This window comes from Scardinius erythrophthalmus (genome assembly GCF_964197995.2).
Source record: "Scardinius erythrophthalmus genome assembly, chromosome: 20".
Classification (NCBI taxonomy): Eukaryota; Metazoa; Chordata; class Actinopteri; order Cypriniformes; family Leuciscidae; genus Scardinius; species Scardinius erythrophthalmus.
In genome coordinates, this window is record NC_138240.1 from 29,588,643 (window position 1) to 29,660,731 (window position 72,089).

General features: G+C 38.7%; 1 pseudogene across 1 annotated transcript; it reads right to left on the reverse strand.

Moving 5' to 3' along the window:
• Positions 1-33,593: 33,593 nt before the first annotated feature.
• On the reverse strand, positions 33,594-37,110 carry LOC308681026 (putative inhibitor of apoptosis; annotated as a pseudogene). The gene is made up of 2 exons: positions 36,918-37,110; positions 33,594-34,707 (listed from the first exon to the last, which is right to left on the reverse strand). The product of its transcript is annotated as a putative inhibitor of apoptosis (transcript).
• Between the last annotated feature and the right edge of the window lie 34,979 nt (positions 37,111-72,089).

Genomic DNA, 72,089 nt, shown 5'->3' on the forward strand with positions numbered 1-72,089 from the left:
AGACATGCTAAAACATACTAGCAAACACTTAGCTAAGTGCTAAAGAATGATATTACTGCAATTAAATATGAATTTGCTGTAACTCAGGCATGGAATGTCCAATCTGCCCCAAACTTCACACTTTTGATAAGCGTTCTGTCCTGAACACATGACCATGCTTATATTCAGTTACAGTCATAGCGCCACCTGCTGGCAACAGGAAGTGACATGTTCAACACTGTTATGGACTCCTAATAACATATAAAAAAGTGCCAGCAAGTGTTAAACATGCTAACAACATACTAGAAACATGCTAAAACATGCTAGCAAACTCTTAGCCAAGTGCTAAAGCATGCTATTATTGCAATTAAATAGGAATTTGCTGTAACTCAGGCATGGAATGTCCAATCTGCCCCAAACTTCACACTTTTGATAAGAGTCATGGCCTGAACACATCTACATGAGAATGTTCAATTATAGTAATAGCGCCACCAACTGGCAACAGGAAGTGACATGTTTAACACGTTGATGCCGTTCTAGCAACATGTTAAAAATGCCATTGAGTTCTAAACATGCTAGAAACATGTTAAAACATGCTAACAATGCTTAGCTAAGTGCTAAAGCATGCTAATTCAATGAAACATGACTTTGTTGTTACTCAAGAAGGCAATGTCCAATTTGCACCAAACTTCACACGTTTGATAAGAGTTCTGTCCTGAACACACATCCAAGCTCATATTCAGTTATAGTCATAACGCCACCTACTGGCAACAGAAACTGACATGGTTAACACAGTAATGCAGTACTAACCACATAATTATTGTGTACTAAGCATGCTAGAAACACACTAAACATGCTAGCAACACTTAGCTGAGTCATGAAGCATGCTATTATCACCATTATACAAAACATTTTGTAACTGACTTTGACATACTCTTACTATATATACCTCCTTAAATGTACATTTCCCAACCATGCTCTGTCTTCCTAAAGCCACCGAGTGTTGATGGCACGGGTGCGAGGGCCCTTTCATCGCTGCTTGCAGCTTTAATTATTATTATTATTATTATTATTCTTCTTCTCCGCATTGAATTGCATTTTTGAGGGCCTAAACATGCGCGAAAACTCACGAAACTTTGCACACGCGTCAGAACTGGCGAAAATTTACATCTGATATAGGTTTCAGAATTGGACGGGGCAAAACGGCTCGATAGCGCCACCTATAAAAGTTCAACGGAGTGCGCCTCCCGCAACGTTCCATGTACGTGCACGAAATTCGGTACATACATGTAATGACCTAATACCTACAAAAAAGTCTCTTGGAGCATAGCCCTAAACACAACAGGAAGTCAGCCATTTTCAACTTCCTCTCAGATTTTTGTGCAGTTTTTGCCATTTTCAGGCCTCGTACTTTAACGAACTCCTCCTACAGTTTTAATCTGATCATCTTCAAATTTGGTGAGTGTAATCTTAAGGCCTTTGCGACGTTAAATTGCGAAGATCTTGAGTTTTCGTCGAAGGGCGGGTCCTCGGCGGCCTGACAAATTTCGATGTTTCGCCATGAAACAGGAAGTTGCTGTAACTCAGGCATGGAATGTCCAATCTGCCCCAAACTTCACACGTTTGATAAGAGTTCTGTCCTGAACACATGACCATGCTCATATTCAGTTATAGTCATAGCGCCACCTGCTGGCAACAGGAAGCGACATGTTTAACACTGTTATGGACTCCTAATAACATATAAAAAAGTGCCAGCAAGTGCTAAACATGCTAACAACATACTAGAAGCATGCTAAAACATGCTAGCAAACTCTTAGCTAAGTGCTAAAGCATGCTATTATCGCAATTAAATAGGAATTTGCTGTAATTCAGGCATGGAATGTCCAATCTGCCCCAAACTTCACACATTTGATAAGAATCATGGCCTGAACACATGTCTATGCTCAAATTCAGTTATAGTAATAGCGCCACCTACTGGCAACAGGAAGTGACATGTTTAACACTTTTATGCCGTTCTAGCAACATGTTAAAAATGCCATTGAGTTCTAAACATGCTAGAAACATGTTAAAACATGCTAACAATGCTTAGCTAAGTGCTAAAGAATGTTAATTCAATGAAACATGACTTTGTTGTTACTCAAGAAGGCAATGTCCAATTTGCACCAAACTTCACACGTTTGATAAGAGTTCTGTCCTGAACACACATCCATGCTCATATTCAGTTATAGCCATAACGCCACCTACTGGCAACAGAAACTGACATGGTTAACACCGTAATGCAGTACTAACCACATAATTATTGTGTACTAAGCATGCTAGAAACAGACTAAACATGCTAGCAACACTTAGCTGAGTCATGAAGCATGCTATTATCACCATTATACAAAACATTTTGTAACTGACTTTGACATACTCTTACTATATATACCTCCTTAAATGTACATTTCCCAACCATGCTCTGTCTTCCTAAAGCCACCGAGTGTTGATGGCACGGGTGCGAGGGCCCTTTCATCGCTGCTTGCAGCTTTAATTATTATTATTATTCTTCTTCTCCGCATTGAATTGCATTTTTGAGGGCCTAAACATGCGCGAAAACTCACGAAACTTTGCACACGCGTCAGAACTGGCGAAAATTTACATCTGATATAGGTTTCAGAATTGGACGGGGCAAAACGGCTCGATAGCGCCACCTATAAAAGTTCAACGGAGTGCGCCTCCCGCAACGTTCCACGTACGTGCACGAAATTCGGTACATACATGTAATGACCTAATACCTACAAAAAAGTCTCTTGGAGCATAGCCCTAAACCCAACAGGAAGTCAGCCATTTTGAACTTCCTCCCAGATTTTTGTGCAGTTTTTGACATTTTCAGGCCTCATACTTTAACGAACTCCTCCTACAGTTTTAATCTGATCATCTTCAAATTTGGTGAGTGTAATCTTAAGGCCTTTGCGACGTTAAATTGCGAAGATCTTGAGTTTTCGTCGAAGGGCGGGTCCTCGGCGGCCTGACAAATTTTGATGTTTCGCCATGAAACAGGAAGTTGCTGTAACTCAGGCATGGAATGTCCAATCTGCCCCAAACTTCATACGTTTGATAAGAGTTCTGTCCTGAACACATGACCATGCTCATATTCAGTTATAGTCATAGCGCCACCTGCTGGCAACAGGAAGTGACATGTTTAACACTGTTATGGACTCCTAATAACATATAAAAAAGTGCCAGCAAGTGCTAAACATGCTAACAACATACTAGAAGCATGCTAAAACATGCTAGCAAACTCTTAGCTAAGTGCTAAAGCATGCTATTATTGCAATTAAATAGGAATTTGCTGTAACTCAGGCATGGAATGTCCAATCTGCCCCAAACTTCACACTTTTGATAAGCGTTCTGTCCTGAACATATCTACATGAGAATATTCAGTTATAGTAATAGCGCCACCTACTGGTAACAGGAAGTGTCATGTTTAACACGTTGATGCCATTCTAGCAACATGTTAAAAATGCCATTGACTTCTAAACATGCTAGAAACATGTTAAAACATACTAGCAATACTTAGCTAAGTGCTAAAGCATGCTAATTCAATGAAACAGGACTTTGTTGTTACTCAAGAAGGCAATGTACAATCTACCCCAAACGTCACACGTTTGATAAGAGTTATCTCTTGAACACATGTCCATGCTCATATTTAGTTATAGTCATAGCGCCACCTGCTGGCAACAGGAAGTGACGTTTAACACTGTTCTTGACTCCTAATAACATATAAAAAAATGCCAGTAGGTGCTAAACATCCTACCAACATACTAGAGACATGCTAAAACATACTAGCAAACACTTAGCTAAGTGCTAAAGAATGATATTACTGCAATTAAATATGAATTTGCTGTAACTCAGGCATGGAATGTCCAATCTGCCCCAAACTTCACACTTTTGATAAGCGTTCTGTCCTGAACACATGACCATGCTTATATTCAGTTACAGTCATAGCGCCACCTGCTGGCAACAGGAAGTGACATGTTTAACACTGTTATGGACTCCTAATAACATATAAAAAAGTGCCAGCAAGTGTTAAACATGCTAACAACATACTAGAAACATGCTAAAACATGCTAGCAAACTCTTAGCCAAGTGCTAAAGCATGCTATTATTGCAATTAAATAGGAATTTGCTGTAACTCAGGCATGGAATGTCCAATCTGCCCCAAACTTCACACTTTTGATAAGAGTCATGGCCTGAACACATCTACATGAGAATGTTCAATTATAGTAATAGCGCCACCAACTGGCAACAGGAAGTGACATGTTTAACACGTTGATGCCGTTCTAGCAACATTTTAAAAATGCCATTGAGTTCTAAACATGCTAGAAACATGTTAAAACATGCTAACAATGCTTAGCTAAGTGCTAAAGCATGCTAATTCAATGAAACATGACTTTGTTGTTACTCAAGAAGGCAATGTCCAATTTGCACCAAACTTCACACGTTTGATAAGAGTTCTGTCCTGAACACACATCCAAGCTCATATTCAGTTATAGTCATAACGCCACCTACTGGCAACAGAAACTGACATGGTTAACACAGTAATGCAGTACTAACCACATAATTATTGTGTACTAAGCATGCTAGAAACACACTAAACATGCTAGCAACACTTAGCTGAGTCATGAAGCATGCTATTATCACCATTATACAAAACATTTTGTAACTGACTTTGACATACTCTTACTATATATACCTCCTTAAATGTACATTTCCCAACCATGCTCTGTCTTCCTAAAGCCACCGAGTGTTGATGGCACGGGTGCGAGGGCCCTTTCATCGCTGCTTGCAGCTTTAATTAGGGCCCGAGCACCGATGGTGTGAGGACCCTCTTGGAATTGCTGTTTATTATTATTATTATTATTATTAGGGCCCGAGCACCGATGGTGTGAGGACCCTCTTGGAATTGCTCTGTTTATTATTATTATTATTATTATTCTTCTTCTTCTTCTTCTCCGCATTGAATTGCATTTTTGAGGGCCTAAACATGCTCGAAAACTCACGAAACTTTGCACACGCGTCAGAACTGGCGAAAATTTACATCTGATATAGGTTTCAGAATTGGACGGGGCAAAATGGCTCGATAGCGCCACCTATAAAAGTTCAACGGAGTGCGCCTCCCGCAACGTTCCACGTACGTGCACGAAATTCGGTACATACGTGTAATGACCTAATACCTACAAAAAAGTCTCTTGAAGCATAGCCCTAAACACAACAGGAAGTCAGCCATTTTGAACTTCCTCTCAGATTTTTGTGCAGTTTTTGCCATTTTCAGGCCTCGTACTTTAACGAACTCCTCCTACAGTTTTAATCTGATCATCTTCAAATTTGGTGAGTGTAATCTTAAGGCCTTTGCGACGTTAAATTGCGAAGATCTTGAGTTTTCGTCAAAGGGCGGGTCCTCGGCGGCCTGACAAATTTCGATGTTTCGCCATGAAACAGGAAGTTGCTGTAACTCAGGCATGGAATGTCCAATCTGCCCCAAACTTCACACTTTTGATAAGCGTTCTGTCCTGAACACATGACCATGCTCATATTCAGTTACAGTCATAGCGCCACCTGCTGGCAACAGGAAGTGACATGTTTAACACTGTTATGGACTCCTAATAACATATAAAAAAGTGCCAGCAAGTGCTAAACATGCTAACAACATACTAGAAGCATGCTAAAACATGCTAGCAAACTCTTAGCTAAGTGCTAAAGCATGCTATTATTGCAATTAAATAGGAATTTGCTGTAACCCAGGCATGGAATGTCCAATCTGCCCCAAACTTCACACGTTTGATAAGAATCATGGCCTGAACACATGTCTATGCTCAAATTCAGTTATAGTAATAGCGCCACCTACTGGTAACAGGAAGTGTCACGTTTAACACGTTGATGCCATTCTAGCAACATGTTAAAAATGCCATAGAGTTCTAAACATGTTAGAAACATATTAAAACATGCTAGCAATACTTAGCTAAGTGCTAAAGCATGCTAATTCAATGAAACAGGACTTTGTTGTTACTCAAGAAGGCAATGTACAATCTACCCCAAACTTCACACGTTTGATAAGAGTTATCTCTTGAACACATGTCCATGCTCATATTTAGTTATAGTCATAGCGCCACCTGCTGGCAACAGGAAGGGATGTTTAACACTGTTCTTGACTCCTAATAACATATAAAAAAATGCCAGTAGGTGCTAAACATCCTACCAACATACTAGAGACATGCTAAAACATACTAGCAAACACTTAGCTAAGTGCTAAAGAATGATATTACTGCAATTAAATATGAATTTGCTGTAACTCAGGCATGGAATGTCCAATCTGCCCCAAACTTCACACTTTTGATAAGCGTTCTGTCCTGAACACATGACCATGCTTATATTCAGTTACAGACATAGCGCCACCTGCTGGCAACAGGAAGTGACATGTTTAACACTGTTATGGACTCCTAATAACATATAAAAAAGTGCCAGCAAGTTTTAAACATGCTAACAACATATTATAAACATGCTAAAACATGCTAGCAAACTCTTAGCTAAGTGCTAAAGCATGCTATTATTGCAATTAAATAGGAATTTGCTGTAACTCAGGCATGGAATGTCCAATCTGCCCCAAACTTCACACTTTTGATAAGAGTCATGGCCTGAATACATCTACATGAGAATGTTCATTTATAGTAATAGCGCCACCTACTGGCAACAGGAAGTGACATGTTTAACACGTTGATGCCGTTCTAGCAACATGTTAAAAATGCCATTGAGTTCTAAACATGCTAGAAACATGTTAAAACATGCTAACAATGCTTAGCTAAGTGCTAAAGAATGCTAATTCAATGAAACATGACTTTTTTGTTACTCAAGAAGGCAATTTCCAATTTGCACCAAACTTCACACGTTTGATAAGAGTTCTGTCCTGAACACACATCCATGCTCATATTCAGCAATAGTCATAACGCCACCTATTGGCAACAGAAACTGACATGGTTAACACAGTAATGCAGTACTAACCACATAATTATTGTGTACTAAGCATGCTAGAAACAGACTAAACATGCTAGCAACACTTAGCTGAGTCATGAAGCATGCTATTATCACCATTACAAAACATTTTGTTACTAACTTTGACATACTCTTACTATATATACCTCCTTAAATGTACATTTCCCAACCATGCTCTGTCTTCCTAAAGCCACCGAGTGTTGATGGCACGGGTGCGAGGGCCCTTTCATCGCTGCTTGCAGCTTTAATTATTATTATTATTCTTCTTCTCCGCATTGAATTGCATTTTTGAGGGCCTAAACATGCGCGAAAACTCACGAAACTTTGCACACGCGTCAGAACTGGCGAAAATTTACATCTGATATAGGTTTCAGAATTGGACGGGGCAAAACGGCTCGATAGCGCCACCTATAAAAGTTCAACGGAGTGCGCCTCCCGCAACGTTCCACGTACGTGCACGAAATTCGGTACATACATGTAATGACCTAATACCTACAAAAAAGTCTCTTGGAGCATAGCCCTAAACCCAACAGGAAGTCAGCCATTTTGAACTTCCTCCCAGATTTTTGTGCAGTTTTTGACATTTTCAGGCCTCATACTTTAACGAACTCCTCCTACAGTTTTAATCTGATCATCTTCAAATTTGGTGAGTGTAATCTTAAGGCCTTTGCGACGTTAAATTGCGAAGATCTTGAGTTTTCGTCGAAGGGCGGGTCCTCGGCGGCCTGACAAATTTTGATGTTTCGCCATGAAACAGGAAGTTGCTGTAACTCAGGCATGGAATGTCCAATCTGCCCCAAACTTCATACGTTTGATAAGAGTTCTGTCCTGAACACATGACCATGCTCATATTCAGTTATAGTCATAGCGCCACCTGCTGGCAACAGGAAGTGACATGTTTAACACTGTTATGGACTCCTAATAACATATAAAAAAGTGCCAGCAAGTGCTAAACATGCTAACAACATACTAGAAGCATGCTAAAACATGCTAGCAAACTCTTAGCTAAGTGCTAAAGCATGCTATTATTGCAATTAAATAGGAATTTGCTGTAACTCAGGCATGGAATGTCCAATCTGCCCCAAACTTCACACTTTTGATAAGCGTTCTGTCCTGAACATATCTACATGAGAATATTCAGTTATAGTAATAGCGCCACCTACTGGTAACAGGAAGTGTCATGTTTAACACGTTGATGCCATTCTAGCAACATGTTAAAAATGCCATTGACTTCTAAACATGCTAGAAACATGTTAAAACATGCTAGCAATACTTAGCTAAGTGCTAAAGCATGCTAATTCAATGAAACAGGATGTTGTTGTTACTCAAGAAGGCAATGTCCAATCTGCGCCAAACTTCACACGTTTGATAAGAGTTATCTCTTGAACACATGTCCATGCTCATATTTAGTTATAGTCATAGCGCCACCTGCTGGCAACAGGAAGTGACGTTTAACACTGTTATGGACTCCTAATAACATATAAAAAAGTGCCAGCAAGTGCTAAACATGCTAACAACATACTAGAAGCATGCTAAAACATGCTAGCAAACTCTTAGCTAAGTGGTAAAGCATGCTATTATTGCAATTAAATAGGAATTTGCTGTAACTCAGGCATGGAATGTCCAATCTGCCCCAAACTTCACACTTTTGATAAGCGTTCTGTCCTGAACATATCTACATGAGAATATTCAGTTATAGTAATAGCGCCACCTACTGGTAACAGGAAGTGTCATGTTTAACACGTTGATGCCATTCTAGCAACATGTTAAAAATGCCATTGACTTCTAAACATGCTAGAAACATGTTAAAACATACTAGCAATACTTAGCTAAGTGCTAAAGCATGCTAATTCAATGAAACAGGACTTTGTTGTTACTCAAGAAGGCAATGTACAATCTACCCCAAACGTCACACGTTTGATAAGAGTTATCTCTTGAACACATGTCCATGCTCATATTTAGTTATAGTCATAGTGCCACCTGCTGGCAACAGGAAGTGACGTTTAACACTGTTCTTGACTCCTAATAACATATAAAAAAATGCCAGTAGGTGCTAAACATCCTACCAACATACTATAGACATGCTAAAACATACTAGCAAACACTTAGCTAAGTGCTAAAGAATGATATTACTGCAATTAAATATGAATTTGCTGTAACTCAGGCATGGAATGTCCAATCTGCCCCAAACTTCACACTTTTGATAAGCGTTCTGTCCGGAACACATGACCATGCTTATATTCAGTTACAGTCATAGCGCCACCTGCTGGCAACAGGAAGTGACATGTTTAACACTGTTATGGACTCCTAATAACATATAAAAAAGTGCCAGCAAGTGTTAAACATGCTAACAACATACTAGAAACATGCTAAAACATGCTAGCAAACTCTTAGCCAAGTGCTAAAGCATGCTATTATTGCAATTAAATAGGAATTTGCTGTAACTCAGGCATGGAATGTCCAATCTGCCCCAAACTTCACACTTTTGATAAGCGTTCTGTCCTGAACATATCTACATGAGAATATTCAGTTATAGTAATAGCGCCACCTACTGGTAACAGGAAGTGTCATGTTTAACACGTTGATGCCATTCTAGCAACATGTTAAAAATGCCATTGACTTCTAAACATGCTAGAAACATGTTAAAACATACTAGCAATACTTAGCTAAGTGCTAAAGCATGCTAATTCAATGAAACAGGATGTTGTTGTTACTCAAGAAGGCAATGTCCAATCTGCGCCAAACTTCACACTTTTAATAAACGTTCTGTCCTGAACACATGACCATGCTCATATTCAGTTATAGTCATAGCGCCACCTGCTGGCAACAGGAAGTGACATGTTTAACACTGTTATGGACTCCTAATAACATATAAAAAAGTGCCAGCAAGTGCTAAACATGCTAACAACATACTAGAAGCATGCTAAAACATGCTAGCAAACTCTTAGCTAAGTGCTAAAGCATGCTATTATTGCAATTAAATAGGAATTTGCTGTAACTCAGGCATGGAATGTCCAATCTGCCCCAAACTTCACACTTTTGATAAGCGTTCTGTCCTGAACATATCTACATGAGAATATTCAGTTATAGTAATAGCGCCACCTACTGGTAACAGGAAGTGTCATGTTTAACACGTTGATGCCATTCTAGCAACATGTTAAAAATGCCATTGACTTCTAAACATGCTAGAAACATGTTAAAACATACTAGCAATACTTAGCTAAGTGCTAAAGCATGCTAATTCAATGAAACAGGACTTTGTTGTTACTCAAGAAGGCAATGTACAATCTACCCCAAACGTCACACGTTTGATAAGAGTTATCTCTTGAACACATGTCCATGCTCATATTTAGTTATAGTCATAGCGCCACCTGCTGGCAACAGGAAGTGACGTTTAACACTGTTCTTGACTCCTAATAACATATAAAAAAATGCCAGTAGGTGCTAAACATCCTACCAACATACTATAGACATGCTAAAACATACTAGCAAACACTTAGCTAAGTGCTAAAGAATGATATTACTGCAATTAAATATGAATTTGCTGTAACTCAGGCATGGAATGTCCAATCTGCCCCAAACTTCACACTTTTGATAAGCGTTCTGTCCTGAACACATGACCATGCTTATATTCAGTTACAGTCATAGCGCCACCTGCTGGCAACAGGAAGTGACATGTTTAACACTGTTATGGACTCCTAATAACATATAAAAAAGTGCCAGCAAGTGTTAAACATGCTAACAACATACTAGAAACATGCTAAAACATGCTAGCAAACTCTTAGCCAAGTGCTAAAGCATGCTATTATTGCAATTAAATAGGAATTTGCTGTAACTCAGGCATGGAATGTCCAATCTGCCCCAAACTTCACACTTTTGATAAGAGTCATGGCCTGAACACATCTACATGAGAATGTTCAATTATAGTAATAGCGCCACCAACTGGCAACAGGAAGTGACATGTTTAACACGTTGATGCCGTTCTAGCAACATGTTAAAAATGCCATTGAGTTCTAAACATGCTAGAAACATGTTAAAACATGCTAACAATGCTTAGCTAAGTGCTAAAGCATGCTAATTCAATGAAACATGACTTTGTTGTTACTCAAGAAGGCAATGTCCAATTTGCACCAAACTTCACACGTTTGATAAGAGTTCTGTCCTGAACACACATCCAAGCTCATATTCAGTTATAGTCATAACGCCACCTACTGGCAACAGAAACTGACATGGTTAACACAGTAATGCAGTACTAACCACATAATTATTGTGTACTAAGCATGCTAGAAACACACTAAACATGCTAGCAACACTTAGCTGAGTCATGAAGCATGCTATTATCACCATTATACAAAACATTTTGTAACTGACTTTGACATACTCTTACTATATATACCTCCTTAAATGTACATTTCCCAACCATGCTCTGTCTTCCTAAAGCCACCGAGTGTTGATGGCACGGGTGCGAGGGCCCTTTCATCGCTGCTTGCAGCTTTAATTATTATTATTATTCTTCTTCTCCGCATTGAATTGCATTTTTGAGGGCCTAAACATGCGCGAAAACTCACGAAACTTTGCACACGCGTCAGAACTGGCGAAAATTTACATCTGATATAGGTTTCAGAATTGGACGGGGCAAAACGGCTCGATAGCGCCACCTATAAAAGTTCAACGGAGTGCGCCTCCCGCAACGTTCCACGTACGTGCACGAAATTCGGTACATACGTGTAATGACCTAATACCTACAAAAAAGTCTCTTGGAGCATAGCCCTAAACCCAACAGGAAGTCAGCCATTTTGAACTTCCTCTCAGATTTTTGTGCAGTTTTTGCCATTTTCAGGCCTCGTACTTTAACGAACTCCTCCTACAGTTTTAATCTGATCATCTTCAAATTTGGTGAGTGTAATCTTAAGGCCTTTGCGACGTTAAATTGCGAAGATCTTGAGTTTTCGTCAAAGGGCGGGTCCTCGGCGGCCTGACAAATTTCGATGTTTCGCCATGAAACAGGAAGTTGCTGTAACTCAGGCATGGAATGTCCAATCTGCCCCAAACTTCACACTTTTGATAAGCATTCTGTCCTGAACACATGACCATGCTCATATTCAGTTACAGTCATAGCGCCACCTGCTGGCAACAGGAAGTGACATGTTTAACACTGTTATGGACTCCTAATAACATATAAAAAAGTGCCAGCAAGTGCTAAACATGCTAACAACATACTAGAAGCATGCTAAAACATGCTAGCAAACTCTTAGCTAAGTGCTAAAGCATGCTATTATTGCAATTAAATAGGAATTTGCTGTAACCCAGGCATGGAATGTCCAATCTGCCCCAAACTTCACACGTTTGATAAGAATCATGGCCTGAACACATGTCTATGCTCAAATTCAGTTATAGTAATAGCGCCACCTACTGGTAACAGGAAGTGTCATGTTTAACACGTTGATGCCATTCTAGCAACATGTTAAAAATGCCATTGAGTTCTAAACATGTTAGAAACATATTAAAACATGCTAGCAATACTTAGCTAAGTGCTAAAGCATGCTAATTCAATGAAACAGGACTTTGTTGTTACTCAAGAAGGCAATGTACAATCTACCCCAAACTTCACACGTTTGATAAGAGTTATCTCTTGAACACATGTCCATGCTCATATTTAGTTATAGTCATAGCACCACCTGCTGGCAACAGGAAGGGATGTTTAACACTGTTCTTGACTCCTAATAACATATAAAAAAATGCCAGTAGGTGCTAAACATCCTACCAACATACTAGAGACATGCTAAAACATACTAGCAAACACTTAGCTAAGTGCTAAAGAATGATATTACTGCAATTAAATATGAATTTGCTGTAACTCAGGCATGGAATGTCCAATCTTCCCCAAACTTCACACTTTTGATAAGCGTTCTGTCCTGAACACATGACCATGCTTATATTCAGTTACAGACATAGCGCCACCTGCTGGCAACAGGAAGTGACATGTTTAACACTGTTATGGACTCCTAATAACATATAAAAAAGTGCCAGCAAGTTTTAAACATGCTAACAACATATTATAAACATGCTAAAACATGCTAGCAAACTCTTAGCTAAGTGCTAAAGCATGCTATTATTGCAATTAAATAGGAATTTGCTGTAACTCAGGCATGGAATGTCCAATCTGCCCCAAACTTCACACTTTTGATAAGAGTCATGGCCTGAATACATCTACATGAGAATGTTCATTTATAGTAATAGCGCCACCTACTGGCAACAGGAAGTGACATGTTTAACACGTTGATGCCGTTCTAGCAACATGTTAAAAATGCCATTGAGTTCTAAACATGCTAGAAACATGTTAAAACATGCTAACAATGCTTAGCTAAGTGCTAAAGAATGCTAATTCAATGAAACATGACTTTTTTGTTACTCAAGAAGGCAATTTCCAATTTGCACCAAACTTCACACGTTTGATAAGAGTTCTGTCCTGAACACACATTCATGCTCATATTCAGCAATAGTCATAACGCCACCTACTGGCAACAGAAACTGACATGGTTAACACAGTAATGAAGTACTAACCACATAATTATTGTGTACTAAGCATGCTAGAAACAGACTAAACATGCTAGCAACACTTAGCTGAGTCATGAAGCATGCTATTATCACCATTATACAAAACATTTTGTTACTAACTTTGACATACTCTTACTATATATACCTCCTTAAATGTACATTTCCCAACCATGCTCTGTCTTCCTAAAGCCACCGAGTGTTGATGGCACGGGTGCGAGGGCCCTTTCATCGCTGCTTGCAGCTTTAATTAGGGCCCGAGCACCGATGGTGTGAGGACCCTCTTGGAATTGCTCTGTTTATTATTATTATTATTATTAGGGCCCGAGCACCGATGGTGTGAGGACCCTCTTGGAATTGCTCTGTTTATTATTAGGGCCCGAGCACCGATGGTGTGAGGACCCTCTTGGAATTGCTCTGTTTATTATTATTATTATTATTATTATTATTCTTCTTCTCCGCATTGAATTGCATTTTTGAGGGCCTAAACATGCGCGAAAACTCACGAAACTTTGCACACGCGTCAGAACTGGCGAAAATTTACATCTGATATAGGTTTCAGAATTGGACGGGGCAAAACGGCTCGATAGCGCCACCTATAAAAGTTCAACGGAGTGCGCCTCCCGCAACGTTCCACGTACGTGCACGAAATTCGGTACATACATGTAATGACCTAATACCTACAAAAAAGTCTCTTGGAGCATAGCCCTAAACCCAACAGGAAGTCAGCCATTTTGAACTTCCTCCCAGATTTTTGTGCAGTTTTTGACATTTTCAGGCCTCATACTTGAACGAACTCCTCCTACAGTTTTAATCTGATCATCTTCAAATTTGGTGAGTGTAATCTTAAGGCCTTTGCGACGTTAAATTGCGAAGATCTTGAGTTTTCGTCGAAGGGCGGGTCCTCGGCGGCCTGACAAATTTTGATGTTTCGCCATGAAACAGGAAGTTGCTGTAACTCAGGCATGGAATGTCCAATCTGCCCCAAACTTCATACGTTTGATAAGAGTTCTGTCCTGAACACATGACCATGCTCATATTCAGTTATAGTCATAGCGCCATCTGCTGGCAACAGGAAGTGACATGTTTAACACTGTTATGGACTCCTAATAACATATAAAAAAGTGCCAGCAAGTGCTAAACATGCTAACAACATACTAGAAGCATGCTAAAACATGCTAGCAAACTCTTAGCTAAGTGCTAAAGCATGCTATTATTGCAATTAAATAGGAATTTGCTGTAACTCAGGCATGGAATGTCCAATCTGCCCCAAACTTCACACTTTTGATAAGCGTTCTGTCCTGAACATATCTACATGAGAATATTCAGTTATAGTAATAGCGCCACCTACTGGTAACAGGAAGTGTCATGTTTAACACGTTGATGCCATTCTAGCAACATGTTAAAAATGCCATTGACTTCTAAACATGCTAGAAACATGTTAAAACATACTAGCAATACTTAGCTAAGTGCTAAAGCATGCTAATTCAATGAAACAGGATGTTGTTGTTACTCAAGAAGGCAATGTCCAATCTGCGCCAAACTTCACACTTTTAATAAACGTTCTGTCCTGAACACATGACCATGCTCATATTCAGTTATAGTCATAGCGCCACCTGCTGGCAACAGGAAGTGACATGTTTAACACTGTTATGGACTCCTAATAACATATAAAAAAGTGCCAGCAAGTGCTAAACATGCTAACAACATACTAGAAGCATGCTAAAACATGCTAGCAAACTCTTAGCTAAGTGCTAAAGCATGCTATTATTGCAATTAAATAGGAATTTGCTGTAACTCAGGCATGGAATGTCCAATCTGCCCCAAACTTCACACTTTTGATAAGCGTTCTGTCCTGAACATATCTACATGAGAATATTCAGTTATAGTAATAGCGCCACCTACTGGTAACAGGAAGTGTCATGTTTAACACGTTGATGCCATTCTAGCAACATGTTAAAAATGCCATTGACTTCTAAACATGCTAGAAACATGTTAAAACATACTAGCAATACTTAGCTAAGTGCTAAAGCATGCTAATTCAATGAAACAGGACTTTGTTGTTACTCAAGAAGGCAATGTACAATCTACCCCAAACGTCACACGTTTGATAAGAGTTATCTCTTGAACACATGTCCATGCTCATATTTAGTTATAGTCATAGCGCCACCTGCTGGCAACAGGAAGTGACGTTTAACACTGTTCTTGACTCCTAATAACATATAAAAAAATGCCAGTAGGTGCTAAACATCCTACCAACATACTATAGACATGCTAAAACATACTAGCAAACACTTAGCTAAGTGCTAAAGAATGATATTACTGCAATTAAATATGAATTTGCTGTAACTCAGGCATGGAATGTCCAATCTGCCCCAAACTTCACACTTTTGATAAGCGTTCTGTCCTGAACACATGACCATGCTTATATTCAGTTACAGTCATAGCGCCACCTGCTGGCAACAGGAAGTGACATGTTTAACACTGTTATGGACTCCTAATAACATATAAAAAAGTGCCAGCAAGTGTTAAACATGCTAACAACATACTAGAAACATGCTAAAACATGCTAGCAAACTCTTAGCCAAGTGCTAAAGCATGCTATTATTGCAATTAAATAGGAATTTGCTGTAACTCAGGCATGGAATGTCCAATCTGCCCCAAACTTCACACTTTTGATAAGAGTCATGGCCTGAACACATCTACATGAGAATGTTCAATTATAGTAATAGCGCCACCAACTGGCAACAGGAAGTGACATGTTTAACACGTTGATGCCGTTCTAGCAACATGTTAAAAATGCCATTGAGTTCTAAACATGCTAGAAACATGTTAAAACATGCTAACAATGCTTAGCTAAGTGCTAAAGCATGCTAATTCAATGAAACATGACTTTGTTGTTACTCAAGAAGGCAATGTCCAATTTGCACCAAACTTCACACGTTTGATAAGAGTTCTGTCCTGAACACACATCCAAGCTCATATTCAGTTATAGTCATAACGCCACCTACTGGCAACAGAAACTGACATGGTTAACACAGTAATGCAGTACTAACCACATAATTATTGTGTACTAAGCATGCTAGAAACACACTAAACATGCTAGCAACACTTAGCTGAGTCATGAAGCATGCTATTATCACCATTATACAAAACATTTTGTAACTGACTTTGACATACTCTTACTATATATACCTCCTTAAATGTACATTTCCCAACCATGCTCTGTCTTCCTAAAGCCACCGAGTGTTGATGGCACGGGTGCGAGGGCCCTTTCATCGCTGCTTGCAGCTTTAATTATTATTATTATTATTCTTCTTCTTCTTCTTCTCCGCATTGAATTGCATTTTTGAGGGCCTAAACATGCTCGAAAACTCACGAAACTTTGCACACGCGTCAGAACTGGCGAAAATTTACATCTGATATAGGTTTAAGAATTGGACGGGGCAAAATGGCTCGATAGCGCCACCTATAAAAGTTCAACGGAGTGCGCCTCCCGCAACGTTCCACGTACGTGCACGAAATTCGGTACATACGTGTAATGACCTAATACCTACAAAAAAGTCTCTTGAAGCATAGCCCTAAACACAACAGGAAGTCAGCCATTTTGAACTTCCTCTCAGATTTTTGTGCAGTTTTTGCCATTTTCAGGCCTCGTACTTTAACGAACTCCTCCTACAGTTTTAATCTGATCATCTTCAAATTTGGTGAGTGTAATCTTAAGGCCTTTGCGACGTTAAATTGCGAAGATCTTGAGTTTTCGTCAAAGGGCGGGTCCTCGGCGGCCTGACAAATTTCGATGTTTCGCCATGAAACAGGAAGTTGCTGTAACTCAGGCATGGAATGTCCAATCTGCCCCAAACTTCACACTTTTGATAAGCATTCTGTCCTGAACACATGACCATGCTCATATTCAGTTACAGTCATAGCGCCACCTGCTGGCAACAGGAAGTGACATGTTTAACACTGTTATGGACTCCTAATAACATATAAAAAAGTGCCAGCAAGTGCTAAACATGCTAACAACATACTAGAAGCATGCTAAAACATGCTAGCAAACTCTTAGCTAAGTGCTAAAGCATGCTATTATTGCAATTAAATAGGAATTTGCTGTAACCCAGGCATGGAATGTCCAATCTGCCCCAAACTTCACACGTTTGATAAGAATCATGGCCTGAACACATGTCTATGCTCAAATTCAGTTATAGTAATAGCGCCACCTACTGGTAACAGGAAGTGTCATGTTTAACACGTTGATGCCATTCTAGCAACATGTTAAAAATGCCATTGAGTTCTAAACATGTTAGAAACATATTAAAACATGCTAGCAATACTTAGCTAAGTGCTAAAGCATGCTAATTCAATGAAACAGGACTTTGTTGTTACTCAAGAAGGCAATGTACAATCTACCCCAAACTTCACACGTTTGATAAGAGTTATCTTTTGAACACATGTCCATGCTCATATTTAGTTATAGTCATAGCGCCACCTGCTGGCAACAGGAAGTGACGTTTAACACTGTTCTTGACTCCTAATAACATATAAAAAAATGCCAGTAGGTGCTAAACATCCGACCAACATACTATAGACATGCTAAAACATACTAGCAAACACTTAGCTAAGTGCTAAAGAATGATATTACTGCAATTAAATATGAATTTGCTGTAACTCAGGCATGGAATGTCCAATCTGCCCCAAACTTCACACTTTTGATAAGCGTTCTGTCCTGAACACATGACCATGCTTATATTCAGTTACAGTCATAGCGCCACCTGCTGGCAACAGGAAGTGACATGTTTAACACTGTTATGGACTCCTAATAACATATAAAAAAGTGCCAGCAAGTGTTAAACATGCTAACAACATACTAGAAACATGCTAAAACATGCTAGCAAACTCTTAGCCAAGTGCTAAAGCATGCTATTATTGCAATTAAATAGGAATTTGCTGTAACTCAGGCATGGAATGTCCAATCTGCCCCAAACTTCACACTTTTGATAAGAGTCATGGCCTGAACACATCTACATGAGAATGTTCAATTATAGTAATAGCGCCACCAACTGGCAACAGGAAGTGACATGTTTAACACGTTGATGCCGTTCTAGCAACATGTTAAAAATGCCATTGAGTTCTAAACATGCTAGAAACATGTTAAAACATGCTAACAATGCTTAGCTAAGTGCTAAAGCATGCTAATTCAATGAAACATGACTTTGTTGTTACTCAAGAAGGCAATGTCCAATTTGCACCAAACTTCACACGTTTGATAAGAGTTCTGTCCTGAACACACATCCAAGCTCATATTCAGTTATAGTCATAACGCCACCTACTGGCAACAGAAACTGACATGGTTAACACAGTAATGCAGTACTAACCACATAATTATTGTGTACTAAGCATGCTAGAAACACACTAAACATGCTAGCAACACTTAGCTGAGTCATGAAGCATGCTATTATCACCATTATACAAAACATTTTGTAACTGACTTTGACATACTCTTACTATATATACCTCCTTAAATGTACATTTCCCAACCATGCTCTGTCTTCCTAAAGCCACCGAGTGTTGATGGCACGGGTGCGAGGGCCCTTTCATCGCTGCTTGCAGCTTTAATTATTATTATTATTCTTCTTCTCCGCATTGAATTGCATTTTTGAGGGCCTAAACATGCGCGAAAACTCACAAAACTTTGCACACGCGTCAGAACTGGCGAAAATTTACATCTGATATAGGTTTCAGAATTGGACGGGGCAAAACGGCTCGATAGCGCCACCTATAAAAGTTCAACGGAGTGCGCCTCCCGCAACGTTCCACGTACGTGCACGAAATTCGGTACATACATGTAATGACCTAATACCTACAAAAAAGTCTCTTGGAGCATAGCCCTAAACCCAACAGGAAGTCAGCCATTTTGAACTTCCTCCCAGATTTTTGTGTAGTTTTTGACATTTTCAGGCCTCATACTTTAACGAACTCCTCCTACAGTTTTAATCTGATCATCTTCAAATTTGGTAAGTGTAATCTTAAGGCCTTTGCGACGTTAAATTGCGAAGATCTTGAGTTTTCGTCGAAGGGCGGGTCCTCGGCGGCCTGACAAATTTTGATGTTTCGCCATGAAACAGGAAGTTGCTGTAACTCAGGCATGGAATGTCCAATCTGCCCCAAACTTCATACGTTTGATAAGAGTTCTGTCCTGAACACATGACCATGCTCATATTCAGTTATAGTCATAGCGCCACCTGCTGGCAACAGGAAGTGACATGTTTAACACTGTTATGGACTCCTAATAACATATAAAAAAGTGCCAGCAAGTGCTAAACATGCTAACAACATACTAGAAGCATGCTAAAACATGCTAGCAAACTCTTAGCTAAGTGCTAAAGCATGCTATTATTGCAATTAAATAGGAATTTGCTGTAACTCAGGCATGGAATGTCCAATCTGCCCCAAACTTCACACTTTTGATAAGCGTTCTGTCCTGAACATATCTACATGAGAATATTCAGTTATAGTAATAGCGCCACCTACTGGTAACAGGAAGTGTCATGTTTAACACGTTGATGCCATTCTAGCAACATGTTAAAAATTCCATTGACTTCTAAACATGCTAGAAACATGTTAAAACATACTAGCAATACTTAGCTAAGTGCTAAAGCATGCTAATTCAATGAAACAGGATGTTGTTGTTACTCAAGAAGGCAATGTCCAATCTGCGCCAAACTTCACACTTTTAATAAACGTTCTGTCCTGAACACATGACCATGCTCATATTCAGTTATAGTCATAGCGCCACCTGCTGGCAACAGGAAGTGACATGTTTAACACTGTTATGGACTCCTAATAACATATAAAAAAGTGCCAGCAAGTGCTAAACATGCTAACAACATACTAGAAGCATGCTAAAACATGCTAGCAAACTCTTAGCTAAGTGCTAAAGCATGCTATTATTGCAATTAAATAGGAATTTGCTGTAACTCAGGCATGGAATGTCCAATCTGCCCCAAACTTCACACTTTTGATAAGCGTTCTGTCCTGAACATATCTACATGAGAATATTCAGTTATAGTAATAGCGCCACCTACTGGTAACAGGAAGTGTCATGTTTAACACGTTGATGCCATTCTAGCAACATGTTAAAAATGCCATTGACTTCTAAACATGCTAGAAACATGTTAAAACATACTAGCAATACTTAGCTAAGTGCTAAAGCATGCTAATTCAATGAAACAGGACTTTGTTGTTACTCAAGAAGGCAATGTACAATCTACCCCAAACGTCACACGTTTGATAAGAGTTATCTCTTGAACACATGTCCATGCTCATATTTAGTTATAGTCATAGCGCCACCTGCTGGCAACAGGAAGTGACGTTTAACACTGTTCTTGACTCCTAATAACATATAAAAAAATGCCAGTAGGTGCTAAACATCCTACCAACATACTATAGACATGCTAAAACATACTAGCAAACACTTAGCTAAGTGCTAAAGAATGATATTACTGCAATTTAATATGAATTTGCTTTAACTCAGGCATGGAATGTCCAATCTGCCCCAAACTTCACACTTTTGATAAGCGTTCTGTCCTGAACACATGACCATGCTTATATTCAGTTACAGTCATAGCGCCACCTGCTGGCAACAGGAAGTGACATGTTTAACACTGTTATGGACTCCTAATAACATATAAAAAAGTGCCAGCAAGTGTTAAACATGCTAACAACATACTAGAAACATGCTAAAACATGCTAGCAAACTCTTAGCCAAGTGCTAAAGCATGCTATTATTGCAATTAAATAGGAATTTGCTGTAACTCAGGCATGGAATGTCCAATCTGCCCCAAACTTCACACTTTTGATAAGAGTCATGGCCTGAACACATCTACATGAGAATGTTCAATTATAGTAATAGCGCCACCTACTGGCAACATGAAGTGACATGTTTAACACGTTGATGCCGTTCTAGCAACATGTTAAAAATGCCATTGAGTTCTAAACATGCTAGAAACATGTTAAAACATGCTAACAATGCTTAGCTAAGTGCTAAAGCATGCTAATTCAATGAAACATGACTTTGTTGTTACTCAAGAAGGCAATGTCCAATTTGCACCAAACTTCACACGTTTGATAAGAGTTCTGTCCTGAACACACATCCAAGCTCATATTCAGTTATAGTCATAACGCCACCTACTGGCAACAGAAACTGACATGGTTAACACAGTAATGCAGTACTAACCACATAATTATTGTGTACTAAGCATGCTAGAAACACACTAAACATGCTAGCAACACTTAGCTGAGTCATGAAGCATGCTATTATCACCATTATACAAAACATTTTGTAACTGACTTTGACATACTCTTACTATATATACCTCCTTAAATGTACATTTCCCAACCATGCTCTGTCTTCCTAAAGCCACCGAGTGTTGATGGCACGGGTGCGAGGGCCCTTTCATCGCTGCTTGCAGCTTTAATTAGGGCCCGAGCACCGATGGTGTGAGGACCCTCTTGGAATTGCTCTGTTTATTATTATTATTATTAGGGCCCGAGCACCGATGGTGTGAGGACCCTCTTGGAATTGCTCTGTTTATTATTATTATTATTATTATTATTATTCTTCTTCTCCGCATTGAATTGCATTTTTGAGGGCCTAAACATGCTCGAAAACTCACGAAACTTTGCACACGCGTCAGAACTGGCGAAAATTTACATCTGATATAGGTTTCAGAATTGGACGGGGCAAAATGGCTCGATAGCGCCACCTATAAAAGTTCAACGGAGTGCGCCTCCCGCATCGTTCCACGTACGTGCACGAAATTCGGTACATATATGTAATTACCTAATACCTACAAAAAAGTCTCTTGGAGCGTAGCCCTAAACACAACAGGAAGTCAGCCATTTTGAACTTCCTCTCAGATTTTTGTGCAGTTTTTGCCATTTTCAGGCCTCGTACTTTAACGAACTCCTCCTACAGTTTTAATCTGATCATCTTCAAATTTGGTGAGTGTAAACTTCAGGCCTTTGCGACGTTAAATTGCGAAGATCTTGAGTTTTCGTCGAAGTGCGGGTCCTCGGCGGCCTGACAAATTTCGATGTTTCGCCATGAAACAGGAAGTTGCTGTAACTCAGGCATGGAATGTCCAATCTGCCCCAAACTTCACACTTTTGATAAGAGTTCTGTCCTGAACACATGACCATGCTCATATTCAGTTATAGTCATAGCGCCACCTGCTGGCAACAGGAAGTGACATGTTTAACACTGTTATGGACTCCTAATAACATATAAAAAAGTGCCAGCAAGTGCTAAACATGCTAACAACATACTAGAAGCATGCTAAAACATGCTAGCAAACTCTTAGCTAAGTGCTAAAGCATGCTATTATTGCAATTAAATAGGAATTTGCTGTAACTCAGGCATGGAATGTCCAATCTGCCCCAAACTTCACACTTTTGATAAGCGTTCTGTCCTGAACACATCTACATGAGAATATTCAGTTATAGTAATAGCGCCACCTACTGGTAACAGGAAGTGTCATGTTTAACACGTTGATGCCATTCTAGCAACATGTTAAAAATGCCATTGACTTCTAAACATGCTAGAAACATGTTAAAACATGCTAGCAATACTTAGCTAAGTGCTAAAGCATGCTAATTCAATGAAACAGGATGTTGTTGTTACTCAAGAAGGCAATGTCCAATCTGCACCAAACTTCACACGTTTGATAAGAATCATGGCCTGAACACATGTCTATGCTCAAATTTAGTTATAGTAATAGCGCCACCTACTGGCACCAGGAAGTGACATGTTTAACACGTTGATGCCGTTCTAGCAACATGTTAAAAATGCCATTGAGTTCTAAACATGCTAGAAACATGTTAAAACATGCTAGCAATACTTAGCTAAATGCTAAAGCATGCTAATTCAATGAAACAGGACTTTGTTGTTACTCAAGAAGGCAATGTACAATCTACCCCAAACTTCACACGTTTGATAAGAGTTATCTCTTGAACACATGTCCATGCTCATATTTAGTTATAGTCATAGCGCCACCTGCTGGCAACAGGAAGTGACGTTTAACACTGTTCTTGACTCCTAATAACATATAAAAAAATGCCAGTAGGTGCTAAACATCCTACCAACATACTAGAGACATGCTGAAACATACTAGCAAACACTTAGCTAAGTGCTAAAGAATGATATTACTGCAATTAAATATGAATTTGCTGTAACTCAGGCATGGAATGTCCAATCTGCCCCAAACTTCACACTTTTGATAAGCGTTCTGTCCTGAACACATGACCATGCTTATATTCAGTTACAGTCATAGCGCCACCTGCTGGCAACAGGAAGTGACATGTTTAACACTGTTATGGACTCCTAATAACATATAAAAAAGTGCCAGCAAGTGTTAAACATGCTAACAACATACTAGAAACATGCTAAAACATGCTAGCAAACTCTTAGCTAAGTGCTAACGCATGCTATTATTGCAATTAAATAGGAATTTGCTGTAACTCAGGCATGGAATGTCCAATCTGCCCCAAACTTCACACTTTTGATAAGAGTCATGGCCTGAACACATCTACATGAGAATGTTCAGTTATAGTAATAGCGCCACCTACTGGCAACAGGAAGTGACATGTTTAACACGTTGATGCCGTTCTAGCAACATGTTAAAAATGCCATTGAGTTCTAAACATGCTAGAAACATGTTAAAACATGCTAACAATGCTTAGGTACGTGCTAAAGAATGCTAATTCAATGAAACATGACTTTGTTGTTACTCAAGAAGGCAATGTCCAATTTGCACCAAACTTCACACGTTTGATAAGAGTTCTGTCCTGAACACACATCCATGCTCATATTCAGTTATAGTCATAACGCAACCTACTGGCAACAGAAACTGACATGGTTAACACAGTAATGCAGTACTAACCACATAATAATTGTGTACTAAGCATGATAGAAACAGACTAAACATGCTAGCAACACTTAGCTGAGTCATGAAGCATGCTATTATCACCATTATACAAAACATTTTGTAACTGACTTTGACATACTCTTACTATATATACCTCCTTAAATGTACATTTCCCAACCATGCTCTGTCTTCCTAAAGCCACCGAGTGTTGATGGCATGGGTGCGAGGGCCCTTTCATCGCTGCTTGCAGCTTTAATTATTATTATTATTCTTCTTCTCCGCATTGAATTGCATTTTTGAGGGCCTAAACATGCGCGAAAACTCACGAAACTTTGCACACGCGTCAGAACTGGCGAAAATTTACATCTGATATAGGTTTCAGAATTGGACGGGGCAAAACGGCTCGATAGCGCCACCTATAAAAGTTCAACGGAGTGCGCCTCCCGCAACGTTCCACGTACGTGCACGAAATTCGGTACATACATGTAATGACCTAATACCTACAAAAAAGTCTCTTGGAGCATAGCCCTAAACCCAACAGGAAGTCAGCCATTTTGAACTTCCTCCCAGATTTTTGTGCAGTTTTTGACATTTTCAGGCCTCATACTTTAACGAACTCCTCCTACAGTTTTAATCTGATCATCTTCAAATTTGGTGAGTGTAATCTTAAGGCCTTTGCGACGTTAAATTGCGAAGATCTTGAGTTTTCGTCGAAGGGCGGGTCCTCGGCGGCCTGACAAATTTTGATGTTTCGCCATGAAACAGGAAGTTGCTGTAACTCAGGCATGGAATGTCCAATCTGCCCCAAACTTCATACGTTTGATAAGAGTTCTGTCCTGAACACATGACCATGCTCATATTCAGTTATAGTCATAGCGCCACCTGCTGGCAACAGAAAGTGACATGTTTAACACTGTTATGGACTCCTAATAACATATAAAAAAGTGCCAGCAAGTGCTAAACATGCTAACAACATACTAGAAGCATGCTAAAACATGCTAGCAAACTCTTAGCTAAGTGCTAAAGCATGCTATTATTGCAATTAAATAGGAATTTGCTGTAACTCAGGCATGGAATGTCCAATCTGCCCCAAACTTCACACTTTTGATAAGCGTTCTGTCCTGAACATATCTACATGAGAATATTCAGTTATAGTAATAGCGCCACCTACTGGTAACAGGAAGTGTCATGTTTAACACGTTGATGCCATTCTAGCAACATGTTAAAAATGCCATTGACTTCTAAACATGCTAGAAACATGTTAAAACATACTAGCAATACTTAGCTAAGTGCTAAAGCATGCTAATTCAATGAAACAGGATGTTGTTGTTACTCAAGAAGGCAATGTCCAATCTGCGCCAAACTTCACACTTTTAATAAACGTTCTGTCCTGAACACATGACCATGCTCATATTCAGTTATAGTCATAGCGCCACCTGCTGGCAACAGGAAGTGACATGTTTAACACTGTTATGGACTCCTAATAACATATAAAAAAGTGCCAGCAAGTGCTAAACATGCTAACAACATACTAGAAGCATGCTAAAACATGCTAGCAAACTCTTAGCTAAGTGCTAAAGCATGCTATTATTGCAATTAAATAGGAATTTGCTGTAACTCAGGCATGGAATGTCCAATCTGCCCCAAACTTCACACTTTTGATAAGCGTTCTGTCCTGAACATATCTACATGAGAATATTCAGTTATAGTAATAGCGCCACCTGCTGGCAACAGGAAGTGACGTTTAACACTGTTCTTGACTCCTAATAACATATAAAAAAATGCCAGTAGGTGCTAAACATCCTACCAACATACTATAGACATGCTAAAACATACTAGCAAACACTTAGCTAAGTGCTAAAGAATGATATTACTGCAATTAAATATGAATTTGCTGTAACTCAGGCATGGAATGTCCAATCTGCCCCAAACTTCACACTTTTGATAAGCGTTCTGTCCTGAACACATGACCATGCTTATATTCAGTTACAGTCATAGCGCCACCTGCTGGCAACAGGAAGTGACATGTTTAACACTGTTATGGACTCCTAATAACATATAAAAGAGTGCCAGCAAGTGTTAAACATGCTAACAACATACTAGAAACATGCTAAAACATGCTAGCAAACTCTTAGCCAAGTGCTAAAGCATGCTATTATTGCAATTAAATAGGAATTTGCTGTAACTCAGGCATGGAATGTCCAATCTGCCCCAAACTTCACACTTTTGATAAGAGTCATGGCCTGAACACATCTACATGAGAATGTTCAATTATAGTAATAGCGCCACCAACTGGCAACAGGAAGTGACATGTTTAACACGTTGATGCCGTTCTAGCAACATGTTAAAAATGCCATTGAGTTCTAAACATGCTAGAAACATGTTAAAACATGCTAACAATGCTTAGCTAAGTGCTAAAGCATGCTAATTCAATGAAACAGGACTTTGTTGTTACTCAAGAAGGCAATGTACAATCTACCCCAAACTTCACACGTTTGATAAGAGTTCTGTCCTGAACACACATCCATGCTCATATTCAGTTATAGTCATAACGCCACCTACTGGCAACAGAAACTGACATGGTTAACACAGTAATGCAGTACTAACCACATAATTATTGTGTACTAAGCATGCTAGAAACACACTAAACATGCTAGCAACACTTAGCTGAGTCATGAAGCATGCTATTATCACCATTATACAAAACATTTTGTAACTGACTTTGACATACTCTTACTATATATACCTCCTTAAATGTACATTTCCCAACCATGCTCTGTCTTCCTAAAGCCACCGAGTGTTGATGGCACGGGTGCGAGGGCCCTTTCATCGCTGCTTGCAGCTTTAATTATTATTATTATTCTTCTCCGCATTGAATTGCATTTTTGAGGGCCTAAACATGCGCGAAAACTCACGAAACTTTGCACACGCGTCAGAACTGGCGAAAATTTACATCTGATATAGGTTTCAGAATTGGACGGGGCAAAACGGCTCGATAGCGCCACCTATAAAAGTTCAACGGAGTGCGCCTCCCGCAACGTTCCACGTACGTGCACGAAATTCGGTACATACATGTAATGACCTAATACCTACAAAAAAGTCTCTTGGAGCATAGCCCTAAACCCAACAGGAAGTCAGCCATTTTGAACTTCCTCCCAGATTTTTGTGTAGTTTTTGACATTTTCAGGCCTCATACTTTAACGAACTCCTCCTACAGTTTTTATCTGATCATCTTCAAATTTGGTAAGTGTAATCTTAAGGCCTTTGCGACGTTAAATTGCGAAGATCTTGAGTTTTCGTCGAAGGGCGGGTCCTCGGCGGCCTGACAAATTTTGATGTTTCGCCATGAAACAGGAAGTTGTTGTAACTCAGGCATGGAATGTCCAATCCGCCCCAAACTTCACACGTTTGATAAGAGTTCTGTCCTGAACACATGACCATGCTCATATTCAGTTATAGTCATAGCGCCACCTGCTGGCAACAGGAAGTGACATGTTTAACACTGTTATGGACTCCTAATAACATATAAAAAAGTGCCAGCAAGTGCTAAACATGCTAACAACATACTAGAAGCATGCTAAAACATGCTAGCAAACTCTTAGCTAAGTGCTAAAGCATGCTATTATTGCAATTAAATAGGATTTTGCTGTAACTCAGGCATGGAATGTCCAATCTGCCCCAAACTTCACACTTTTGATAAGCGTTCTGTCCTGAACACATCTACATGAGAATATTCAGTTATAGTAATAGCGCCACCTACTGGTAACAGGAAGTGTCATGTTTAACACGTTGATGCCATTCTAGCAACATGTTAAAAATGCCATTGACTTCTAAACATGCTTGAAACATGTTAAAACATGATAGCAATACTTAGCTAAGTGCTAAAGCATGCTAATTCAATGAAACAGGATGTTGTTGTTACTCAAGAAGGCAATGTCCAATCTGCGCCAAACTTCACACTTTTAATAAACGTTCTGTCCTGAACACATGACCATGCTCATATTCAGTTACAGTCATAGTGCCACCTGCTGGCAACAGGAAGTGACATGTTAAACACTGTTGTGGACATATAAAAACATATAAAAAAAAGTGCCAGCAACTGCTAAACATGCTAACAACATACTCGAAACATGCTAAAACATGCTAGCAAACACTTAGCTAAGTGCTAAAGCATGCTATTGCTGCAATTAAATAGGAATTTGCTGTAACACAGGCATGGAATGTCCAATCTGCTCCAAACTTCACACGTTTGATAAGAGTCATGGCCTGAACACATCTACATGAGAATATTCAGTTATAGTAATAGCGCCACCTGCTGTCAACAGGAAGTGACATGTTTAACACTGTTGTGGTCTCCTAATAACATATAAAAAAGAGCCAGCAAGTGCTAAACAGGTTAGCAACATACTAGAAACATGCTAGCAAACACTTAGCTAAGTGCTAAAGCATGCTATTATTGCAATTAAATAGGAATTTGCTGTAACTCAGGCATGGAATGTCCAATCTGCCCCAAACTTCACACTTTTGATAAGAGTCATGGCCTGAACACATCTACATGAGAATGTTTAGTTATAGTAATAGCGCCACCTACTGGCAACATGAAGTGACATGTTTAACACGTTGATGCCGTTCTAGCAACATGTTAAAAATGCCATTGAGTTCTAAACATGCTAGAAACATGTTAAAACATGCTAACAATGCTTAGCTAAGTGCTAAAGAATGCTAATTCAATGAAACATGACTTTGTTGTTACTCAAGAAGGCAATTTCCAATTTGCACCAAACTTCACACGTTTGATAAGAGTTCTGTCCTGAACACACATCCATGCTCATATTCAGTTATAGTCATAACGCCACCTACTGGCAACAGAAACTGACATGGTTAACACAGTAATGCAGTACTAACCACATAATTATTGTGTACTAAGCATGCTAGAAACAGACTAAACATGCTAGCAACACTTAGCTGAGTCATGAAGCATGCTTTTATCACCATTATACAAAACATTTTGTAACTGACTTTGACATACTCTTACTATATATACCTCCTTAAATGTACATTTCCCAACCATGCTCTGTCTTCCTAAAGCCACCGAGTGTTGATGGCACGGGTGCGAGGGCCCTTTCATCGCTGCTTGCAGCTTTAATTGTACATGTTCTACTGTTATGGCAGCTATATAATGATTTACACAACCAAGCAATGGAAAAAGCTTGTCATTTAGACCGTAATTTTGACTTACCCGTCGAGAAGAAAGCAGGCACCTACACCTCTTTCTCCTTCATTAGCTCTTTCCACCTGGGAAAAGCTATCCCGATAAATTAAATTTTAGCTTTTTGGCGACGAGGATTCCTTCTCCCGTGGCTCGGCATAAGTATGATCCTGCATTATAATGTACTGTGCAGTGCAGCCTTTCAAATGTGGCTGGGGGCAGTATCAACACCTCCCATATGGTCTAGCAGTTAGGATTCCTGGTTTTCATCCAGGCTGCCCGGGTTCGACTCCCGGTATGGGAAGACAATTTTTTTACATCGCCAACAAAATTCAAGTTATTCAAGTTCATCAATAATCATTTTTAGTTATGCATAGTCTTGGGGGCCTACACGAACTGCAGAAACAAGCAGAAGATATGTAAAAACTCATAAATGCTGTTTCAGTACTGAATCATTTTCACAAATACAATTATATTGAATTCAGAAAATTTCACTATGGAATATTTACTTTATCATAATTTCAATTTAGTACATCATCATTTAAACTTTTCATCTCATAATTATGACGCATAGTCAATTTTTATTTCAACTTTTTGTTATAATTATTACTTAATTCAGAAGTAAAATTTTTGTCAATTACGCCTTTTTAATGTAACACTATTTTGATGGTCCTTTTGAATGTGCTGTTGAGTAGTGTTGATGATGAAACGTGTTGAGTTAGGCTAGCGCTTTTTGTCCCTCTCTGGTATTATAGTGTTTCAAGATGGCGGAACGACACGGAAGCCTCCTTGGACTTACCCGCCCCATGTAAATAAAGATAAGAAATGTTTCACTTACGAGGATAAGTCAGATCATTGGCAGAGGTCATTTTACACCCATGAGGACATATTTTATGAATACAGACAATGATTTTAGCTATTAAAATACCATTTTTTCACCGAGCGAATCTACACATGAGAGGCCTTCAGAAGTCATAACTTCAGGGGTCAACGGCTTAGGCCCGTTGGTTTAGGTATTTGTAAAAATCAAATACTGTATTACACTTTTCAAAGTTACAATAAAAAGACCTGTTGTGTTCTGACACAAGGTCATTAACTTGTTTTTATAAATGTATTTTGCTCATTTCTACAAATATCAACCTGAAAAATGAAAATCAGAAAAAAAAGAAAAAAAAACTGTTTTAAAATACAACTAAACCATGATAATGTTTAGTTTAGATGTTGATGACTAAGCTTCTGGCATATAGTCCAACCACGCAACAAGAAATCTAATATTGGTGTAATCTTTGAGAGGTCTCACTCACGACACACAACTTTGTAAATAAAATAAAATAAAATATTATGGAAGTCATTGTACTGTAATTTAACCATATTTTGTTGATTAATATTATGGCTTCATGGTGATTTAAAGTTTTTAATTGTTGTTAACTAATACCTTTATCTTTTAACATCCAGCACAAAATGAAAGAGATGTATTATTTAAAAAAAAAAAAAAAAAAAAATGGAATGTTCACAATCACTATGTTGTGTCAAAAACAGTATGCGTGTAAATAGTTGTGCAAAGTTCCACACCCTATGGACTAACTTTAACAAAAATACACATACATAAATATATATAACATACACAAATCATTTCTTAACTAAGCAACTGTCTCTTAAATTATCAGACACTCACCGCACCGATGTTAACATCACCATATATTGTGTTTTCTACCATGATTGCAGTAACTATTGTCCCACCATTCTTCTGGGCAATTGTTAAGTTAAGCTGATTAGGGTTCTGAATTAATGGCTGTCCGAATGATGTAGAAATATTATGCTGGCGTCGTTGTGGAAGGTTGTTAGGCTGTTGAACGTCACCATCTGTTAAAAAATTAGCAATTAAATACACAACCAAAACCATGTAAACATTATAGTAAAGCTTATTGAAGATCGAGAAACATATTGACTACTAACAAAGTAAATTATACATCTTTCCTACGTTTGATATTCTTTTTTCTGTTTTTTTTCACTATGGACTTGATCCTTTTTAATGCTGTTTTCTCTCCATATTTATTCTGTAGTTCCTCTACTGTGTCTTCCAACCTCCCTGTTGTTCTTCTCCAGCTGTGTTAACCAAAGACAAACAGTTAGAAGAATAAAATGTATGTACAATAGCAAAAATAAAGTTGGTCATTAGTTGTTAGGGTTAGATACACCTGCAGACACATTCATACACCCGTTCGCCTGTTTTCATTTAGCATACACCAGAGTTCAAACATTCACTTTTTCAAAGGCCGAAAGATTGCGCGGTCAAAATTTCTCTTTTTAACATAGGAGTTAAAAAATGTACATGAGTCACGACGCATTGCATTATGCACCTGACCTGCCGGCTGATGAAGTATTTATTACATCAAGAAAAATGGATGAATACATTTATTAGATTTATTTAATAATATTGCCAGTTCCATATTATCTTTATTAAAAAATAAGACAATAAATGATTTATTTTTTTTAATTTGACTGCATTCTTTACTTTTTGATTTATGAATTATAACAGACTGATGGGAAAAACATTATTTTGCTGTTCCTTTTTTTTAAATTTGTTTTATTATTCAACTATAACTTTCTTTTTGTTAGTTTTTATTAGTTGTAATTTTATATAAACATTTAACTTTTAAAATAAAGGTTTTACAACAACATCACCATCTTCTGTTATATTTGGGCCTCCATGCTCATCTACTGTACAGTAAATGATATTGGTGAAGGGGGCCCGCATGAATATATTTTTTAGGGGGCCCCCGAATTCTCTAGCTACCTGTCCACATCTCATCGTAAGCGCATAATATCACCTGCTCAAGTACGTCTTGACGAGTTTCTTCTGTATTAAACAGCGAATCTTCTCAGTCAGATCGTCGCAAGATCTCAGGAATCCTCTCACACTGCTCGTGTTCACGCGCTCCATCGCTAACGATTCAAACTTCCATAAAGCGCGCCAAAACAGCAGCGCGGAGATGTGACGTCACCTGTCGAGCGGGCGCTCGTAAAAAGCACATCTTTGCATTTCTTCTGAAACCACAATTTTTAACATCACTAGCGCAACACTTATCGTATTGCCGGGTGTGATTGTAATGTTTTGTATGGCGTTTTCTTTACACTCTCCCCGGATATCTGTTTCCTACAGTTAGCTGTAATGTTAGTGAACTCTAGGTCTTCTCTTTGTTCATATACGACAGTATTCGCATGAATTGGCTTGATTTGATAAAATTATGTTTTAAACCATCATCTTCACTTGAGACATTTACATTATATTATATACCGTCCTATATACCGTTATACCGTCCTAGTTTTTAAATAGCGCTAAAATGTATATTTTAACCCTTTATGCGGATATGCCGCACAAGGTTCTCTGTTCTCTGGTTCTATGTTTTAAAAATAAAGACAAGGATGCCTCTTTCTATAAGCGACCCTCAAAATCTGTGCATACAACAAAACACGTGTAGGTGTACGATGATTTATCAGAAAATTACTTTTGTTTGAAGAAAAACTTAAATCAGCTGGTGCTTGATAACTATTGAAGTTATATTGAAGTTATGAATTCGGTAATGATGCGATATTTATCACGTTTTAATTTTAACTCAATACTCTAAAGGTCTATGAACTTTAACATCTTGTTGGTCAAATTAACTTAAAGCCTGCGCAAAATTATTCTTAAAGCACATTAACTTAAAGCATGCGCATCCTAGCTACTTTCTAAATGTTTGTTACAGAACTTATGGTGAACAATTCAACCGTGCATATGTTTAATCAGATTTTGTTACTGGATCGAGTGAAAATAATAAACTTCTCCTTTGTTTTCATTATTTATTAAGTTAAATGTAAAAACTGTTGTTACTTGGATGATGAATATCTTCGTTTTATGATAGGAAAGTACGGACAGCGCCTTTGACCAATCCTCTACATATGGGGCACTTGCGCAGAGAAGGCGCACATTCTTTGCACACAACTAGGTGACCACAGGGGATGAAGACAATGTTCACTTCCTTATCCATGCAAACTTTGCATGTGCGCTCCTCTTGAAGTCTTCTTAACTGTTCCTCCATAGACAAGTCTGAAAGGTCTTGACTCGGGAATGCTGCTTCATTTGTCTGGGTCACCAGGCCACACTCAAATTCCATCTCTAAAGCAGACTTCACCACAGGATTGTTCTCTTGTTCTCTCACAAATTCTCTTGAGTCGCTGTCTCCATTAGTCAATAGCTGTTCAAATAGTCTTGGAAATCTTGCTTGAATTTAATGAACAAACTCTTGGCCCTTTTCTTGCAACAGGTATTCACATCTTGGAAACCACTTGGCACGTTCTACCCATGGATCATCACCAGACTCCCAACATCTGAGTCCACCATCGCAACAAAAGCACTTCACGTCATCATTACGACCAACATAGTAAAAACCAGCCATAGCCAATTGGTCTGGTCGTACAGTTATTCTTGAGGGCCAGTAGACAAATGTGAGCGACCTTTCTTCACACTGTTGCATTGCCGATCCATTGGAAAGGCTAGATAAAGGTACATTATCTGCACGGTCACCTCGAACGAAGCGGCAGTTGGGGTAATGCCTCTGGTGTTCTGATACTGCACGATCTCCCGGTTCCCAGTTGCTAAGCTGGCCTCCACAACTGAAGCAAGCCACTCTGTCACCCTGGCCAAGGTAGTAGAAACCAGCTTTGGCAAGCTCGACCGGAGCTACTGGTGCAAGAGTCCAATTCTGAAAGGTGTCAAGGCGTTCCTGTTCCCGACGCATGCCAAGATTGTGACAAGCCGGAGGGCGCTGGTGAGACATATCCTCAACTCCACGGGAGGAAATGGGGCTGGAGAGGGTCAGTTTGCTGAATGCCATGTTTAAGTAACCCACCCAATCCTCCATTTGGCCTGAAACGGATGCCGTGGTGGTTGATGTTACGGGCGTCACAGGGGCGGAAAGAGGATGGCTACGTTGCGAAGCGGGGGAAAAGGCACTTTTGATGAAGGCTCTGGATGAAGACATAAAAATGTGACCACTCAAGCCCTTCTCTCTGTCGGACATCCCATGACTAGTGTCTAGTCGTCCTCTCACATAATCTTATTAAACTTATTAAATACCCTCTATGATCCAGGACCCGATGCCAAGAACAAAATCGAATTTTGTTCAACACCACAAAATGTCCTTTTTTCTGTTCTGTACACAGCGGGCAAATTAGTTGTATCATTTGAAAAATCACCACACAATTTCAGGTATTGTAAGAACTGATTTTCCTGCTAAAACAAAACGCACCCTGCAATAACGCCATAAAATGCCCCCTGACAGCAGATAGCAAAGACAGAGCACAGAACCTTGTCCTGCCCAAACGTATCTCCTTGTCCCTTTGTTTGACTTCAACTCATCCCCCCTCTCCCTCCTCTTCTCCCTCCTCAAGGCACTGAAAGTTCATTAAGAATGTCTATTTAACACATATGGTGTTTCTTGTGAATGTGTTGTTTTTCCTTTACATGTTTGATGTCATTTTAAAGGGCACAGTGCGACTGGTAAAATGGTCTTAATTTCATTGCAGTCATTGGTTTAATGAGAAAGATTGAGAACTTAGGATAATCTTGTATCTCTCTGGCTGATATCTCTTTACGATATCTCAAGAAACCAGGTGCTACCCCCCTGGGGTACATGGATTGGCCCAACCAACTCTAAACAACATTTGTATAACCCCCTTCTGTTCTGGTCTGGTATTTAAGGCGAGGGAATAGAACACACTTTGGGAATCTTTTACCGGGATCATCCCCCACACAGTAATGCATGGCAGTATTTTCCTGTTGGAAAATCCTGACACATTACTGTGTGTCTTTGTCAGGAGAACATTGCTTACTTTTAGATTCATCTTTGAGTAAATGTATATTTGAATTGGCTTTTAATAAATTACTTCTGTAATTGGCATAATACATTTTTACCTGACAAATAAATGTTACATCTTGATTTATTCTGAAGTATTCTGAAATCATTATTTTAATATATTTAAGGAGGCTGGTGCTACCGCAAACTTAGTTAAGGTAGGTCAAACTACAGGCACATGAATGAACGGAGCAGTAGGCACGTCATCTTGGAGACCTGTTGATTTCTGTCTATCACTGGTTTAGCAAGTTGTATGGAAATGGCTAAAATAAACTACACTCTCTAGTCCGTAAGCAGTAGGCGACTGACTTTAGGGGTATATTAGCAAACCCTACATCCTCTGACTCAAATCAGAATTAACAAGTTTGTGTCCGTGAGAAACACGAATTGGCCGACGTGATCTCTGTGCGGCATTCGGGTCCATAACGTATTAATAACTGAAAGTATGGGATAATCAGGATAATCAAAGATCTAAATTAATTCATAATCGATGTTTATGATTAATTTCTAATCAGAAATACGATCTAAATTTGATTATCATTTGAAATTGGAGTCAGATCAAACGTAGAGCTAAAGTAATACTAAAACTAAGTTCCAATAGATTAAGTGAACTTCACTGGAGCGCTGAAAAGACATACACGCTTTAAACCTTCGCCAGGCCGTTGGATTCCGTCGTTGGGCCAATGGGTGGTCCTTACAGTATTCACATCTTGGAAATGGTTGCCGCTTCGGGAACCAATTACAGTAATTACAGTAATTAAATTAAATTCTAATTACAGTAATTAAAATGCAGAAAACAAATATTTAAATATTTAATCTTTTAAATCATGTATACTATTTTTATGAGCTCAGACATTTTTTTTTTTTAACCAGAATTTTTTTTATTTCAACATTATACTTTCATACATTGAAGTAGTGAAGAAAATGATAGACCGGCATTACGTACATAAAGTAAAACAACATTTACAGATGGTTCTAACCAGAATAGAAAATATCTGCAGGTGATCATGTCTTTCTCTAGGCTATAGTTGACCAGAATTTCAACTATTTCACCAACGTCTGTTTTTGCATTTTTTGACACCAGTGACACACAGAGATCCGTTACAAATGTCCATATAGCGAGTATCTTTGTGACTCCGAATTCGTCACTACATGCACTCAACACATCCAGAACTTTTCTGAGGATCACGCCGATCGGCTCTTTGCCGTTAAAAAACATGGGCGTTACATCGGTCCATGACTTTATCAAGCCTCTTACGACATCCATTTCATTTTTGAGATTTGTCACACGTTTGCTATCCTGCGCACAATCGTTTTTCATACCACACGCAGCGTCGATAATCCTGTGCATCAAGCCAACCATCTGGCCTCTAAAATTATCTTTAAACATACTGTCTAGCATGTCTCTTAAACGACAGTCTTTGCCCGTGGCGCACTCACATGCCGGATGATACTTGTGCCCCACATTGCCAGAACTGGACGGGGAGTCGCTCTCCATCAGGTTTTGCGTCGCCATTTTTTCAACTTTTCAACTTTTTTCAAATTTTCCTGGAATGTTCCTGGAATCTCCTGAGTCCTTGCGGCACAATTATCCAAGCCTTGTGTTTTTGGGTCGGAAGTTTGCGTCAGGTTCAGGCAAACAGGACTTTCAACTTTTGTTGCAGTAGCCAGGGCCGGCCCGCGGCATAGGCGGAATAGGCAAATGCTAGGGGCGCCACTCATCCATAGGGGCGCCAGAATGAGTGAACGAGTGGATTTTTTTTTTTATTTTTTTTTTTTTTATATATATAATACTATTTTAAAACCACTAATTCGAAATACTACCAAATAAAGCAAAAAAAGTCCGGCTCTTCAATATTCCCCCGCCCAGCGAGTGCTTGAAGTGCGTCAGAAACAGAGCGCGCGCGATCAGTTGTTGGTAATTTGTTGTGTAGCGTGCCCGCCTCATCCAATGTAGACAGCACTGCTTTTGTTAACACACAGCTCGTAGAAACGGGCCTGGCAGCTCGCGCTAGTCCTAGACACGGTGAAAGTTTCCTGATTGTGACGGATGGCCGAATTTACATGACACATTATAAATGAGCATATAGTCTGCGATAGATACAGTGCCAAAAAGAAGAGAAGAGGATAAAAGGGGATAAAGACAGAGGTAAAGTGATGTATTGTATGAACAATTTATTGCATTGGAGTAAGATACTATAATTTCATGGCAGTTATTTTTTACCTTAAACTTAATGTTAGCAGTTGTTCTGAGTTCTCCAGAGAGGCCCCAGACTGTGTGATTTTGTAACAATCATGTCAGTTTTAAGACGCATTTTTTATTATCACTTTTTTTTATTAATGTTTACAGTTGTGCAGTTTTGTGGGGGATAAATACAGGCCAAAAGTTTGGAAACATTACTAGTTTTAATGTTTTTGAAAGAAGTTTCTTCTGCTCATCAAGCCTGCATTTATTTGATCAAAAATACAGAAAAAAATAATAATATTGTAATATTACAATTTAAATAATTGGTTTTCAATTTATTATACTTTAAATTATCATTTATTTCTGTGATGCAAAGCTGAATTTTCAGCATCATTACTCCAGTCTATCCTTTAGAAATCATTCTAATATGATGATTCATTATGAGTGTTGGAAACAGTTCTGCTGCCTAATATATTTGATGAATAAAATGTTAAAAAGAACTGCATTTATAAAAAAATAAAAAAATCTAATTATATAAATCTTCTTTACGATCACTTTTTATTAATTTAACACATCCTTGCTGAATAAAAGTATTGATTTATTTCAAAAAAAGAAAGAAAAAAATTACTGACCCCAAATTACTGACCAGTAGTGTATATTGTTGTTACAAAAGATTTCTATTTTTAAAACAGTTTCTTCTTTTTCTTTTTTTTTTATTCATCAAAGTATCGTAAAAAGTATCACAGGTTATGGAAAAATATTAAGCAGCAGAACTGTTTCCACTTTGATTATGAATCATCATATTAGAATGATTTCTAAAGGATGGAGTAATGATCCTGAAAATTCAGCTTTGCATCACAGAAATAAATAAGAATTTAAAGTATAATAAATTGAAAACCAATTATTTTAAATTGTAATAACATATCACAATATTATTATTTTTTCTGTATTTTTGATCAAATAAATGCAGGCTTGATGAGCAGAAGAAACTTCTTTCAAAAACTTTAATAATAGTAATGTTTCCAAACTTTTGACCTGTACTGTATATGGCATTTTTAAAATTGATTTTCCAAAATTAGTAATGATATTTATTTACAGGTTTATTCAAAATAGCAAAGTTCACATTAAATCTGTATTGTAAAACGTGCTATATAAGATAATGGGGACTTGACTTGAATGTTAGATGTAATGCTCTTGGTATTTCTGTTTAGGCTGTAATGTGTGTGTGTGTGTGTGTGTGTGTGTGTGTGTCTATATATATATATATATATATATATATATATATATATATATTATATGCTAAATAATCATGAACACAATGACGGGGTAAAATGGGCTGTGATGCATGGGGCACCAGGTAAAATCTTGCCTAGGGCAGCAAATTGGTCAGGGCCGGCCCTGGCAGTAGCACAGCAGTCCGCGGCTAGTAGAGCTAGAGTAGAGCTAGAGCGTGCGATGTCCTGAAATATTTATCAGGACAACAGCTCAGCCCACCCTGTTGTGTAGGATGCACGGGGGCTGTCATCAGGAAAGCCGTAAATAACTATAGCCGCGTTTCCACCGCAGGAACTTTCCCCAGGAACTAGGAACTTTGGGCTGGTACTCGATGTGTTTACACCGCAGGAACCAGGGTCTAAATGAAGTTCCGGGTAAATATTTCCCCCTCCGATAGTCCCTGCTCACGAGGTAGTACTTTTTCAAAGTTCAGGTACTTTCAGGGGTGGGACTTGTGCGCTGCACAAGCTGATTGGTTGTGTTCACGCCGCATTTTGGTTGGATGACTCCACGCAGCATTTTCTTTATTTTTAACCTCCCTTTTAAAAAGTGGCTTCATGCAGTAAAGTTGTCTGTCTGCAAATATGGAATTTAATAAAAAAAACTGGGGGACTGGCGACGAGTTTCAGGCTTTATTATTTGGGTATTTGTGGAAGAGGAAACTTTCTGCGCGTTCGTCACAGCCATCTCACGGCCAATGTCCGCAATAGCTGATAACATACAATTTTATATCTAACGTTAGCATTACGAGCTCTGAACACGCTTTATCAGTGCTCGTCTCTTTTCTGCCACAGCTTTTAATATTAAGTCATTATGTTTACACATTGTCATCTATTGCAAGGCAAACCATGTTACAAATTTACTATAACAGGATTGAAATAGTGCTTTGAGGTTGGTAACAAACAACTATTTACAAGACTGTCACTATTTATGATTGATAGACGGGATTCAGGCTTTTTTTAAGCGTATTTGCGCGAAAGGAAATTTTTGCGCGTTCGTCCCAGTCATCTCACAACATACCTTGTCTAATTTTATACGCATACGAGCTTTCTGAACACGCTTTAGTATCAGTGCTCGTCTATTTTGTTATGTTAATTACCTCGTTAGTAAACCAATAACTACAGCACAGTTTGAATCTCCTCCATACTTATAAATGTGGCGCTCAAAACTGATTACTGTCCGTCGCAGACTGGGAGGAGCAGTTGCGCGCAGTTTACCTTCCCGGTACTTTAGACCGCGGTGTAAACGCAGAAAGCAACCGGTCTGGGGCAAAAAAGGTTCCTGGGAAAAAAGTTCCTGGGACAAATTGTTCTGGGTAATTTCGGTGGAAAAGCGGCTTATGTAAATTAAAGCCACATTGCATCAGAAGAAGCGTCATGGAAAAGTTATGCATATGCCACCAGAGAGAAGTTTATTATTTTCACTCGATCCAGTAACAAAATCTGATTAAACATATGCACGGTTGAATTGTTCACCATAAGTTCTGTAACAAACATTTAGAAAGTAGCTAGGATGCGCATGCTTTAAGTTAATGTGCTTTAAGAATAATTTTGCGCAGGCTTTAAGTTAATTTGACCAACAAGATGTTAAAGTTCATAGACCTTTAGAGTATTGAGTTAAAATTAAAACGTGATAAATATCGCATCATTACCGAATTCATAACTTCAATATAACTTCAATAGTTATCAAGCACCAGCTGATTTAAGTTTTTCTTCAAACAAAAGTAATTTTCTGATAAATCATCGTACACCTACACGTGTTTTGTTGTATGCACAGATTTTGAGGGTCGCTTATATAAAGAGGCATCCTTGTCTTTATTTTTAAAACATAGAACCAGAGAACAGAGAACCTTGTGCGGCATATCCGCATAAAGGGTTAAAATATACATTTTAGCGCTATTTAAAAACTAGGACGGTATAACGGTATATAGGACGGTATATAATATAATGTAAATGTCTCAAGTGAAGATGATGGTTTAAAACATAATTTTATCAAATCAAGCCAATTCATGCAAATACTGTCGTATATGAACAAAGAGAAGACCTAGAGTTCACTAACATTACAGCTAACTGTAGGAAACAGATATCCGGGGAGAGTGTAAAGAAAACGCCATACAAAACATTACAATCACACCCGGCAATACGATAAGTGTTGCGCTAGTGATGTTAAAAATTGTGGTTTCAGAAGAAATGCAAAGATGTGCTTTTTACGAGCGCCCGCTCGACAGGTGACGTCACATCTCCGCGCTGCTGTTTTGGCGCGCTTTATGGAAGTTTGAATCGTTAGCGATGGAGCGTGTGAACACGAGCAGTGTGAGAGGATTCCTGAGATCTTGCGACGATCTGACTGAGAAGATTCGCTGTTTAATACAGAAGAAACTCGTCAAGACGTACTTGAGCAGGTGATATTATGCGCTTACGATGAGATGTGGACAGGTAGCTAGAGAATTCGGGGGCCCCCTAAAAAATATATTCATGCGGGCCCCCTTCACCAATATCATTTACTGTACAGTAGATGAGCATGGAGGCCCAAATATAACAGAAGATGGTGATGTTGTTGTAAAACCTTTATTTTAAAAGTTAAATGTTTATATAAAATTACAACTAATAAAAACTAACAAAAAGAAAGAAATAGTTGAATAATAAAACAAATTTAAAAAAAAGGAACAGCAAAATAATGTTTTTCCCATCAGTCTGTTATAATTCATAAATCAAAAAGTAAAGAATGCAGTCAAATTAAAAAAATTAAATCATTTATTGTCTTATTTTTTAATAAAGATAATATGGAACTGGCAATATTATTAAATAAATCTAATAAATGTATTCATTCATTTTTCTTGATGTAATAAATACTTCATCAGCCGGCAGGTCAGGTGCATAATGCAATGCGTCGTGACTCATGTACATTTTTTAACTCCTATGTTAAAAAGAGAAATTTTGACCGCGCAATCTTTCGGCCTTTGAAAAAGTGAATGTTTGAACTCTGGTGTATGCTAAATGAAAACAGGCGAACGGGTGTATGAATGTGTCTGCAGGTGTATCTAACCCTAACAACTAATGACCAACTTTATTTTTGCTATTGTACATACATTTTATTCTTCTAACTGTTTGTCTTTGGTTAACACAGCTGGAGAAGAACAACAGGGAGGTTGGAAGACACAGTAGAGGAACTACAGAATAAATATGGAGAGAAAACAGCATTAAAAAGGATCAAGTCCATAGTGAAAAAAATCAGAAAAAAGAATATCAAACGTAGGAAAGATGTATAATTTACTTTGTTAGTAGTCAATATGTTTCTCGATCTTCAATAAGCTTTACTATAATGTTTACATGGTTTTGGTTGTGTATTTAATTGCTAATTTTTTAACAGATGGTGACGTTCAACAGCCTAACAACCTTCCACAACGACGCCAGCATAATATTTCTACATCATTCGGACAGCCATTAATTCAGAACCCTAATCAGCTTAACTTAACAATTGCCCAGAAGAATGGTGGGACAATAGTTACTGCAATCATGGTAGAAAACACAATATATGGTGATGTTAACATCGGTGCGGTGAGTGTCTGATAATTTAAGAGACAGTTGCTTAGTTAAGAAATGATTTGTGTATGTTATATATATTTATGTATGTGTATTTTTGTTAAAGTTAGTCCATAGGGTGTGGAACTTTGCACAACTATTTACACGCATACTGTTTTTGACACAACATAGTGATTGTGAACATTCCATTTTTTTTTTTTTTTTTTTTTTTTTTAAATAATACATCTCTTTCATTTTGTGCTGGATGTTAAAAGATAAAGGTATTAGTTAACAACAATTAAAAACTTTAAATCAACATGAAGCCATAATATTAATCAACAAAATATGGTTAAATTACAGTACAATGACTTCCATAATATTTTATTTTATTTTATTTACAAAGTTGTGTGTCGTGAGTGAGACCTCTCAAAGATTACACCAATATTAGATTTCTTGTTGCGTGGTTGGACTATATGCCAGAAGCTTAGTCATCAACATCTAAACTAAACATTATCATGGTTTAGTTGTATTTTAAAACAGTTTTTTTTCTTTTTTTTCTGATTTTCATTTTTCAGGTTGATATTTGTAGAAATGAGCAAAATACATTTATAAAAACAAGTTAATGACCTTGTGTCAGAACACAACAGGTCTTTTTATTGTAACTTTGAAAAGTGTAATACAGTATTTGATTTTTACAAATACCTAAACCAACGGGCCTAAGCCGTTGACCCCTGAAGTTATGACTTCTGAAGGCCTCTCATTCGCTCGGTGAAAAAATGGTATTTTAATAGCTAAAATCATTGTCTGTATTCATAAAATATGTCCTCATGGGTGTAAAATGACCTCTGCCAATGATCTGACTTATCCTCGTAAGTGAAACATTTCTTATCTTTATTTACATGGGGCGGGTAAGTCCAAGGAGGCTTCCGTGTCGTTCCGCCATCTTGAAACACTATAATACCAGAGAGGGACAAAAAGCGCTAGCCTAACTCAACACGTTTCATCATCAACACTACTCAACAGCACATTCAAAAGGACCATCAAAATAGTGTTACATTAAAAAGGCGTAATTGACAAAAATTTTACTTCTGAATTAAGTAATAATTATAACAAAAAGTTGAAATAAAAATTGACTATGCGTCATAATTATGAGATGAAAAGTTTAAATGATGATGTACTAAATTGAAATTATGATAAAGTAAATATTCCATAGTGAAATTTTCTGAATTCAATATAATTGTATTTGTGAAAATGATTCAGTACTGAAACAGCATTTATGAGTTTTTACATATCTTCTGCTTGTTTCTGCAGTTCGTGTAGGCCCCCAAGACTATGCATAACTAAAAATGATTATTGATGAACTTGAATAACTTGAATTTTGTTGGCGATGTAAAAAAATTGTCTTCCCATACCGGGAGTCGAACCCGGGCAGCCTGGATGAAAACCAGGAATCCTAACCACTAGACCATATGGGAGGTGTTGATACTGCCCCCAGCCACATTTGAAAGGCTGCACTGCACAGTACATTATAATGCAGGATCATACTTATGCCGAGCCACGGGAGAAGGAATCCTCGTCGCCAAAAAGCTAAAATTTAATTTATCGGGATAGCTTTTCCCAGGTGGAAAGAGCTAATGAAGGAGAAAGAGGTGTAGGTGCCTGCTTTCTTCTCGACGGGTAAGTCAAAATTACGGTCTACACTGTAAAAAATTTTAAGCCAGTACAACAAAAAAAATCTTAGTACTAATTTCCTTCAGCTTTTTTTCGTTTACTCAACTTTTGTAAATAACAGTTAGACTGACTGAAATTAAGTTGTAAGTCTTACAATTTTTTTTTTATTGGGTTAACTTAAGATTGTTAGTTTTCTGGAGAGGTGCAACTATTTTTTAACAAACCTTTTTAAGTTGAGCCAATTCAAAAAAAATTGTCTCAATGTCTGAAGTTGAGTGAACAAAAAAATCCTAAAGGAAATTGGTACTAAGTAATAATATGTTAAGACTGGAAACTAAAATAACTTTGCCCAAGTCAAAAACTGAAAACAGTGAGTCAATGTTAACAACACATTTATTCAGAAGCATGTTGAAGGCAAATAAAAATGTCATTTCAATTAGCTGTCATCATGACAAGAATTTTCTTTTTTTATTCAAAGGAATATATTACCCCAAAATTATAATTATTTACTTTTTTTCTGTCTCAAACTCATAGGACTATTTTCTTCTGTGCAAGACACAAAGACATGCAGCTGTAATTTGTATTTTCTGAAGTAATACAGTTTTGGGAGAAACAATAAACTAACAATTCTTTTTAAATCTTGATATCCGATTGTATTCAGAAGACATGGATTAAATCATATGTGTTACATTTATATAAAACATGGTTTACATTTATATCTTTATGTTCTAGAGAAGAAATGAAGCCATAAAAAAGACTATGCACTAAATAAGAGTACAAACTGGAACAAATAAATGCTCAATCTTACAATTATCCATTTGGATTGCAGCTACTTGAACAAAATTTTTTTTGAAGGACCGGACTCTTGCTGAGCACTTTAAGTCAAGACCAATAAACAATTTTTCATTTAGTCAAAAGTGTATTGTATGCATTTTAATTGTTTAGGACAGTTCACATTGAGGGCATAAATCAAGCCAAAGATGAGAGTAACAGCTGTGGCAAAGTTCTTGCACATTATCTAGCCCAATCTGCTCTTATAGTACTACAGAGAGGCACCTTATAATTGGGTTGGAGTGGAACAGTTGCAACATCATCTTCAATGATAGTTAAGATCCTCATCTTCTCCCCTTGTGAATGTCTTCTGGCTCTGTGTCCTGCAGTAGAAAATAAATTGACATAACTTTTTTTATTTTGAATTATGTTAAACCACAGAGTGACCCTAAACATGTGCTCATGTACCTTCACTTGAAAAGTAAAGGTGGTCATGTTTTTAAGCTTGTTCAAATTCAGCCATAGAACTAAAACTGATAAACAGAATACATCTCCCAATTTCCTGCACCTGTGCTGTTAGATGCCATATCAGTATTAAAGGGATAGTTTACCCAAAAATGAAAATTAGCCCATGATTTACTCACCCTCAAGTCTGCCACTATATCACTGCCCTTATAAAGCTTGGAAGAGCCAGGAATCGTTTTAATATAACTCCAAATGTATTTGTCTGAAAGAAGAATGCCATATACACCTAATGACTTCAGGGTGAGTAAATCATGGGCTAATTTTCATTTTTGGGTGAACTATTCCTTTAATATAGTTACACGTGGCACAACATCATGGGGATCTGGTGAACAGGTGAAATTATATCAAGTGTGAGTGTATATGCTGGTGACACACATCTTCTTACCAGGCAAGTCTTCAGGATGTTTCCTGACTTTTCCCTCATAAACAAAGGTAGAGCTCTGAGAGTTGTAGCCTTTCTTTGAGCAAGCACATTGCAGTTTCTGTGTCTGAAAGACAGAAAACAAATATGGAACAATCTATGCATGTTATATCCAAAGAGAAGCATGGGAATTACCTTGAAAAGGAGATGGCAAAATTCAGCCTTTAACCAGAGAGATATGACCACATGCAAAATAATTACCTGATGATTAAGTTGGTCTAGGAGGATCTTCATCTCATCGGATACGCTCCACCACTTGTTTTGTACAATAAGATGTGTATTCATCTAACTAAGAGAAAAAGGTGCTCTTCTGATTAGTTTGTGTAAACCTGTAATACTCAGCACAGACCCTGAAAAACAAAAACAAAAAAAAAAACACTGTTAAAACAGTAAGAATTAAGTGTAGGCCTACACGTTAATTCAGTTCTACTAACTAAAAATGATAAACTCACCTGATCTTTCAAAAACAAAGGCCACTGTTTTAGCACATCAGAGGTTCTTGTTGCTGTACTGATGTTCTTAAGTCTAAAAGGGACAAATACAACATAAAGATTCATATTAAACAAAAAAAACAAAAAAAAACCAGTTACAGTAGGTTTATTTACATATAGTAAAAATACTACAGAAATGGAATAATCAAATGTGAAAAAAAATAATTCATTTTTTCCTTAAAAATACAAAAGTTATAAAGAGCAGTGAGCGATTTTGTCTTTCGTTGATTAACAGGAAGGACACTGACAGCGGCAGATAACATATTTTCACTTTAAACATTATTTAATATACAAAGCAAACATGCGTATTTTTAACATAACATTTGTTTTGCATATATAGGCCTATATTTTTCCCCTCTAAATTGTATTATATTGAATTATATTGCACTACTGTAGAATGCCTGAGCCTCAACCTAAGCATGTACAAATTGTCACTGACATTTGTATATAGGCCTATACAACAAATAAACTTTAAATTGAATTTAAATCGAATAGACTACTGTCACTTTAAGAGCTATTGCACAAATTTAATACTGAAACATCTGGATTTTACAACATTGTTTGTTCACTTAAGACATAGCCGACTGTATTACATGAATACTACACACACAGTGGGTTTTTTGAAATAATTATGTGTATTTCACTATTAATTAGCAATAAGCCGTGAAAGATAACTGAATTCGCACTCACATTCTGTCTGAGATAAACAGCTCTCTTCTGTCTCAATCAGCGCAAGCACCAGATTTGAGTCTTTTTCTAACGACTTACTGCACTTAACATTTTAAACTTCGTGCACGTTCTTGTCTTTTCTCATTCAAGCATGTTTCCTCGCTTTAACGTTAGCCTAGGTGTCAATAGTTAAGTAAATTAGCCATGTGCCACGCGGATAATCTCTAACAAAGACACTTATCGTCTCCACAGAAAATATCTTTTAACATAATACTATATTTTACCAACATATGTCTGCAATCAATGTAGCTTATTTTCATTCATAAAGCAAAATAAAACTTACCTCAGAGATGAATCCAGTCCCTTCGATAGCGTGGTTGAAGGAGGAAACCCCGTGTAACGTACATAGAGACAGACTGCGCATGCGCGATGGTGGGAAGTTCAACGTTCCAGCGCAGAAATCAAAACATTAAGTTTTCTCAACTTATTTTTTTGTGTTCATTGGACAAATAGTAGTAAACATGCAGTTAAATAGTTTTTATAAGTTAACTCAACATTGCGCTCAAACATTTGCCCACTCAACTTATAATCTTAAGGTGAGTAAACAATTTGCAAGTTGGATTTTTTACAGTGTAAATGACAAGCTTTTTCCATTGCTTGGTTGTGTAAATCATTATATAGCTGTCATAACAGTAGAACATGTACAATTAAACTCGATGAAGCGCTATCGGAAAACATGTCGTCATAGATTCTTGACACATTACGGCTACCGCAGTTGCAACACGCATTTGAAAAAGCGAGTAGATGGGAGAACCACTAGATGGGAGAAATTCTTTTGGGAGGACTAACTTGTAGGGTCTTTAACAAAAAAAGCCTCCAAAATCGAGGAGGTCAAAGGGGATGCTTTCTGCTATATAGCTCTCCCCAAAGTCTGTTCATGCGGTCACCATAGGCTAATGCTAACATTTGAAACTTCTACATATATTTAAAGGGTAACATGTAAAGGGTTTCACCCTGTGTGTTTCCACACTGATTAAGGATAGCTCGAAGAATACAAGTAAAAATGATCTTATACGATCTTATACTTTGAATTAAGACGAGTAAAATAAAAAATTCGCTCAAGACAAACTTTACTTATCTGAAATTGTGTGGTGATTTTCCAAATGATACAACTTAGTCTAAATAAGAGCAATGTGGAGTCCTCGGATTTCTTAAAACAACAAAACAACAAAACTTTGACAAAATGGTGTATGGACAAAAGATCTAAGACGACCAAGCATACTTTTTGCTTTAATTATTATTTTTTTTTTTTTATAATACACAAGTCTTCTTAGAAGATAAATAGAAGATATGATTTTAATAATACTTTAAAGATTTAATTTAAACAGTCTTTTAATTTTAAAAGATCTAATTTAAACTTTTAAGGTTATGGTTTTAAATGAGAGAGAGAGAGAGAGAGAGAGAGAGAGAGAGAGAGAGAGAGAGAGAGAGAGAACCACTCTGTGATTTTATATTATATAATTTATATACTTTTAAAGAATAGAATGTTTTTCAACTTTAGTTAAATTAGCAAGATATTATTTTATAACCATATCATTTATACTTTTAAAGAACAGTATGTTTTCAACTTTAGTTTAATTAGCACGATAATTATTTTAAAGGATAGATTTTTTTATTTATTTTTTGTATGACATTGTTTAATCACAGTGTCTGAACAGCACGTTTCAAATGTCAGAGTTCAAATGTGAAGGCTGGGAGAGGGAATCCCGTGACACACAAACACACACACACACACACACACATAGACGTGTGGCCATCAATGGTATGGACATTGATGTGTTAAGAGCTTATTCAACTCTCTCTAAAAAATGTAAGATGATTTTTATTCTTTTAGTAAGATATATTGTATAAGCATTTCATTATATACTTTTAAAGGATAGAATGTTTTTTAAACATCATCCGACTGCTCAGCCCCGTCACTAAGTCACTAACACAGAAAATACGGCCGCTGTGTAACAGATAATGATTGTTACAAAGACGTTTATATCAGCGAATACAGACCGCTAAGTCAGCATAGAAAGTGCAAAGCAGGATGGACATAGACTAACCAAAGCGCAATAATTTATTTTAACCTGTCAGACGGCCCGCAAAAATTACCAGCATCAGTGTTTTTAAACAAATGACTGTTGACTTGTATACAAGTGACTTGTATGAACGCCAAGTCAGCATACAAACTGTGAGAGCACAGCGTTCATCCTATGAAGTCATCATCCTATGATTTTTTTTATTTTTGACTGAAATAGCTGTCTTAATATCATATATTATATTGAGTATGTTTTTCAATGTTAGTCAGTGTGATATTTAGGAAACCCCATTCTCACTTTCACTGCTCTGGAATGCGAGGGGGGGTCTGAACTCAGCCAGAGAGAACGCGCGCATAGACGCAGGCACGCTCGCCCCCCTCTTCCTGCCGACACACACACACACACACACACACACACACACACATAGACGCGCGCGCCACTCTGAGTGCTCTGGTGAGCTAATTCAGGAAAAAACAGTGTTTTTGTTTTACCAGTTTTAATAATGTATTGAATTTAAAAACATTATTACGACTTTTAATAATATATTACATTTAAAACATTTTTAAACCTTATGATTTTAGCCCTAACACAATGTCTCATCGTGATCACTGAATACAACCCTAGGAGTCAGAGACCGTCAGGTGGTACTGTAAGAGAGAAGCACTCTGCGATTTTATATTATATTATAAGCAATTAATTTATATACTTTTAAAAGAATAGAATGTTTTTCAACCTTAGTTAAACGATTTTATACTTTAAAAGAACAGAATGTTTTCAACTCTTTTTTTTGTGATAGGTTTTAGTATTTAGTAAAATCCTTATTCATTTTATTCTTTTGTGCGATAGACAACACACTGATTTTTCATAAGCTGTACGTTGTTTTTCTTCAGCGCTCTATAAACATTTAACTGCTTGTATATTTGTTTTTTCCAATGATTGTGTGACACACTTTCAGTCTTTTCTTCTCACTTTCACTGTCACCTCAGGAATGTCAGAGGACGCGCGCACAATCACACACACACACACACACACAGTAATGGCTGTGTAGCAGAGATATCAGTACACAAAGTGAAAAAAAAAAACAGCCATTAGTGTGCACAAGAGATAATGATTGTGTGACACACTTTCTGTCAAAACCACATGATCTACGACTAGCTAGGACAATAGGGCAAACCATAACAACAACATATGCTGGAAAGATAATAGATAAAAACAACATATGCGGTAGATAAACCTGTCAAAAACACATGATCGAAGGGGGGGAGGAAGGGTCAATAGATAACCATACAGGGGCGGAAAGGGGTGGGACAGGTCAAAGGTCAACCGGAAGGGCGGGACCGAATGTCATATCTGATGGGCGGGACCGGAAGTCATCAATCATTTTGACACATGGTGAATCATAATTACTACTTGTCAGATATGGACATCTATATGGCTTATGAAGCATCAGGAGGATTATGTATAGAAAACGCAAGATCGAGGACTCTTTGGCCAGAAATATGTTCAGGAGGTCAAAAGGGTCCCTCTGTATAGCTGATTTATCATCAAAAGGAGTCTATAACTTTCTATAGTTTGAAAAAAATTTAGGACACTTTGACCACAAATAAGTTCAAAATGTCAGATATGGACATCTATATGGCTTACGAAACATCAGAAGGAGTCTATGAGTATGTATAGAAAACGCAAGATTGAGTACTCTTTGGCCAGAAATATGTTCTGGAGGTCAAAAGGGGCCCTCTGAATAGCTGATTTATCATCAAAAGGAGTCTATAACTTTCTATAGTTTGAAAAAATTTTAGGACACTTTGACCACAAATAAGTTCAAAATGTCAGATATGGACATCTATATGGCTTATGAAACTTCAGAAGGAGTCTATGAGTATGTATAGAAAGCCCAAGATCGAGGACTCTTTGGCCAGAAATATGTTCAGGAGGTCAAAAAAGGGGACGTCTGTATAGCTGATTTATCATCAAAAGGAGTCTATAACTTTCTATAGTTTGAAAAAATTTTAGGACACTTTGACCACAAATAAGTTCAAAATGTCAGATATGGACATCTATATGGCTTATGAAACATCAGAACGAGTCTATGAGTATGTATAGAAAACACAAGATTGAGGACTCTTTGGCCAGAAATATGTTCTGGAGGTCAAAAGGGGCCCTCTGAATAGCTGATTTATCATCAAAAGGAGTCTATAACTTTCTATAGATTGAAAAAAATTTAGGACACTTTGACCACAAATAAGTTCAAAATGTCAGATATGGACATCTATATGGCTTATGAAACTTCAGAAGGAGTCTATGAGTATGTATAGAAAGCCCAAGATCGAGGACGCTTTGGCCAGAAATATGTTCAGTAGGTCAAAAAGGGACCTCTGTATAGCTGATTTATCATCAAAAGGAGTCTATAACTTTCTATAGTTTGAAACATTTTGAGGACACTTTGACCACAAATAAGTTCAAAATGTCAGATATGGACATATATATGGCTTATGAAGCATCAGAAGGAGTATGTATAGAAAACGCAAGATCGAGGACTCTTTGGCCAGAAATATGTTCAGGAGGTCAAAAGGGGACCTCTGAATAGCTGATTTACAATCAAAAGGAGTCTATAACTTTCTATAGTTTGAAAAATTTTGAGGACACTTTGACCACAAATAAGTTCAAAAAGTCAGATATGGACATCTATATGGCTTATGAAGCATCAGAAGGAGAATGTATAGAAAATGCAAGATCGAGGACTCTTTGGCCAGAAATATGTTCAGGAGGTCAAAAGGGTCCCTCTCTGTATAGCTGATTTATCATCAAAAGGAGTCTATAACTTTCTATAGTTTGAAAATTTTTTAGGACACTTTGACCACAAATAAGTTCAAAATGTTAGATATGGACATCTATATGGCTTATGAAACATCAGAAGGAGTCTATGAGTATGTATAGAAAACGCAAGATTGAGGACTCTTTGGCCAGAAATATGTTCTGGAGGTCAAAAGGGGCCCTCTGAATAGCTGATTTATCATCGAAAGGAGTCTATAACTTTCTATAGTTTGAAAAATTTTGAGGACACTTTGACCACAAATAAGTTCAATAAGTCAGATATGGACATCTATATGGCTTATGAAGCATCAGAAGGAGTATGTATAGAAAACGCAAGATCGAGGACTCTTTGGAAAGAAATATGTTCAGGAGGTCAAAAGGGGACCTCTGAATAGCTGATTTATCATCAAAAGGAGTCTATAACTTTCTATAGTTTGAACAATTTTGAGTACACTTTGACCACAAATAAGTTCAAAATGTCAGATATGGACATCTATATGGCTTATGAAGCATCAGAAGGAGTATGTATAGAAAACACAAGATCGAGGACTCTTTGGCCAGAAATATGTTCAGGAGGTCAAAAGGGGACCTCTGTATAGCTGATTTATCATCAAAAGGAGTCTATAACTTTCTATAGTTTGAAAAACATTTAGGACACTTTGACCACAAATAAGTTCAAAATGTCAGATATGGACATCTATATGGCTTATGAAGCATCAGAAGGAGTATGTATAGAAAACGCAAGATCGAGGACTCTTTGGCCAGAAATATGTTCAGGAGGTCAAAAGGGGACCTCTGTATAGCTGATTTATCATCAAAAGGAGTCTATAATTTTACATATTTTGAAAAATTTTTAGGACACTTTGACCACAAATAAGTTCAAAATGTCAGATATGGACATCTATATGGCTTATGAAAAACATCAGAAGGAGACTATGAGTATGTATAGAAAACGCCTCGGTTACGACTGTAACCTCGGTTCCCTGAAGAGGGAACGAGCGTTGCGTCGAGAATGACGCTATGGGGAACGCTTTGCGTGATGACGTCTTGAAGCACATGTAAAATCAGTCCAATGGTGTGGCGGAACGTCAGAGGCGGGTGACGTCACCTACCAGGAAACTATAAAAGCCGGCCCGAAACAGAAAACGAAAGCTTCGTAAAAGTCTGAAGTCGAGCTGACAGGCATGAAGGAGATATGGCAAGGCGACACAACGCTCGTTCCCTCTTCAGGGAACCGAGGTTACAGTCGTAACCGAGGCGTTCCCTTTCAAGGGAACTCCCGTTGCGTCGAGAATGACGCTATGGGGAACGTCTATACCAACGCCTCCATAGCTACGAATGTCTGTCCTGTGTGTAATCTGGTGAGCAGCACTAGGAAGACAAAACATGAGACCCTGGAGCAGAGTCTAGATCCAGAGAGTAAAACCTGACGAAAGTGTGCGGTGAGGACCAGCCTGCCGCATCACAGACGTCCTGTAAAGAAACTCCTGAAATAAGGGCCTTAGAGGCCGCCATACTCCTCGTCGAGTGCGACCGGACAGCCAAAGGAGAAGGCTGCCCAGCCGCCTCATAAGCAAGTGAGATAGCCTCGACCACCCACTTGCTCATCCTTTGCTTAGACACTGGACCTCCTTTGTTAGGGGACCCAAAGCACACAAATAATTGATCACTTTTTTGCCACAGGGCAGCTCTGTGGACATATGCGTCTAACGCCCGCACAGGGCAAAGCAAATTATTAGCCTCCTGGTCCGCATCTTGAAAGGGAGGAGGACAGAAGGCCTGCAGAACAATAGGTCTGACCACATTAGTGGGGACCTTGGGGATATAGCCCGGTCTCGGATGAAGAAATGCTTTGATCATACCCGGAGCAAACTCCAAGCATGACGGAGCAACCGACAACGCTTGGAGATCCCCTATTCTCTTGAGAGAGGAAATAGCAAGAAGGAAAAGAGCTTTCAGCGTTAAAAACTTCTCAGGAACCTCCTCAATTGGCTCAAAGGGGGCCAGGGACAAGCCTTGTAACGCAATGGACAAGTCCCATGGTGGCACCCTAGAGCGAACTGCAGGCCTCAGCCTCCAAGTGCCACGAAGGAAACGAGATATCAAAGGGTCTTTCCCCACAGACATTCCACCCAAAGGAATGTGGTAAGCACCTATGGCCGCCACATAAACCTTTAAAGTGGATGGGGTTAGACCTGCTGTGAACCGGTCCTGCAGGAACTCCAGCACTGTACCAATTGGGCAGTTAACTGGGTCCAACCGACGGTCACTACACCAAGAAGTGAAGACTCTCCACTTCAGGGCATAAAGTTTCCTCGTGGAGGGAGCTCTGGACTGTAGAATGGTCTCAACAACCTCAGTTGAGAGACCTGACTCTATGAGCTGGGCCCCCTCAGAGGCCAAGCCCACAGGTTCCACAGTTCTGGGCGGGGGTGAAATATTGAGCCCCCTGCCTGGGACAGAAGGTCTCTCCTGACGGGTAACTCCAGAGGATGCCCGTCGAGGAGGGAGACCAGATCGGGAAACCATACTCTGCCCGGCCAACGCGGGGCTATAAGAAGCAGGCAAACCCGGTCCCTGCGAACTCTCTCCAGAACTCCCGGGAGCAGAGCAACTGGGGGAAAGGCGTACAGACGTAGCCTCGGCCACGTCTGAACCATAGCATCCAGTCCAAGAGGAGCTGGATGCGTGAGGGAGAACCAAAGTGGACAGTGAGACGTCTCTCGAGACGCAAACAGATCCACTTGTGCTTGGCCGAACTCCCTCCATATAAGCTCCACCACCTCGGGGTGGAGCATCCATTCCCCGGGCCTCGGCCCCTGCCTCGACAGAGTGTCTGCTCCAATATTCTGGACCCCGGGGATGTAAGCTGCCCTGAGTGACAGTAACTTCCCCTGGGACCACAAGAGGATATGGCATGCCAAGTTGGATAACGGGCGCGAGCGCAAACCCCCTTGGTGGTTGATATAGGCGACTACCGACGTGTTGTCCGTATGTACTAGCACATGGTGTCCCCTGAGATCTGTGATAAAGCTCCTCAGAGCCCGGAAGACAGCTAACATCTCTAGGCGATTGATATGCCAGGAACGATGATGGTCTTCCCACAGACCTTGAGCTGAGCGACCCTCCAGGATCGCTCCCCAACCCGTGAGGGAAGCATCCGTCGTTAGCAGTTTGCGACGACAAGGAGCTCCCAACACTGGGCCCTGGGACAGGAACCAAGGTTTCTTCCACATAACCAGGGCACGTAAGCATCGCCGCGTGACCCTGATTGTGCGAAATGGGTTGCCCCTCGGGGAAAACCCCCTGGTCCTGAGCCACCACTGCAGGGGCCTCATGTGTAGCAGTCCAAAAGGTATCACGTTGGAAGCTGCTGCCATGAGACCCAACAGTCTCTGGAACTGTTTGACAGTGAGTAGCTGGCCTAGCTTTACACTTTTTACAGCTGCAAGGATGGACTCTATACGTGGCGGTGACAGGCGCGCCTGCATCGACACTGAATCCCAAACTACGCCTAAAAAAGTGGTCCTCTGGAGTGGAGAAAGCACACTCTTCTTGGCGTTCAGCCGTAACCCCAACTCTTTCATGTGGGCGAGAACAACATCTCGATGTTGAACCGCCAACTGATGCGACTGAGCTAAAATCAACCAATCGTCGATGTAGTTCATGATGCGAATACCCTGGAGGCGCAGCGGCGCCAGAGCTGCATCCATGCATTTGGTGAAAGTGCGGGGTGATAAAGCTAGGCCGAATGGAAGAACACGATATTGGTATGCTTTGCCCCCGAAAGCAAACCTCAGGAACTTCCAATGACACGGACGGATGGAAATATGGAAATATGCGTCCTTGAGGTCTATCGTGACAAACCAGTCCTCGGACCTGATCTGTGGCACGATCTGTCTCAATGTTAATATTTTGAACTTGAGCTGCATGACTGACTCGTTCAGAACTCGAAGATCTAAAATGGGACGCAATCCCCCGTCCTTTTTCGGAACTATGAAATACCGGCTGTAAAACCCGGTTTCCCTGTTGGAGGGAGGTACATATTCTATGGCCCCTTTCTCTAACAGAGTGTTTACTTCCTGTTCCATAACCAGAACCTGCTCGGGGCCCACCACTGTGGGCAGGACCCCCATAAACCGAGGTGGGCGTTTTTTGAATTGTATCTGATACCCTTTTTCCACGGTCTGCAGGACCCAACGAGAAACATTCGACAGTAGCTTCCACGCTGTCAAAGATTCTACTAGAGGTACCAGCCTCTCGAGACTGGTTTCTGGATTTCGTTGTTGTTGAGTAGTCAATTCGTCGCCCTGTAACGGCGCACCGGCAGGGAACGACCGAACAGACTGCTCTAACACCCTCCTCGGAGGGGGCGGGCATCCCGAGGCCACTACGTTTCCGGGTGGTCCTTGAGATATGTGCTCGCCGGAGACCGCTGCGCCCTGTAACACCTGAGGCGGCAGGGTTGGCAGAACGGTCCCCTGAGGGTACCGAAGAGAGACGGGCACCGTAAAAAGAGGTGTTAACCGCTCTGCTTCGGGGGGGACTACCCTCATTTGTCCTGAGCCCTCGGACGTCAGGACTTTTTCCCAGCAGCCTTCCTGGCAGTAATGACGGTCCGCAGATCCGTCTTACCCCTCGAAGACTGCTGGGTTTGAGCGCGCCCTCCGTGTCCCCGTGATTTTTGTGGGGGAGCATGGGAGGACACACTCTGTTTTTGAGTGGCACGATGATCAGCGCTCTTTTTAGAGGAGTGAGGCTGCTCCCGCTCAGCAGCCTCAATGAAAGAACGGCGGGGGAGAAGTTTCTGGAGTGCAGCAGCCTGTTTTGAAGCTTCTTGTGATTTAGCTACCGCACTGTTCACTGCATCTCCAAATAGCCCAACAGTAGAAACCGGAGCATCTAATAGAACATGTTTCTCTCTATCTTTGATGTCACTCAGATTGAGCCACAGATGCCTCTCAGTGGCCACCAGGGCTGCCATAGACCGCCCGATTGATTTAGCGGTCTCCTTGGTGGCCCTGAGAGACAAATCTGTGGCCCTACGCAGTTCGGCTACTGTGTCAGGACCAATACCCCCGCCCTCCTCTAAATCACCCAGTAATTCCACCTGATAGGCTTGCATAAGGGACATCGTATGCAGACACGCTGCAGCTTGACCAGCGGCTGCATACGACTTATGAATCAGGGAGGAAGTAAATTTAACTGGTTTAGTGGGGAGTGTAGGAGCCTTCAGGGAAGATGCCGTTGCTGGAGAGAGATAGCCCGCAAGCGTCTCTTCCACCTTCGGCATCTCCCCATAACCATACTCTTTATATTTGTGGATGGAAGAGTAATGTGAGGTTTGTGGTGTGTAAACTCTATATGACATAGGTTTTCCCCACGATCTCGACACCTCGGTGTGGAGATCGGGGAAAAACGGAAGACTCCTGCGCTGAGGCTGTGCACGAGATGGCAGGAAGCGTTCGTCGAGCTTACTTTTCGAACGAACGTCCTGCCTATCCTCTGGCCACTCAATAGATAGTCTGTGAACTGCTCTAGTGACAACATCGAGCAATTCCTCAAAAGCGTGAGACTGAGGTGGCGAATCCTCAGACTCAGCTTCAACACTAACAACGTCCAACTCCTCAGAGCTGGACAATTGCAGTATTGGTGCCTCCATCGGGGGGGAAGAAACCGCAGCGCGTGCTTCCAGACCCTGATGAGAGGCACTGGATCTATCAGAAGGTTGCTGAGATAAGGCAGAGCCCGTCTCAACATCCACTGATAGATCCATTTGCGAACCCCAGGTCTGAGATCGACGCTGTGCCTCGGCAGCAGCGGGACCAGAGCCCTGGGGAACGTGATCGGGATTGAACCGTGCCAACCGGGATCGGAGCGTACGCAATGGAAGCGCACAGCAATACACACAGTCACCACCCTCGAGTGCAGACTGGGCATGCTCCTCTCCCAAACAAACAACACAAAGAGTGTGTGTGTCACCTCCCGTTAAATAACGCGGGCAGGGATGGACACACACTCGATACTGCTGCTTGCTCGCCATATCTGAATAAATATATATATATATAGACAGACAACACCAAATAACAGGGACAGATCAACACAGAGCGCAACTGAAGACTCAGAAAGCTTTCGTTTTCTGTTTCGGGCCGGCTTTTATAGTTTCCTGGTAGGTGACGTCACCCGCCTCTGACGTTCCGCCACACCATTGGACTGATTTTACATGTGCTTCAAGACGTCATCACGCAAAGCGTTCCCCATAGCGTCATTCTCGACGCAACGGGAGTTCCCTTGAAAGGGAACGCAAGATTGAGGACTCTTTGGCCAGAAATATGTTCTGGAGGTCAAAAGGGGACCTTTGTATAGCTGATTTATCATCAAAAGAAGTCTATAACTTTCTATAATTTGAAAAATTTTGAGGACACTTTGACCACAAATAAGTTCAAAAAGTCAGATATGGACATCTATATGGCTCATGAAGCATCAGAAGGAGTATGTATAGAAAACGCAAGATCGAGGACTCTTTGGCCAGAAATATGTTCAGGAGGTCAAAAGGGGACCTCTGTATAGCTGATTTATCATCAAAAGGAGTCTATAATTTGAAAAATTTTGAGGACACTTTGACTACAAATAAGTTCAAAAAGTCAGATGTGGACATCTATATGGCTTATGAAGCATCAGAAGGAGAATGTATAGAAAACGCAAGATCGAGGACTCTTTGGCCAGAAATATGTTCAGGAGGTCAAAAGGGTCCCTCTGTATAGCTGATTTATCATCAAAAGGAGTCTATAACTTTCTATAGTTTGAAAATTTTTTAGGACACTTTGACCACAAATAAGTTCAAAAAGACAGATATGGACATCTATATGGCTTATGAAGCATCAGAAGGAGTATGTATAGAAAACGCAAGATCGAGGACTCTTTGGAAAGAAATATGTTCAGGAGGTCAAAAGGGGACCTCTGAATAGCTGATTTATCATCAAAAGGAGTCTATAACTTTCTATAGTTTGAAAAAAATTTAGGACACTTTGACCACAAATAAGTTCAAAATGTCAGATATGGACATCTATATGGCTTATGAAACATCAGAAGGAGTCTATGAGTATGTATAGAAAGCCCAAGATCGAGGACTCTTTGGCCAGAAATATGTTCAGGAGGTCAAAAAAGGGGACCTCTGTATAGCTGATTTATCATCAAAAGGAGTCTATAACTTTATATAGTTTGAAAATTGTTTAGGACACTTTGACCACAAATAAGTTCAAAAGGTCAGATATGGACATCTATATGGCTTACGAAGCATCAGAAGGAGTCTATGAGTATGTATAGAAAACGGAAGCTCGAGGACTCTTTGGCCAGAAATATGTTCTGGAGGTCAAAAGGGGACCTCTGTATAGTTGATTTATCATCAAAAGGAGTCTATAACTTTCTATAATTTGAAAAATTTTGAGGACACTTTGACCACAAATAAGTTCAAAAAGTCAGAAATGGACATCTATATGGCTTATGAAGCATCAGAAGGAGTATGTATAGAAAACGCAAGATCGAGGACTCTTTGGCCAGAAATATGTTCAGGCGGTAAAAAGGGGACCTCTGTATAGCTGATTTATTATCAAAAGGAGTCTATAACTTTCTATAGTTTGAAAAAAAATTAGGACACTTTGACCACAAATAAGTTCAAAATGTCAGATATGGACATCTATATGGCTTATGAAGCATCAAAAGGGGTATGTATAGAAAACGCAAGATCGAGGACTCTTTGGCCAGAAATATGTTCAGGAGGTCAAAAGGGGACCTCTGAATAGCTGATTTATCATCAAAAGGAGTCTATAACTTTCTATAGTTTGAAAGATTTTGAGGACACTTTGACCACAAATGAGTTCAAAATGTCAGATATGGACATCTATATGGCTTATGAAGCATCAGGAGGATTATGTATAGAAAACGCAAGATCGAGGACTCTTTGGCCAGAAATATGTTCAGGAGGTCAAAAGGGTCCCTCTGTATAGCTGATTTATCATCAAAAGGAGTCTATAACTTTCTATAGTTTGAAAATTTTTTAGGACACTTTGACCACAAATAAGTTCAAAATGTCAGATATGGACATCTATATGGCTTATGAAACTTCAGAAGGAGTCTATGAGTATGTATAGAAAGCCCAAGATCGAGGACTCTTTGGCCAGAAATATGTTCAGGAGGTCAAAAAAGGGGACGTCTGTATAGCTGATTTATCATCAAAAGGAGTCTATAACTTTCTATAGTTTGAAAAAAATTTAGGACACTTTGACCACAAATAAGTTCAAAATGTCAGATATGGACATCTATATGGCTTATGAAGCATCAGAAGGAGTATGTATAGAAAACGCAAGATCGAGGACTCTTTGGCCAGAAATATGTTCAGGAGGTCAAAAGGGGACCTCTGTATAGCTGATTTATTATCAAAAGGAGTCTATAACTTTCTATAGTTTGAAAAAAATTTAGGACACTTTGACCACAAATAAGTTCAAAATGTCAGATATGGACATCTATATGGCTTATGAAGCATCAGAAGGAGTCTATGAGTATGTATAGAAAACGGAAGCTCGAGGACTCTTTGGCCAGAAATATGTTCAGGAGGTCAAAAGGGGACCTCTGTATAGCTGATTTATCATCAAAAGGAGTCTATAACTTTCTATAGTTTGAAACATTTTGAGGACACTTTGACCACAAATAAGTTCAAAAATGTCAGATATGGACATCTATATGGCTTATGAAACATCAGAAGGAGTCTATGAGTATGTATAGAAAACGCAAGATTGAGTACTCTTTGGCCAGAATTATGTTCTGGAGGTCAAAAGGGGCCCTCTGAATAGCTGATTTATCATCAAAAGGTGTCTATAACTTTCTATTGTTTGAAAAAAATTTAGGACACTTTGACCACAAATAAGTTCAAAATGTCAGATATGGACATCTATATGGCTTATGAAACTTCAGAAGGAGTCTATGAGTATGTATAGAAAGCCCAAGATCGAGGACTCTTTGGCCAGAAATATGTTCAGGAGGTCAAAAAAGGGGACCTCTGTATAGCTGATTTATCATCAAAAGGAGTCTATAACTTTATATAGTTTGAAAATTGTTTAGGACACTTTGACCACAAATAAGTTCAAAAGGTCAGATATGGACATCTATATGGCTTATGAAACTTCAGAAGGAGTCTATGAGTATGTATAGAAAGCCCAAGATCGAGGACTCTTTGGCCAGAAATATGTTCAGGAGGTCAAAAAAGGGGACCTCTGTATAGCTGATTTATCATCAAAAGGAGTCTATAACTTTATATAATTTGAAAAATTTTGAGGACACTTTGACCACAAATAAATTCAAAAAGTCAGATATGGACATCTATATGGCTTATGAAGCATCAGAAGGAGTATGTATAGAAAACGCAAGATCGAGGACTCTTTGGCCAGAAATATGTTCAGGAGGTCAAAAGGGTCCCTCTGTATAGCTGATTTATCATCAAAAGGAGTCTATAACTTTCTATAGTTTGAAATTTTTTTAGGACACTTTGACCACAAATAAGTTCAAAATGTTAGATATGGACATCTATATGGCTTATGAAACATCAGAAGGAGTCTATGAGTATGTATAGAAAACGCAAGATTGAGGACTCTTTGGCCAGAAATATGTTCTGGAGGTCAAAAGGGGCCCTCTGAATAGCTGATTTATCATCAAAAGGAGTCTATAACTTTCTATAGTTTGAAAAATTTTGAGGACACTTTGACCACAAATAAGTTCAATAAGTCAGATATGGACATCTATATGGCTTATGAAGCATCAGAAGGAGTATGTATAGAAAACGCAAGATCGAGGACTCTTTGGCCAGAAATATGTTCAGGAGGTCAAAAGGGGACCTCTGTATAGCTGATTTATCATCAAAAGGAGTCTATAACTTTACATAGTTTGAAAATTTTTTAGGACACTTTGACCACAAATAAGTTCAAAATGTCAGATATGGACATCTATATGGCTTATGAAGCATCAGAAGGAGTCTATGAGTATGTATAGAAAGCCCAAGATCGAGGACTCTTTGGCCAGAAATATGTTCAGGAGGTCAAAAAAAGGGACCTCTGTATAGCTGATTTATCATCAAAAGGAGTCTATAACTTTATATAGTTTGAAAATTGTTTAGGACACTTTGACCACAAATAAGTTCAAAAGGTCAGATATGGACATCTATATGGCTTACGAAGCATCAGAAGGAGTCTATGAGTATGTATAGAAAACGGAAGATCGAGGACTCTTTGGCCAGAAATATGTTCAGGAGGTCAAAAGGGGACCTCTGAATAGCTGATTTATCATCAAAAGGAGTCTATAACTTTCTATAGTTTGAAAAAAATTTAGGACACTTTGACCACAAATAAGTTAAAGGAGTCATAATGTAGAAATTTCACTTTTCCACGAGAATCAATGTATGTTATGATTGCATAATGATTGTACACTGGCCGGGAAGCCGATTTTTAAAAGTGAAGCGTTTGTTTACCTCGGGATTTGTAAAATAGGCCACGTGCACGCGCACGAAAAAACGAGATTTTGATTTCTTCCCCTTCTTGACGTCAAGACGGGGAGGATATACCAAATATGGACACCGCAAACCTATGCCGCGGGAAGCCCGCCCCTCTCCCCCTCAGATTCAGTTTAGTTGACTCGAGAAAGATGGAGAAATCGAGTGCACACCTGAGATGCTCTGTGGGTGACTGCCACAAACAACATGCAAATGTGTTTTATCTACCAAAAACGGACGAAACTATCAGGGAACAGTGGATGAAATTCATTTTTAATGACGCTGTCCCAACAACTCTTTCAAGTGGCGTATCGTTAGGTGTGTGTGCTAAACATTTTACACCGGAATCTTTTACAAATTTGGGGCAGTATCAGGCGAACTTGGCCTCGAAGCTCCGTTTGGGAAAAGGTGCCATCCCAACCATCAGGGACTTGCCAGAAATTGAAAAGGTAAGGTAATTTTATTGCTCTACTGTGGTTAACAAATAGCAGCTAAGTTAACTGCTATTGCGGCTATTGTATGTAACGTTACCTTCGAGGTAAACACGGGGAATGGACTCTACGAATTCTAGCCACATCCAGTGTTGTGCCTGAACGCGTTCATTGAACGATAGTTCATGAACTCGTTCATATTTTGGGCGAACGTGAACTGAACGTACCGCATTACTGCCTGATGAACATTACTGTAAACTCGTTCATTCTGGTGTCTGTGAACGCCACGCTCTCTCAGTTTAACTTCGTTCAGTAGGATGCCAGATTTCTATAAAGCCTTCCAGGCGAAAACCCACCGTAAACCGCCCTTAATATGTAGCGGAAAAAACACCCAATCTGGCAACACCAGCCACCCGTGTTCGACCTCTTGTTCGATCTCGTTCATCAAAATGAACAAATCTTTTTTCGAGTCATTTCGTTCATTTAAGGGGCTTTAAATGTTACTATTAACTGGCAAATTCCCCGAACACATCCACCTACGCAATCTTGATCATATTCTGAATTAAGAAATCATTATAATGCAGTCAAAAATCGTTTACAGGGAACATAAATAATTACTTAACCTCGAGTCTTTCATGAACGACTCATCACTTACGTTACAAATCAAAACAAAAAGCAGCAAGGATGCGTCGTATGATCATTTAAACGAGTTTTATGATAAGGTCGGTGAAGATGGGAAAAAATCTGACGCATATGAAGGTTAAAACTGATAAAATAATTGTCTGTGGGGGCTGTGGTAATCATTTTGAAAAATAATATCTCGCAACAACATGGAAAAAAAGAACTATGAACTAGTTCATTTTTGGAACTGTGAACTTAGTTCAAAATTTTGAGTATATGAACTATGAACTGAACTAGTTCATTTTAAAATTTGTGAACTGAACTTTGAACTAGTTCATGTAGAAAGTGAACTTTCCCAACACTGGCCACATCTTTCGACTTTGTTTTACACTAGCAGCTACAGTAGTGACGGTACAGGAGTCCATGCTCAGTGGCTAAAACTGTTTAAATGCAAGTATGAAAACAATATACCACTAAACATTATTAGCCAAACTCATGCAAAACATGCAGTTTGAAAATAGCTTTCAGTTAGCTGCGGTGTCAACCCCCCTCCTTCCTGCAACCAATCAACGCGCCCCTCATTTGCATTATTATAATGACCGTCCACGACAGCCAAAACATCGCATCAGATCTCGCGAGACAATAATGCCTTTAGAAATAAGGGTCTGAGGGGCTCTGTGTTGATTTTTTTTTCCACTTTTCTTTTTTAGAAGTGCCTAAAATATTATAATAGAGCATTTGGGTATCCAAGGTAACACAACATTATGACTCCTTTAAAAATGTCAGATATGGACATCTATATGGCTTATGAAACTTCAGAAGGAGTCTACGAGTATGTATAGAAAGCCCAAGATCGAGGACTCTTTGGCCAGAAATATGTTCAGGAGGTCAAAAAAGGGGACGTCTGTATAGCTGATTTATCATCAAAAGGAGTCTATAACTTTCTATAGTTTGAAAAAAATTTAGGACACTTTGACCACAAATAAGTTCAAAATGTCAGATATGGACATCTATATGGCTTATGAAACATCAGAAGGAGTCTATGAGTATGTATAGAAAACACAAGATTGAGGACTCTTTGGCCAGAAATATGTTCTGGAGGTCAAAAGGGGCCCTCTGAATAGCTGATTTATCATCAAAAGGAGTCTATAACTTTCTATAATTTGAAAATTTTTTAGGACACTTTGACCACAAATAAGTTCAAAATGTCAGATATGGACATCTATATGGCTTATGAAACTTCAGAAGGAGTCTATGAGTATGTATAGAAAGCCCAAGATCGAGGACTCTTTGGCCAGAAATATGTTCAGGAGGTCAAAAAAGGGGACCTCTGTATAGCTGATTTATCATCAAAAGGAGTCTATAACTTTATATAGTTTGAAAATTGTTTAGGACACTTTGACCACAAATAAGTTCAAAAGGTCAGATATGGACATCTATATGGCTTATGAAGCATCAGAAGGAGTATGTATAGAAAACGCAAGATCGAGGACTCTTTGGCCAGAAATATGTTCAGGAGGTCAAAAGGGGACCTCTGTATAGCTGATTTATTATCAAAAGGAGTCTATAACTTTCTATAGTTTGAAAAAAATTTAGGACACTTTGACCACAAATAAGTTCAAAATGTCAGATATGGACATCTATATGGCTTATGAAGCATCAGAAGGAGTATGTATAGAAAACGCAAGATCGAGGACTCTTTGGCCAGAAATATGTTCAGGAGGTCAAAAGGGGACCTCTGAATAGCTGATTTATCATCAAAAGGAGTCTATAACTTTCTATAGTTTGAAAAAAATTTAGGACACTTTGACCACAAATAAGTTCAAAATGTCAGATATGGACATCTATATGGCTTATGAAACTTCAGAAGGAGTCTATGAGTATGTATAGAAAGCCCAAGATCGAGGACTCTTTGGCCAGAAATATGTTCAGGAGGTCAAAAAAGGGGACGTCTGTATAGCTGATTTATCATCAAAAGGAGTCTATAACTTTCTATAGTTTGAAAAAAATTTAGGACACTTTGACCACAAATAAGTTCAAAATGTCAGATATGGACATCTATATGGCTTATGAAATATCAGAAGGAGTCTATGAGTATGTATAGAAAACGCAAGATAGAGGACTCTTTGGCCAGAAATATGTTCTGGAGGTCAAAAGGGGCCCTCTAAATAGCTGATTTATCATCAAAAGGAGTCTATAACTTTCTATAGATTGAAAAAAATTTAGGACACTTTGACCACAAATAAGTTCAAAATGTCAGATATGGACATCTATATGGCTTATGAAACTTCAGAAGGAGTCTATGAGTATGTATAGAAAGCCCAAGATCGAGGACGCTTTGGCCAGAAATATGTTCAGGAGGTCAAAAGGGGACCTCTGTATAGCTGATTTATCATCAAAAGGAGTCTATAACTTTCTATAATTTGAAAAATTTTGAGGACACTTTGACCACAAATAATTTCAAAAAGTCAGATATGGACATCTATATGGCTTATGAAGCATCAGAAGGAGTATGTATAGAAAACGCAAGATCGAGGACTCTTTGGCCAGAAATATGTTCAGGAGGTCAAAAGGGGTCCTCTGAATAGCTGATTTATCATCAAAAGGAGTCTATAACTTTCTATAGTTTGAAACATTTTGAGGACACTTTGACCACAAATAAGTTCAAAAGGTCAGATATGGACATCTATATGGCTTACGAAGCATCAGAAGGAGTCTATGAGTATGTATAGAAAACGGAAGATCGAGGACTCTTTGGCCAGAAATATGTTCTGGAGGTCAAAAGGGGACCTCTGAATAGCTGATTTATCATCAAAAGGAGTCTATAACTTTCTATAGTTTGAAACATTTTGAGGACACTTTGACCATAAATAAGTTCAAAATGTCAGATATGGACATCTATATGGCTTATGAAGCATCAGAAGGAGAATGTATAGAAAACGCAAGATCGAGGACTCTTTGGCCAGAAATATGTTCAGGAGGTCAAAAGGGTCCCTCTGTATAGCTGATTTATCATCAAAAGGAGTCTATAACTTTCTATAGTTTGAAAAATGTTTAGGACACTTTGACCACAAATAAGTTCAAAATGTCAGATATGGACATCTATATGGCTTATGAAACATCAGAAGGAGACTATGAGTATGTATAGAAAACGCAAGATCGAGGACTCTTTGGCCAGAAATATGTTCAGGAGGTCAAAGGGGGACCTCTGAATAGCTGATTTATCATCAAAAGGAGTCTATAACTTTCTATAGTTTGAAAAAATTTGAGGACACTTTGACCACAAATAAGTTCAAAAAGTCAGAAATGGACATCTATATGGCTTATGAAGCATCAGAAGGAGAATGTATAGAAAACGCAAGATCGAGGACTCTTTGGCCAGACATATGTTCAGGAGGTCAAAAGGGTCCCTCTGTATAGCTGATTTATCATCAAGAGGAGTCTATAACTTTCTATAGTTTGAAAAACATTTAGGACACTTTGACCACAAATAAGTTCAAAATGTCAGATATGGACATCTATATGGCTTATAAAGCATCAGAAGGAGTCTATGAGTATGTATAGAAAACGCAAGATCGAGGACTCTTTGGCCAGAAATATGTTCAGGAGGTCAAAAAAGGGGACGTCTGTATAGCTGATTTATCATCAAAAGGAGTCTATAACTTTCTATAGTTTGAAAAAAATTTAGGACACTTTGACCACAAATAAGTTCAAAATGTCAGATATGGACATCTATATGGCTTATGAAATATCAGAAGGAGTCTATGAGTATGTATAGAAAACGCAAGATTGAGGACTCTTTGGCCAGAAATATGTTCTGGAGGTCAAAAGGGGCCCTCTGAATAGCCGATTTATCATCAAAAGGAGTCTATAACTTTCTATAGATTGAAAAAAATTTAGGACACTTTGACCACAAATAAGTTCAAAATGTCAGATATGGACATCTATATGGCTTATGAAACTTCAGAAGGAGTCTATGAGTATGTATAGAAAGCCCAAGATCGAGGACGCTTTGGCCAGAAATATGTTCAGGAGGTCAAAAGGGGACCTCTGTATAGCTGATTTATCATCAAAAGGAGTCTATAACTTTCTATAATTTGAAAAATTTTGAGGACACTTTGACCACAAATAATTTCAAAAAGTCAGATATGGACATCTATATGGCTTATGAAGCATCAGAAGGAGTATGTATAGAAAACGCAAGATCGAGGACGCTTTGGCCAGAAATATGTTCAGGAGGTCAAAAGGGGACCTCTGAATAGCTGATTTATCATCAAAAGGAGTCTATAACTTTCTATAGTTTGAAACATTTTGAGGACACTTTGACCACAAATAAGTTCAAAAGGTCAGATATGGACATCTATATGGCTTACGAAGCATCAGAAGGAGTCTATGAGTATGTATAGAAAACGGAAGATCGAGGACTCTTTGGCCAGAAATATGTTCAGGAGGTCAAAAGGGGACCTCTGAATAGCTGATTTATCATCAAAAGGAGTCTATAACTTTCTATAGTTTGAAACATTTTGAGGACACTTTGACCACAAATAAGTTCAAAATGTCAGATATGGACATCTATATGGCTTATGAAGCATCAGAAGGAGAATGTATAGAAAACGCAAGATCGAGGACTCTTTGGCCAGAAATATGTTCAGGAGGTCAAAAGGGTCCCCCTGTATAGCTGATTTATCATCAAAAGGAGTCTATAACTTTCTATAGTTTGAAAAATGTTTAGGACACTTTGACCACAAATAAGTTCAAAATGTCAGATATGGACATCTATATGGCTTATGAAACATCAGAAGGAGACTATGAGTATGTATAGAAAACGCAAGATCGAGGACTCTTTGGCCAGAAATATGTTCAGGAGGTCAAAGGGGGACCTCTGAATAGCTGATTTATCATCAAAAGGAGTCTATAACTTTCTATAGTTTGAAAAAATTTGAGGACACTTTGACCACAAATAAGTTCAAAAAGTCAGATATGGACATCTATATGGCTTATGAAGCATCAGAAGGAGAATGTATAGAAAACGCAAGATCGAGGACTCTTTGGCCAGACATATGTTCAGGAGGTCAAAAGGGTCCCTCTGTATAGCTGATTTATCATCAAAAGGAGTCTATAACTTTCTATAGTTTGAAAAAAATTTAGGACACTTTGACCACAAATAAGTTCAAAATGTCAGATATGGACATCTATATGGCTTACGAAGCATCAGAAGGAGTCTGTATAGAAAAAGCAAGATCCAGGACTCTTTGGCCAGAAATATGTTCAGTAGGTCAAAAAGGGACCTCTGTATAGCTGATTTATGATTAAAAGGAGTCTATCACTTTATATAGTTTGAAAAACTTTTAGGACACTTTGACCACAAATAAGTTCAAAATGTCAGATATGGACATCTATATGGCTTATGAAGCATCAGAAGGAGTCTATGAGTATGTATAGAAAGCATAAGATCGAGGACTCTTTGGCCAGAAATATGTTCAGTAGGTCAAAAGGGGCCCTCTGAATAGCTGATTTATCATCAAAAGGAGTCTATAACTTTCTATAGTTTGAAAAAAATTTAGGACACTTTGACCACAAATAAGTTCAAAATGTCAGATATGGACATCTATATGGCTTATGAAACATCAGAAGGAGTCTATGAGTATGTATAGAAAACGCAAGATTGAGGACTCTTTGGCCAGAAATATGTTCAGGAGGTCAAAAGGGGCCCTCTGAATAGCTGATTTATCATCAAAAGGAGTCTATAACTTTCTATAGTTTGAAAAATTTTGAGGACACTTTGACCACAAATAAGTTCAAAAAGTCAGATATGGACATCTATATGGCTTATGAAGCATCAGAAGGAGTATGTATAGAAAACGCAAGATCGAGGACTCTTTGGCCAGAAATATGTTCAGGAGGTCAAAAGGGGACCTCTGAATAGCTGATTTATCATCAAAAGGAGTCTATAACTTTCTATAGTTTGAAACATTTTGAGGACACTTTGACCACAAATAAGTTTAAAATGTCAGATATGGACATCTATATGGCTTATGAAGCATCAGAAGGAGTATGTATAGAAAACGCAAGATCGAGGACTCTTTGGCCAGAAATATGTTCAGGAGGTCAAAAGGGGACCTCTGTATAGCTGATTTATCATCAAAAGGAGTCTATAACTTTACATAGTTTGAAAATTTTTTAGGACACTTTGACCACAAATAAGTTCAAAATGTCAGATATGGACATCTATATGGCTTATGAAACATCAGAAGGAGACTATGAGTATGTATAGAAAACGCAAGATTGAGGACTCTTTGGCCAGAAATATGTTCTGGAGGTCAAAAGGGGACCTTTGTATAGCTGATTTATCATCAAAAGGAGTCTATAACTTTCTACAATTTGAAAAATTTTGAGGACACTTTGACCACAAATAAGTTAAAAAAGTCAGATATGGACATCTATATGGCTTATGAAGCATCAGAAGGAGAATGTATAGAAAACGCAAGATCGAGGACTCTTTGGCCAGAAATATGTTCAGGAGGTCAAAAGGGTCCCTCTGTATAGCTGATTTATCATCAAAAGGAGTCTATAACTTTCTATAGTTTGAACATTTTTTAGGACACTTTGACCACAAATAAGTTCAAAAAGACAGATATGGACATCTATATGGCTTATGAAGCATCAGAAGGAGTATGTATAGAAAACGCAAGATCGAGGACTCTTTGGAAAGAAATATGTTCAGGAGGTCAAAAGGGTCCCTCTGTATAGCTGATTTATCATCAAAAGGAGTCTATAACTTTCTATAGTTTGAAAAAAATTTTGGACACTTTGACCACAAATAAGTTTAAAATGTCAGATATGGACATCTATATGGCTTATGAAACATCAGAAGGAGTCTATGAGTATGTATAGAAAGCCCAAGATCGAGGACTCTTTGGCCAGAAATATGTTCAGCAGGTCAAAAAAGGGGACCTCTGTATAGCTGATTTATCATCAAAAGGAGTCTATAACTTTATATAGTTTGAAAATTGTTTAGGACACTTTGACCACAAATAAGTTCAAAAGGTCAGATATGGACATCTATATGGCTTACGAAGCATCAGAAGGAGTCTATGAGTATGTATAGAAACCGGAAGATCGAGGACTCTTTGGCCAGAAATATGTTCAGTAGGTCAAAAAGGGACCTCTAGGTATAGCTGATTTATCATCAAAAGGAGTCTATAACTTTCTATAGTTTGAAAAATTTTGAGGACACTTTGACCACAAATAAGTTCAAAAAGTCAGATATGGACATCTATATGGCTTATAAAGCATCAGAAGGAGAATGTATTAAAAACGCAAGATCGAGGACTCTTTGGCCAGAAATATGTTCAGGAGGTCAAAAGGGTCCCTCTGTATAGCTGATTTATCATCAAAAGGAGTCTATAACTTTCTATAGTTTGAAAAAATTGTAGGACACTTTGACCACAAATAAGTTCAAAATGTCAGATATGGACATCTATATGGCTTATGAAACTTCAGAAGGAGTCTATGAGTATGTATAGAAAGCCCAAGATCGAGGACTTTTTGGCCAGAAATATGTTCTGGAGGTCAAAAAAGGGGACCTCTGTATAGCTGATTTATCATCAAAAGGAGTCTATATAACTTTATATAGTTTGAAAATTGTTTAGGACACTTTGACCACAAATACGTTCAAAAGGTCAGATATGGACATCTATATGGCTTACGAAGCATCAGAAGGAGTCTATGAGTATGTATAGAAAACGGAAGCTCGAGGACTCTTTGGCCAGAAATATGTTCTGGAGGTCAAAAGGGGACCTCTGAATAGCTGATTTATCATCAAAAGGAGTCTATAACTTTCTATAGTTTGAAACATTTTGAGGACACTTTGACCACAAATAAGTTCAAAATGTCAGATATGGACATCTATATGGCTTATGAAGCATCAGAAGGAGAATGTATAGAAAACGCAAGATCGAGGACTCTTTGGCCAGAAATATGTTCAGGAGGTCAAAAGGGTCCCTCTGTATAGCTGATTTATCATCAAAAGGAGTCTATAACTTTCTATAGTTTGAAAAATGTTTAGGACACTTTGACCACAAATAAGTTCAAAATGTCAGATATGGACATCTATATGGCTTATGAAACATCAGAAGGAGACTATGAGTATGTATAGAAAACGCAAGATCGAGGACTCTTTGGCCAGAAATATGTTCAGGAGGTCAAAGGGGGACCTCTGAATAGCTGATTTATCATCAAAAGGAGTCTATAACTTTCTATAGTTTGAAAAAATTTGAGGACACTTTGACCACAAATAAGTTCAAAAAGTCAGATATGGACATCTATATGGCTTATGAAGCATCAGAAGGAGAATGTATAGAAAACGCAAGATCGAGGACTCTTTGGCCAGACATATGTTCAGGAGGTCAAAAGGGTCCCTCTGTATAGCTGATTTATCATCAAGAGGAGTCTATAACTTTCTATAGTTTGAAAAAAA